Genomic DNA, 72,089 nt, shown 5'->3' with positions numbered 1-72,089 from the left:
AGCATGGGACAACTATTGTTTTAAATTCAAGTATAAAGTTGCTAAAACCGAAACAATGAATAATGAGTAATCAGTATGGTGATAAATAAAAGTGTTTATTTATATGCATAGGGTTTGATACCATATTTGATTCATTTATTCTTGTGTTTCACTTTGCATGTTTTGACTTCCAGAATAACTAAGTCGCTCTTCCTGAATGATTAAGTTATTCAAACCATCCACAGTCGGTCATATGTTGGAAGTAGATATGAATCAAGACTGTCATGGGTTGGTTTGTAGAGGTCCAAGTTGGTGGACAAAGTGGTGCTACAACACTCATGAATGCTCATAAGTTCTGAGTATTGGATTCAACCCGCGCTCATTTGAATCACTTCATGGATTTTATCACGAGTGATCATGAGACGATAATATCTTATATTCTTCAAACCTAGAGATATGAGTTGTTACTATGAGTTGGTTATACATTGATTGCCCGAAAACGCATTGGTAACTCGATGTTATAAAACGTGCCTTTGTGTATGATTCAACAAGTAGTAGAACAAGCCATATGAGTCGAAGTTTATCCATTCCTTTTACCTTCGGGATAAAAGCGATATATGTGGGCCCCTCGATGATTTAAAGATGATACATGTAAGTGCTTGGCCAAGCCAGGACTGATTTGATTTGTTCAATCAGTCAGTCATCATGAATCGGAAATCAGGAAACAACAAATGGACAGAGAGAATGATTGATAATCCATGTCTCAGTCCATATGATATCTAGAATGGAGGAATATATGATCCCTTATCTAATGGACAAGTGATTGACAAAGGTCAGAGTTCATCGACAAGGTCAGAGTTCGACAGAAGCTTTTGAGAGCTACGATTGCTGATCGGTTCCTGAAGTCATACGCAATAATAGTTTTAGACTTATCCAAGTGGGAGACTGTTGGATTAATGTCTAAGTCCATAACTATAATTGGTAAGACTTGACCCGACCCGGCATGGTCCATTTGGGTTGCATGGCATCATGCATTTGGATAGACTATAATGAGAGAAATAACACTTAAGGTTGGTTAATATATTATAAGTTCTAATATATTAATAAGATTATTTAATTAGTATTGATCAAGAATTAATTTGGAATTAATTAAGTGATCAAAAGGAGACTAATTAAATATATGGGTTGATTGTGTAAATCATTCATTCTTATATATGTGGGCTTGTGATCCAAGATTCCTTATGTTGGACTAAGTCCATGGGGTGACCCATGGATACTCCATGGAGGTTAAAATCCATGGAGCATAAGGAATGGGTAAAGTTATGAGTTACATGGTGTAACCCTAATAGCCACCATATAAAAGAATCTCATGGCTCAAGAAATCGTGCACTAATGTGTGAGTGTGAGGCTAGACGATTTCAAGGAGTGTTCAAGTTTCTCTCAAGTTATTCCAAGTGTATTTGGTGTTGTGTGAACCATTTGAGGTGTCACACTTGGGGCACTAGGCACTCAAGCTTCATGAAGACATTCTACATCAAAGAGGTATGTATTCTATCTTGTTATATTTATTATTTTGTATGCTAGATTAGGATAATACCTTGGATGTTCATAATTGTATGTATAATAGAGAAAACATAGATCCAAGGTATTTAGGGTTGCATGTACACTTAGGAGTGTTAGAATGCTCATAACCCAACAGATACTACTTCATGACACATCGACCATTTCGTTATGTCACGTTTTGTAACCAGAATATCCTAGAGGGAGAGCGTGAGTTTGCGTATAGATCTATACTGGATTGACTATCCTACACCTTGCTGTTGGCTACAGTGGGACTTGCAAGTCTACGAGTACCAAATGTCATTTCTTCCGACGTCTTTCATCGTCGTGTTATAGTCGGTTTAGTATGGTAACAACCTCATCACATTTTACCTTATATAAGCCTTTTTGGTTTAAGGTAGTTATTACTTCAGTAGTTAATACAAATAATACTGTAGTACACATACATTTTCCTATTATATTCAAATTGTTATCTTCTCACATAAAGGGTAATATAAAACTATATTATGGTAATGATAGTCATATTTGGGAAAAGCTTCCACTTTTACAAAGAAACAGACATACAAAACAGTCGGGTCTTGGTAGAAGACTACTTTTTATACTAGTAGAAAATATAGGATTTTCTAGGAGTTTTTCAAACATATACAAACATTTACATTGAACATTTACAAACATTTTCATCAAACTTATACAAACATTGACACTAAATACTTATTAACTCACCAGCTTAAATGTTGATCAACTCTTTCAAAATAACTTATATTCTCAGGTCATCAGTAGACAGGTACAGTCGACCAGGTTAAGAGAAGACGGAGCATGTTCAAGACTCGTCTTTTATTTTGATTCATTTTTGGTGTCTTATTACAATGAAAGAACACACATGTATGAAATTATACTATTAATACAATGGATGATGTTGTTGCTTATTTACTACTTTGCATTGTTATGATACTATACATGACGTCCTCCGCCCCAGAACGTTTCCGCCGTTCCTGGTTTTGGGGTGTGACAGAGCTTAAGGGTATAATGGTAAAGGTGATGTTGTAGGCCTTTTATCAAATTAAGGATTCTAGCTCAGAAGGTTTTGGGTCAAAGGAGACTTGATGAGATTGTAGGGCCTTTCATTACTTTTCCGAGCATATAAAGAATGTCGAAAATGGATTTGGGACATAGGATTTATAACTATTGGAAGTTAGGAAGGTTTTGGGTTTAGGCTAGTACACTTCGCGTACAAGGCGTGGATGATCGCGAAGGTTCACCCTGGTATACTAGGCGTACCAAGAGTACGCAGGGCGTACGCGAAGTAGAAGCAAACCCTAATATTTGAGTCTTAGACCATATTTAAAGACCTTAACTCATTTCAAACCTTATTACCTTCAGCCTCCATCCTCTCTAGCCCTAAATTCAAAACCCTAGCCCCATTTGTGAGGTCCTTGAGTTTTTGAGTGCTTTGGATTGTTATTGGTGCATCTTGGTGCATCATGGAGAAGAAGGAGCTCGTTGGATGTCACACCCCAAAACCTAAGAACGACAGAAACGTTCTGGGGTGGAGGACGTCATGTAAAGTATCATAACAGTGCAAAGTAGTAAACAAGCAACAACATCATCCATTGCATTAAAAGTAAAGTTTTAATACATGAGTGTTCTTTCATTGTAATAAGACACCAAAATATGTAATCAAAATAAAAGACGAGTCTTGTCTGTGCTCCGTCTTCTCAAAACCTGGTCATCGTACCTGTCTACTGGTGACCTGAGAATACAAGTTATTTTGAAAGTGTAGATCAGCATAAAGCTGGTGAATTCATAAGTATTTTAGTGTCATTGATTTGGAAAGTTGTTTATGAAAGACATGCAATTGTTGATGAAACATTTGATATAAGTGAGAAAACCCTAGAAAATCCCATATTTCCTACTAGTATAAAAGGTAGTCTTCTACCAAGACCCGAATGTTTTGAAAGTTTGAACCTCTACATAAGTGAAGGTTATTCCTTGCACGACTATTATTATTCAAAACTAATCTACCTCATCGCTTATGTGAATGTGTCACAAAATAAAGGTAATAATATAATAACTGAAGTATTATCCTTTGGTACTAGGATAAAAAAAATCTAATCTACCTCATCGGTTATGTGAATGTATCACAAAATAAAGGTAATAATATAATAACTGAAGTATTATCCTTTGGTACTAGGATAAACAAATCAAATCTACCTCATCGGTTATGTGAATGTGTCACAAAATAAAGGTAATAAGGGAAATTATATAATCATTTAAGTATTATCCTTTGGTACTAGGATAAACACGGCATGGAAGATGTCGAATAGTATTAACCGTAGACATCCGTAAATGTGCATTTTCCTCTGTAGCTAACAGCTGGGTGTAGGAATGGTTAGTCCCGTAAAGTATATATATAATAGTATCTACACATATAATATGTAATAGTATCTCATCATATAGTATATATGTAACAGTATCCATGTAATAGTATCTCTTCATAATGATGTATTAGTATCTCTTCATATTGATGTATTAGTATCTCTTCATATTGATGTATTAGTATCTCTTCATATTGATGTATTAGTATTGACTCATGAATGAACTGACTCTGGTGTAATTCCTTATAATTGGAATATCAAGTAGTATCTCCTAACTATATCTATTATAGTTACTAGCAGTATACGAGTATAATCGAAGGTATACCTTTGCTACCCAAAGGTAATGAACTGACTGATGGAACTTTTCTGTTTTTATAGGTATACATGATATATAACTAATATTAGACGAAATTCGGACGAATAACCGATACCCTAAGGCCACATCCCAACGAGGAAAAGGAAATAAGGCGAGCTAACCGTTCTAAGTCCTTTAAACATTTCCTATATAACTATACATATATAGGCATGCATTTAACAATATCAAAGTATAACAGAAGTTTTTGTAAAACCTTTGAAAAGTTTAATAAATAAGAATTTATGACTTGATGTCAGTTTATAAAATGCTTTGAAAGCAGTTTGACAAGACAGTTTAAGTGTAAGAAAACCTTTGTTTGAAACACCACTGTAACAGATTTTGAAAGGAAACATACAGTTTGTAAGACATTTTCTTAAAGATTTTCAACATGTAAAAACGTTTGAGAAAGCCCCTTTAAAGTAATCTGTTTGGTAAAACAGCTAAAAGTGTAGTAAATCCATTTGTATAATAGTTATAAATCACATGTGATTGATATAATAACTAGTATGATTCAACTTGTATTCCCCCCCATAAAAGCATTTAAAAACATTTAAAATATTTATTTAAGGGTATGAACTCACCTGTAGCGAGTGGTTTGGATGAACGGACTGTATAGGATGTTAAGTGTCAAGTGAAGACTTTGTACACCCTCAATGATCCTAATTAACATATAATATCACATATATGTATCCAATTAGTCTTTAAACAACTAATTAACAAAGTTAAGACATCCTAGGACATGTAAAACACCTTATATAAGTGCTATAAGTCCTAAGGATTGTATCTAAGTGTTGTAGGACATTGCTATTGAGTTTAGGGTTCAAGGGAACCCCTCATTTAAGTTTACGGTTTTGTGACCATAACTCATTGAGTTTACGGTCGTAAACCCATGAGTTTACGGCTGTAAACTCATGTTTCTTTGACCATTTGTTGTTTTGAAGCTCTACAAGTCCTTAGAAGCATTTCTACTTGAAGTATAAGCCTATGGAAGTGATTAGGGCACCATTTCACTCCTAAATGGAGTTTACAGTCCTTGGACCATTTTCCTTTGGGTTTACGGCCGTAAACCCAAATGGTTTATGGTCTTTTGATGGTTTCAAGTCCTAAACATATCAAGGAAGGGATCTATGCTAGTTTACAAGGCTTAGAAGGGACTAGGGCACACTTTGGCACCCTTTTTAGGGTTTACGGTCCAAGGTGTTCTTGGACCGTAAACACCTTTGATCCTTGGTTTCCTTGGTTTTTTCTTGATGTTAAGAAGTGTAACTAGCTTCACAATACACTAGGGTATGAGTACTTACTAGTTGGAAGCTTGAAAAGGTGCTAAAAGTCCAAGAACACTAGTGTGTGTTCTTGGTGTTCTTGGTGAAACTTGAAGATCTACACTTTGGAATGATTTCACGGATGGAATCATGTTAGATCACTAGATTAAGTAATATATCAACTTATTAGGGCTAGAAACACTTACAAGTTGAAGATCAAGAAGGAAAATTCGGATGCTACTTGAAAGGATTTGAGTTTTGCTCTTGAAAAGTGAAAAAGTGATTTAAATGGCTAAGTGCCATATATATACTCTTGGGGTTTACGACCGTAAACACCAAGTTTAGGCCGTAAACTCCAAACTCTTGGAGTTTTGGTACTTTATTGTTGCACAATAAACCCTAGGGCATCCTCTCTCCTAATATCTCCTGAAGTACTAATCTTAAAACACTCAAACTTATTCCAAAAAGCTTGAAAGTTTGCAGAAACTGTTCTGACTTCTAATGAAGTGAATGGTGGTACAAAATAGAAATTTCGGGTTGTCACACTGGAGAAGTGTTGGTTACCTTGGAGCTTGTAGATCTAGACCCTGTTCACCTTGATCTTTCTTTTAGAGGTATAAAGCTTCAATCTTGATCGTTCTTTTATGTTGATCTATTATGGGTTGTAATTTGCATATTTTGGTCCCATGGTTTTGGTTCTTGTGAGTAAAAGCTACTCTATAGCTTAAGGGTGTCATTTCTTGTTAGATCAAAGGTTCATGTAGCATAAAAATCGGATCTTGATGAGTATAATTCTTCCATGCATGTGTTAGTGGCCTTTTGGTGAAGTTATGAATCTAGGGATTTGGTTTGGGCACCATTAAGACATGCAAAGCCATAAATTCAGGAACTTTATGACTTAAGAAATCCTTTATAATCAGATCTGAAAGTTTGACGTTTTGTCTTAAGGCATTAAGACCTTGGAATATGGTTTGGACTTCAGCTCATAGTACATAGGGCGTACTGGGGCGGTACGTGGGGCGTACTCACTAAGAAGTGGTCATAGGTCATTTGGGTTTTTTGCCATGGATTGTTGGGTCAAATATGGGAAGGGTAAAATGGTCTTTTACCCTTAGCATGATAGATTAAGAGTTGGACCTTGATTTGGGTTATTACCCTAATTATTGATTAGGGATGATTTTGGAGATGCTCAGTGTGAAGAGCTCGGTAGCAGTAGCGAGTATGCGTTTCGATTATCTCGATTTGAGGCGAGTCTCCTCATTGTACCCGTGGGTCGAAGGCACCAATTCCAACCCACTAGGTTATGCTATGTAGGATGCTAGTTGTCTTTATGACTCTTGCATTGTATGTTGGGATGGCCCAAGGGCATGCATGTAGGGTTGGGTCCTTTATATGTTGGGCTAGGCCTAATTGTATGTCGGGATGGGCGTATTGATTAGGAAGGGCTAGGCCCATTATTATGGGATGGACCAAATGTGTAGGCTAGTCCCAATGATATGTATGGTATGTGGTATTTTAGGGATCTCACTAAGCTCTATGCTTACGGTTTCATGTTTATGGTTTTAGGTGTTGGATTAAGTGTCTAAGCCCATAACTATAATTGGTATGTACTTGACCCGAGAGTAGCATGGTCTATTTGGGTTGCATGGCACCGGAACAATCTGAAGGATGGACTTTTGAGAAGAGGATATTTATGATTTATTCATATATTATAAGTTCTAATATATTAATATGAAATCATATTATTTAATTAGTATTGATCAAGAATTAGTTTGGAACTAATTTTGTGATCATAAGAGACTAATTAAATATATGGGGATTGATTTGGTAAATCATTGATTCTTATGAAGTGGGCCAATGATCCATAGTTCTTCAAGTTGGGCTAAACCAATGTCATAACCCATGGATGGTCTATGGAGGTTTAAACCCATGGAGCATGAAGAATATGGAAGGTCATGCACATTAGGGTTTGCATAGTGTAACCCTAGTTGTGTCACACTATATAAGAAACCTCATGGCAACCAAAATCGGCACTTAAGTGAGACACTAGAAGGCTAGCCAATTTTTGTGTGTGCAAGACAATCTTCTCTCAAGTCCTCCATTGTTGGTGGTGTTGTGTGATTCCATTTAAGGTGCAACACTTGGGGCACTAAGTTCTTAAAGGCCAAACTCAAGAAGTTCTACAAGCTACAACAAAGGGGTAACTCTATAACCCATTTCTATGTTGTTTATATCAATTGTATGTTAGTTGTAGGCTTAAAGCTTTGGAAACAATATTGCATGTATAATTAGAGAAAACATAGATCCAAAGCTTTTACGGTTGTATGTACACCATAGGATGTTGTAGTATACCAAAACCCAACAGTGGTATCAGAGACATGGGTTGTTTTCTTTTATATTTGATGCAATGTGTTAATTTCAAAGCTGAAAATTGCTGTCTGACTGCCCTAATCGACGAGTCCAATCTTGACTCGACAAGTAGGATGAATTTAGGCATGAACTCGGCGAGTCCATAGATGGGCTCGACGAGTTGGCTGTCCATATAGCAGATTTTCGAGTTTTTTTGGCCTGTTTTGGATTAGAATCATTACCACAAAATGTTTTAGTTCATAAAATTTGATTTTGTTGTTATGTTAATGATGATTCTCATCCAAATATAAGATAATTGTCAAAGGTCATGATTTGTATTAGTTTATATGATTAGACTAATTTCTTGAAATTTGTTTGATATGAATTATCTTAACTTATGAGTTTAATTAGATCATAGACAAATTGTTTGATTTTGTTAGTTATAACTTTTGATCTAAATGTTTTTTATGAAATCCGTAACTTGTCCTCAAGTTGACAAGTTATGGAAAGTGAAAGGTCTCATTTTTAAATGTCATCATAAAATGGTTTTAAGTCTTCCATAACTTGTCCTCAAGTTATGGAACTTGGAAGGTCTTTCATAAATGTTTTTTATGAACTCCATAACTTGTCCTCAAGTTATGGAATTAAAGAGTCCTTTTCATAAAATCTTTATTAAACTCATAAGTTATGAAAAACCAAAAGTTTTTGAATAGTTCAAAACTTGCCCTCAAGTTTTGGAATTTGTAAATGCAAAGTCTCACTTTGAAACATTTAGTTCCAAACCCTACAATTTTAAAAGTTTAAAATTCAACCCTTATACTATTATAATATTATAGGTTTAATATTTATATATGTATAAGAGTAAAGTCAGTCTTACCGTTAGTAGGCCTCATTCACGAAGCCAATCTATAAGGGGGTTATAATGTTACTGCCTATAAAATGGCAGTTTAATGAGTGTCCACTCTCACCCACTGCTTCCTTAACTGGTGGAGGGTCGTTAGCCGAACGGGTTTGACAGGACATTTAAATTCTCATTAAAAGTATAATGAAATACTAAGTAACTAAATACTTATAAATTCTCTATCTTAGTTACTTAGGAAAAATGTGAATCTGGTGCTAACCCATGAAATTGCACTTTGCACCTTGTTAAGTCGTTAGTGAAGCGTGTGTGGTTAAATGAAACACTAATCTGGGACTGACAGTGCGTGACAAAGGGTAGCTTGATGTTAATCATAGATCAATGGAGTGTGTGTGGTTAACCGACACATTGATTAGGTGGTTGTAACATTGAGTGTACCAAGCTAATTTGCATGGTTGTTCACACCTTGTTTGTGATCCTCGGCATCCCAGTCACAAACTTGAATGGCACAATCGAGATTTAAACATGCCATTGAAAAGTTCAATGAATCTCAATGGATCTAGGAGTTTCAATCCATTTAAAACCTAATGATCATTTTCGTTTTTCTTGGTGGAAATTGGTAAATCGTCATTTACCTACCTTCAAATATTTTGCAATAGGTTTACGACATCCCTCTTCCGAATTGTAAAATATTGTGTTGGGTCCTAGCCTTAATATTTCATGTGGGTGTGATATTAAGGACTTAAATCAACTAACTTGAATTTCTACAATTATAGATTTCTAGTTCAGACAACTATGGTCTTCCTAAAATTTTTGGAACAAGCTTTCTTCTTGAAGATGATATCCCACGTGGCGATCAAGGTAAAAGATTAATCCCTTTGTCGTGCATTAGTGGAAATGGAAATCATACTTCACTACCTCCATCTCCTCCAATAATTCTCCCTAACCCACAAGTTCAAAGACTTGAAAAGTTCAAGATCACTCAAGCCTTATTGGATAGCAAACACAATGATGGAAAGTCTGTGTGTGCACATGTCTTGGATATGAAGTCACACATTGACAGACTGAGAATGTTGGGTGTCGTGTTCCCAAGGAAGTTGGCTATTGACTGGGTTCTTCAGTCATTTCCCGAGTCATATAGTGAGTTTGTTAAAGACTCCTATGTGACAGATCACGACATGACCCTAATAGATCTTACATATTTGCTAATTGCTGCTGAATCAACAATGATTTGGCACACTGGTCAAGCAAATTTGGTTGGAAGATCTGCCGCTCAAGCTGAAATGGACATCCCAAAAATGGTTCCTTCTCCTAAAGGAAAGGAATCGGCCATGGTCAAAAGGTTTGATCATAAGAGAAAGGCCAGTTCTGATATTTTTACAAGTGCCATACCAAATGAGCATGTGTGTTTCTATTGCCAAAGAAAGGGACATTGGAAGCGAAGCTACCCTGACTACATGAGAACTTTAGTCAGATTGTATGGTTCTGCTTCAGGTAAGTCCACTATCTAACTCTATTAAGTTCCTAATTGTTGATTCTTAATACATGATGTGACAAGGTTGCATTTTGATGTTTTGAAGGATCATGCAAAGGGAAGGAAGCTTAAAGGAAGAGTATGTTGAATCTGGTCGCGAAGATGGATTTCAATCGCATGGTTCGTTGATCGGAATTTTGAGCTGCTGCTTATGAGTTATGATAGATTGCTTAGAAATTTGTAGTAACATAGTTTTCATTTGTAATTGCATTGTAAGGAAAAGTTTTTTCCGCATTTTATAAATAAACAAAATTTTGTTTTTATTTTATTATATCTCCTTGCAATGGCATTTGTGAAAATTGATGTTTGTATGTTTCTATGTTAGCAATATGAATTTGATTCTTTCATTTATGGTAGTGTCAAAATTTACCAAATAAGGAAAGATTCTCATCACCCAAGTTTCAATTGGATAGAAACTCAGAATCATGCAACTTGTAGTGTGTGATGAATAAGAACCTTTGTCTTTGGAAAATTAAGACTAATTCTTTGTTCACATGAATATGTGAGTCAAGTGAAGGACTAGGGGTCGGGTGTCACTACTAGCATTTTAGCTAGGAAATTCTATTCATGTGTAACCATTCACCTATTGTAAATCTTATACTCTAAGTAAATCTCACTCAATGCTCATTTAGATTCGTCAATTATGTTCCTCAAAGAGTCTGAAGCCCTAAGAACCATGGTTTGAGTCCATATTGGACTAGGATTTCCTTATTGGGCCTAATGGACCAATAAGCACCCAATTCAACTTTATTGGACTTAGAAGCCCTAATTGGATCCTAATTGGACCCAATTCATAAATCTAAAACATTTTGGACCATTTGGGTCTAGAATGATTCATTCTAACCCTAATGGGCCTTATTGGGCCATAACTAATCCATTTAACCTTAGTGAGCCATAAGCCTATTCTTTTTATTCTATTTGGGTCGTGAATGCTTCCAAGAGCCCAATGGGCCGAAAAATTTTATGTTTAGGACCCAAAGATCCTAACTAAAGTTAATGAGCCCAAACTACTCTACCCTTTCTTCTTGGCCCAAAATCTCGGCCCATGTATAAAAAAAAAGAGAAGTGAAATGGGGGGGGGGGGGGTTGACTTGGAGGTGCCACCTCCATTTTGTTCATCATATATCCATGCAAGGACCACCATATATCCATGCTAGTCACCTCACCACTCTCTCTCCCCTCTCTTCTTCTACTCTCGGCCGAGAGCCACAACACACACACTCACACTCAAAAATCCTCTCCAAACATCTCTAAAATCATCCTCTTCTTTCATCAAAGATCACAAGGTTTTGTTTGTGCTTCAAGAGTAATCTTCAAGGTTTCAACTTCTTGGTAAGTGTTTATTATATATAAACACATATTATCCATTTTAATGCTAAAGATCTTTTATTACATAACCTTCTTTCATGCTCTAACTCATTAGAAGCCCCTAAGTTCGAAAACTACTCAAGGGAGTTGCTAGGGCCGAAAATCACTTCATCTCTTTCCATTCTTCTTCAAAAACCGAAACATCAAGCTAAGGTGAGTTCATACCCCCTTTTTTTCGGTTTTCATATGATTTTTGGGGGAGAATGCAAGGAAAATGTGTAGATCTATGTGTTATATGCATGTTTTGTGTGAATCCTTAGTTTATTTGGTAATAAGGTGTTAGATCTTAGCAAATCTCGAAATTTTAAGTATTATTTAGCAAAGATCTATGAATTATGACATTATATACATCACATTATCAAGCCAAAAGTGATTACATGTTTAAGATACAAAAGATTTCAACAAAAACCGTGTTAGAGGTCAAAATTATCAAGAAAACAAAAGATAAGGGCTAAAAGTGACATTTACGTTTTTATAAGGGCCAAACAGATCCTACATGTATAAAAAGGTGTTTTTATGTTAAATATACTTTAAAAAGGGCCAAAAATGCAAATTTAAGCTTAATGGGCCAAAACTTTTGGGCCTCACGGTTTTGGGCCCAAGTTGCGAAAAAAATGAAGTTTTGGGGTTAAAAATATTATTTGGCCAAAGTTTGAGTCATAAATGTGAATAAACCAAATTTAGGGGTGAAAATAGCATTTATTTTCAAATTGGACCAAAAATGTAAGATTTTCCAAAATTGGGCCGAAAGTGTAAATTTTTACAAACATGGGGCTGAAAATGCACTTTTCTGCAACACAGGGTTCTAAATGTGAAAATATAACTTTTTGGGCTAAAACCATAAATTTTTAGACATTTGGGACAAAATTGCAAATTTTTATAAATTATGGACTAAAGTGTCATTTTTACAAAACTTTGGGCCTTAATTAAAAATTGGAGGATTATTGGCCAAAAACGTCGTTTTTACGAAAAGAGGATTTTTATCATCAATCTATTAAACCCCGAGCTAAAACAAACAACGGAATAATACAAACGAACGGAATACGTCGATAACTATTTATTGGGCCTAGTATACACGTTACTTGGCCATTGGACCCTAAGGGCCCAATTAAGTGTATATTGAGCCCAATGTTTTCCATGATGTGTTTATTGGGTCTTGCGACCCACTTACATGTTAATTTGGGCCTAAGTATGGATTACATGTTATTGGGCTTTTGTGGCTCATTTACATGCCTATTGGGCCTAAATTACCCTTGTACATGTTATTGGGCCTTTGTGGTCTATCTACATGCTAATAGGGCTTGGAATGGAAATTTCACATGTTAATAGGTCGTAACTATACCTTTGCATAATCATGAAACTTCGTATACTTTTATATGTACCTTTCGAATACAAAAACATACCACATATACGTAAACATTAAACATAGAACAAAAAGGGGTTGAGAATCTAGTGAGACATGTCGGTTGGCACCTCCAAGTGTACAATCGCAGTCTGTAGTTATAATCAGAGTTTCGTGCTAGGAAAGCGGGAGTTTGTGTATAGATCTATACGGGGTGACCCCCCCACGCCTTAGCTGTTCGCTACAGCTAGACTAGGCCAGTCTAGGGCGACAAAAATCCTTAGCAAGACCGGCATTTGGAAAAATACCAAGACGGGCGACCTAGTCATTATCATGCATGGTTATAACGGCTCATATAGGGATTCAATACCAAAAGTTTAACCTTTTGAAGATAAACTCTTTAATTGTGTCAATGCAAAACGACTTATTTAAAGATACAAGAATCTAGATGATGTTATAAAACAGAAAATATCGGATTTTCTGGGGAAATTATTCATATACAATTATCATTTATTCAAAATACAATGAATCTAAACTACACTCATATAAGTTATAACTATGAAATTCACACATGCATTTATACTTGATTTTCACATCATTTTCAGACATTTTACAGAAAATATCGGATTTTCTGGGTTTTTATGAAAGATACAAAAGACTTTTACTCAAATATACTTATGAACTCACCAACATATATATGTTGACCGTTTTCAAAATAACTTGTATTCTCAGGTAATCGTTAAGCTGGAAGATATGCAAGTGTGTATGGTTTTGTTTTATGTAGCATCACTTATCGTACTTTTAACAATTTGAACTTGTGTATTTTAACAATGTACTTGATGTGAACAATGTTGGTTGTATTATGTAATGTTGGTGATGAATGTGTTATGTTTCATGTATATTCATTGTGATGATTATTCAATTGTTAGTCACACGAGCCCCCGGACGTTTCCGCCGTCTGGTTCGGGGGTGTGACATCGGGTACACTTGGTTGTGTGCTGGTCAGGTCCACCACAAAGAACGATAAGACTATTCGTTATGATTTACTAAAGTTTAGTAAATATGGTTATGCTTACAAGTTTAAGTGTAATTCTAAAACATTGGAAAAGTTTCAATGTGTAGTAGAACGAATAAGAAGAATCAAATTAGCCAGAAAGATAAAAGTTTCTCAAATCTGAAAAGATGGGAGAGTACTTTAGTATCGTGTTTTATGATCATCTTAATGATTATGGAAAAGCATATCACGTTTGATCCTCTAAGGATATCTTAGTGCATTTGTATGGCTAAGAAGTGGAATCGTGAATTGTTGGAATGGTTAATCAAAAAGGTGAATCATACTTCGTTCCAAATCGAGTCTTAGAGTCATACTCCAAGATTGTGCCTTGAGTGACATAATCTTAAGGAAGGTTTAAAACACTCATCAAATGTAGAGTAAAATGTTTCTTACTCTTGTACATTTGAAATTGGTAAGTTGTGATGTTTTAGATAAAACAAAGACCAATTAAGACTAATTGTATGAAGTGTTTATCTTGATAAGAAACCGCACTAACTCTTGAATATTTGTTTGTCTCTTGACAAAGAGAAACTTATATGTCAAGAGGTCAGTGGGAGTCTTAAAGATCTTGACAAGTTTCAAGAACTAATCAAGAATAAACCTATTGTTAATCACTAGCACACGACTTGAGGTTGTAACCTATCGTGATGACATATTCTTATTTCTGTTCCCATTCCAGTTAAGTTGACTTTGCATATGAGGTCTATGAGTTCTCAATTGTTTGCATAAGGCAAAGCACCTGGATCAATGAAAGTCTCATTGATCAGTGAGGGTGAGTTGCTTAACAACTTGGAAGACATGGTAGGCCCTTGTGCTACCAAGTGGCAAGAAATTAAGATTGAACAAGTTCAGTCCATATGAGTTTGGATTTGTCACTGACCTTGTCTTATGATTATGGTTTGACAAATTCACATGGATAGGAACACATACACCATAAAATCTAAGTGTCATAAGGTTTCTCTTCGATTCATGAAAATGATGGTAAGGAAACGCTTTCACTAAGTTGATTTAAGGAGATAGCAATTCTGATATTTGCATTTCTCAAATTCGATTATGATTACGACATCCATCTTCATAGTTCGAATTGTGAGAAATGGCAAAGGGTCTAAACATTTGAGACTTATTGCTGTAAGTTCTAAAATTGTTAAGACACACATGTAAGCTATCTAAGGAAAGGTGTATGATTTTGAGAAGCCTGGATAAAGTCTTATCGAAGCATCTCGTATCAGAAATCTGAAATTTGGTAATGAAAGTCAATAAGCATTGATTTCTAGAAGTCCAGCTGATTTCTGAGTACATGTCAAAGCTAGTGGGAGCATAAGATAATAATTATTATGCTAGTGGGAGCATAATCAATTATGGTGAATGTTGCAAGTTAGTAATGTTAATTATAGAAAACAAAAATTTCAATTCGCAAGTTGCAGATTTTGAAAAGTTGTTTTGCTATAATTAAGGGAGAGGAATTCATACTTCATTTCAAATCTAAAAAGCTTAGATTGAGATTTTAATCAAATTTAGTCATACTTCAAGATTGTGTTAATTGCGTTTTCAAAATTCAATTATGATTACGACATCCCTTTTCATAATTTGAATTATGAGAACATGGCAAATAGAAATATTATAGCAAAATATTGATCAAGTATCGTGTCTTTATGTTAGACATTATGAATCGCATCCCATATGCTTCGGGTATAGGATCGATTACATATGCTATAATATTCTCGTGTTCTAAATTTTCCAAATTCCTAGGGCATTAAGAGGGAAAAAGGACTAGAACCGGATATGACTAAAGTGGTTAATAACTGTTAAGGACAATCTAAGGTTCGCCAAAGATTGGTCGCTTAAGGACAGTTGGAAGTATAGTAATGGATGATCCATATTGACATTATTATGAGACAGGAGTTTATTAATAATGGATTGTTGTATGGCAAGATATGGAATGTTTCCATATTGGGAGTTGGGGATTAAGAATATATGCAAGAAGAATGTTCAAAGGAATGTACTTTGAATTTGAGACTTCGCCTCCTTGGAATTGTTTTGTTATCAATTTCCAGTGGAAAGTTTTTTGTAATATCGTTGGTCAAGTCTCTGTGACTTTTGGTACCATGACATTACAAAGGCTGTATTGCATGATAGTTTAGCAGTGACAAGAATTTGGAATTCTTACACTTGCAATAAAGGTTTGGAATTGTGAAATGAGTGTCATTGAAATGCTTTCGATTGATCTATTTCACAAAGTAATGACCATAGACAAACATAGTGTACATTCTTGGAGCATGGGACAACTATTGTTTTGATTCAAGTATTAAGTTGATAAATCGAAACATTATACAATGAATAATGAGTAATCAATATAGGACTCAAAAGTTGGGGCCATATAGGATTAGTATTATTCTTGTGTTTCACTTTGCATGTTTTGACTTCTCGAATAACTAGGTTATTCAAACCATCCACAATCGATCATACTTTGGAAGTAGGTAATGAGGCAAGACTGTCATGAATGGATCTGTAGAGGTGTTTTAGTCATAACACAAGTTGGCTACAGTGTTCATGAGTACTCCTTGAATAAGATTCGAGTATTGGAATCAACCCACGTTCATCTGAATCACTTCATGGATTTTATCACGAGTGATTGTGAGACGCTAATATCTTATATTCTTTAAACGGAGACATGTGAGTTGTAGATGCAAGTCGGTTGCACATTGACATATGTATACGCACCAGTAACTTGGTGTTATAAAACATATCGTTGTGTGTGATTTGATGAGTAAGTACAAGCGATCATTTGGATCGAAGTTTATCCGTTCCTTTTACCCAATATGGGTAAAAGTGATATATGTGGGCCCCTCGATGATTTAGTGATGACACCCTTAAGTTCTTGGCCAAGCCTGGATTGATTTGATTTGTTCAATTAGTCGGTCGTCATAAATCGGAAATCGGGAAACAATAGATGGACATAGAGAATGATTATAATCCATGTCTCAGTCCATATGATATCTAGAATGGAGGAATATATGATCCCTTATCTAATGGACGCGTCATTGACTAGGTCAGAGTTCGACAACGGCTTTTAAGAGCTACGATTGCTAGTCGGGTTGTGGAGTCGAACTTTCAATAATAGTTATTAGACTTATCCAAGTGGGAGACTGTTGGATTAAGTGTCTAAGCCTATAACTATAATTGGTATGTACTTGACCCGAGAGTAGCATGGTCCATTTGGGTTGCATGGCACCGGAACAATCTGAAGGATGGACTTTTGAGAAGAGGATATTTATGATTTATTCCTATATTATAAGTTCTAATATATTAATATGAAATCATATTATTTAATTAGTATTGATCAAGAATTAGTTTGGAATTAATTATGTGATCATAAGAGACTAATTAAATATACGGGGATTGATTTGGTAAATCATTGATTCTTATAAAGTGGGCCAATGATCCATAGTTCTTCAAGTTGGGCTAAACCAATATTATAACCCATGGATGGTCCATGGAGGTTTAAACCCATGGAGCATGAAGAATATGGAAGGTCATGCACATTAGGGTTTGCATAGTGTAACCCTAGTTGTGTCACACTATATAAGAAATCTCATGGCAACCAAAATCGGCACTTAAGTGAGACACTAGAAGGCTAGTCGATTTTTGTGTGTGCAAGACAATCTTCTCTCAAGTCCTCCATTGTTGGTGGTGTTGTGTGATTCCATTTAAGGTGCATCACTTGGGGCACTAAGTTCTTAAAGGCCAAACTCAACAATTTCTACAAGCTACAACAAAGAGGTAACTCTATAACCCATTTCTATGTTGTTTATATCAATTGTATGTTAGTTGTAGGCTTAAAGCTTTGGAAACAATATTGCATGTATAATTAGAGAAAACATAGATCCAAAGCTTTTAGGGTTGTATGTGCACCATAGGATGTTGTAGTATACCAAAACCCAACATTAGGTACTTCCGGTTCGAAGGGGAAGGGCCCGACGTGATTTTTACTCTGACGTTTAAATACTATTTTTCTCATTGAATATGTTGGGAATAGAATGTTATATGAATTAATGTTTTAAAAATGAAAATTTTTCCATGGATTTTAGGATGTTACAAGTTGGTATTAGAGCCTTGGTTTGAGGAATTCAGACACATTCTCGGGTGTGACTGAACGCAAACTGAGGAATTTGTAATATTTTGAAAGAAAACAATTTCTAAAAAGATTTTTATAGAAAGAAAGGGGGTATGATGAGTGCAATCAATCGAGCTTAAGTAAGTGATTCCAAAAATACGCATACATGTTGATATGTTATATGATATGAATGTTTGCATGCTAGGATAAGGCTAAGGATACTTTCATGAATTGCATGATAGATTTGCCTGATATGTGATGCCTCGTAGCCTAGGACGAATTGGATGTTATGCTAGATTTAGAATATGTATTGGTAGAAGTTATTGCTAAGTGTATGCTTTAAAAATTGTATATGATTAGGATCATATAGCCCTAGAATGACTAACTTGGCCTTATTTCCTATTCCTCATCTGGTTGTGGTCCTAGATATAGTCTTTTATTCGATAGTCTATTTGACTTGTATTGTGTATAATTTGCATGTATAAGGCAACCGACAGTGAGAGTGGAAGTTCCTAACATGGTAGTAGTAAGTGAGCTTGAGATGTTCTTTGTTTGCTTTGTGGCTTGGAGTGTGTACTGCATGAATGCTACTTGCTTTGTGCTTTGTGGAACCCTTAGTGATGTGAGTTAACTATTAAGTGAATACGTTAAGTCACATGCTGCAAAGGTTAAATAATCTCAGAGTGATGGATTTGACTCTATTGCATAGCTCTTGTTTGAGTCTAACTGTTGTAGGGTTGAGTCTTTTACTCAAAGGATCATCTAAGCTTTGTTGCATGTGATTGTTTTCATGAAGTAATTAGCTAACATTAGTGGGAGTTCTTCAGTAGCTGATGGCAGGGTGAGGTTCGGGAACCTAGGAGAGTCTAGGAAGTGTTATAGTGGGTTTGATTGTGCTGTTTAGCGGATATTTGGAATATCAGTTTGAGAAGGTGACTTAGAGGATTTGGTATAACTCTTGAGGAAAGTATGGATAGGTATGGAAGGTAGTATTAGGCCCGTACTACTAAAAGCATAGGATCCATACTCGAATCAATGAGGGTCACGAAGATTCTAGGAAACCTATAGGATAAGGGATTTCATGGGTATGATCTGATTTTTGTGTGGTTGCTTTTCAAAATGGTGATGAGCACTCACGGAGGAGGATCTGGTTCAGGTTTAGGTGTTGGCACTGAGCCGATGGATGAGCGGATGCAAGAGTTGATTTCGTCAGAGATCACCCGCTGTATTTTGGAGCCGATTCCTGTGATCTTTGGTACGATCAAGGAGGGGATCATGGAGACTATGGATGAGCATCAGGACGCGTACCGCTTTGGGATACCACTTGTCCATATCAGAAAAAGCATTTCTGATCCGCTACTGAATTTCCCTTGTACACTTCAGTTAAACCCATGATAGAATTCAGAGCTGTAGTGGAGTATAGATGCTTGTCTCGCAAGAAGAGCATGTTTTTCAAAACTTTGTCACCCTCCTTTCGTTGATATACCACACTCCAATGTTCCTTTCGGATTTTTCCCAGATTGAGCTTGTGAAGGTCCTTCGGTTCTGGTTCAGGTTTCAGCATAGGCTTATTCTTTAGAACAGCTGCAATTTCTACATCCATTTTGGCAACCTCATGAATGTAACAAATCAACATTCTCTTCAAGTGAGCAACGATGGCTCAAACATTTTCTCATCTTTTGAAACAATTAAGAACACTAAAATCTAGTTGAAAGGATTCATGCACGGTAGATCAACGAGAGTAAATTCATCTTCGATGCGATTCGCACCTCGGAATCCTTTAAACTTGATATTTATGAAGTTTTCAGTTTGAATAAGAGCATACATCAACCTTCAATGCAACGATATTCTTTAAACTCCAGATCTGAAATTGAGGCTTGCCATACTTAAGATAGAAAGAGAAGAGCATATGATTAACTTCATATTCCGAGAGTGGTACTTTCTCAATCTTCTCAAAACATCAAAACATAAAAGCCCTTGGAGTAATCGGAAAATCAAGCTGCGAATTAGCCGAATTATTCAGAACGAATGATAACGAAGGCTCCAACCAATGGATGCTCGGATCAGCGACAACCTCTCTCTAAATTCTATCCATAGACTATGGTGGAAAAAGAAACTTCTGATTCTCAAGAGTGACTTTAGCAATTTTCGCTTCAGCCTCCTGAGCTTCTAATTCTTTTCGAAGATGCAGAAGATGATCAAGCTCTTTGTCACGTTTCTTCCTATTGAGCTTCTCGCCTTTAGTAAGCTCTTCTTCTTCTTCTTCTTCTTCTTCTTCTTCTTCTTCTTCTTCTTCTTCTTCAAACACCATATTTTCTTTACCTTTTGATGATGCAGAAGCTAGATTATCCTTCTGATCATTTGGCTTTGGATTTTGCTCAGATTGCTTCGTTTCCTCAGTTTTTGGCTTTGGTTGGGGTTCTTCTGCTTTCTTACCTCCCTCTTGTTTCGGAAGAGCATCACTTTCCGAAACACCTTCTAATCTATTAAGCATTGAGAAAACGGGTTGAAGTTTCTCCGAGAGGTGTTGACGAACAGAGATGGTAAGCGAGGAGTCACGAGTCTCCACAAGACGGTGCAGGTACTTATTGATTTCTGAGAAACAACTCTTAATGATTTTTTTCTCAGACTCCAAGTCATCCACACGCTTGTTCCTATAATGGAGCTTCACGGAAAAAGTTTTGGCCTTTTCAGTCTTCTCAACCAATTTATCCATTATTTTATTTTCTGCAACAAGATCTGTCTGAAGCATCTCAATCTTTGTAAGAATGGAAGTATTAAGCTCAGTATTGTCAACGCGAAGATCAGAACGCACACGAGAAAGTGCTTCCTTTTCAGCTTGTAGAGTAGAGCCAAGACCTGCAATGACTTTGTTAACTGCTTAAATATTGGAAATTGGATGTAATTTACATACATGCCGAGGTAATCCTCCCTTTGAGTATATGACAACACCATAGACGACACCACCAACATCATCTCCAAAAACGATGCAACCCAAAATACCTGCAGCCGGGGGCCCATATCTCCTATAGGAACAGTGTTAAATAGACGAACTGTGTATGAATCCAAACTCATAGACTGGGTAATTTCTTTTGTTTCCCTAAAAGTACGCATGTATTCGTTGTTTGCAGTTAATATGTCACTTAGGGAAGCAACAATATCCGCAAACTGCACCACGTTGTTGTCTTCACGAAAAGAACGAATCCGATTTACAACCTCATTCTCAATATCACACATATATAACTGTAAAAACACGGGGGACCATCATCCTGAGGACAAAGAGACCCAATCCAATGGGAAATCTGACCACATACCTTGAAGACATATGGAGCACGACAATATTAATTCCTTCATCTACCTTTGCACCAAAAGACGTCATATAAAAACATGGAATATATGCTCTGACATTGCGCATACAACTATCGTCTTCAACACACCGAGACAACACATACGGTAGAGTAATAGGATACGAAAGAACATCACCCGATCGACAACAATGAGTATAACATGGGTCTTGAAATCCTCCTTGAGCTACCTAATGTCGACGCAACAGAGGTTCACTGTTTCTTAGAAGATATTAACGTAAAAGGCAACACTATGTACAAAAGGGGAAAGAACAAACGACGCTAGAAAGAAAGAAACAAACTTAAGGAAATAACAACAAACAAAAGAATACAAAACACGTATAGCAGAATATAATCGTAAACAAAAACAGGTAAGCAACCGCCAAAAGGAAAAGGGTAAAAACATACCTAAGAAATCGAAAAGACAAAGAAGGAAAAAAAGGAATCGGACTGTGATAACCCCCAAATTGGAAGACCGAAGATAGTTGTACAAAAAACGGACATAGGTTGCAACCGTAGAAGAGCACTAAAGCTAATCGGCTTCAATGTACCCGCTAACAACAAAAACGAAGCTGGCAATTAGATACCAAAAACAAAAAAAAAAAAAAGGCTTTATAGCCACGACTTTTTATATATATATATATATATATATATATATATATATATATATATATATATATATATATATATATATATATATAACCTATAGGTGTAAAGGAGTTCTACTATGATAATGAATGATTGTGATTCTAGAAAGATTGAAAAAAAAATGAAAGGGATAACTTTGCAAAGTTCAAAGTCAAATTCATAATTTCATTATTTTAATGATGCAGCCAAATTTGACAAACGTATATTTTAGCTTTTTCAACTTTTTGACATACAATATTAGTATAGTTCTATTATATTTATCTTGGTCATATAAGTTTGGGGTATACAAACAATATTTCAATCACAAAGGGATACACAAATCAATTTCAAGATTGTATAGAATTTCTTATACTATATCATCAAGATGTATCATGTCATAAAGAGTACAATCAATCGGTTAAGTGATCAAGATTCAAACAAATTAGAAAAATAATATCTTTATTGAAAAAAAAAACAATGATAGAAATAACAAAAAATTAAAAACATAACGATTTTTATGTAATTTACCATATTTCTTAAACTGTATATTTGCAAACTTTTACCCAAACAAACCCGCTTGTAGAAAAGAAACTCTTTAAGAAACCATGGTATATGGAAAATGAAAAATCTTCAAGTCCAACAGGAAACGAGTGGAACAGAGATTTATCGCGTCTTTTAACAGTCAATACATATATTTCTCTAATAAATAGGCAAGTCAATACATACATTTCAATAAACTTTTCAAATTCCATATCGCCACTTTCTCCTCCCCAAGAATCCATGTTCATGCTCGCCCGAATACTCCTCTTATGGTTCTCAGTTATCTTCATGTATTTAAACAATACCATCATCCTAGCGGAAGCTAATTTCATTACCAGTCAGTGTGAAAGCCTAGCTAATGATACCAGAAATAGTACGTACCAAAGAAATCTCGACAACACCTTCTCCGGCCTCCTCAACACCAACTCTGGATTTGGTTTCTTCAACTTCTCCGCCGGCCAAGGAAACGACAGAGTCTACTCCATCGCCCTTTGCCGGGGGGACGTCGAGTCCGATTTGTGCCAGAGTTGTGTGAATGACTCTATTGTTAAGTTGCGAGAAAACTGCGAAGAGTATAGCGAAGCTGCAGTGATATTTTACGACATCTGTTTGTTGCAATACTCCAAGGAGTATATTTTGGGAAACCCTCGAACAAATAAGAATCCATCATTTGAGTGGAACATACTAAATGCAACGGATCAATCCCGTTTCAATGGGTCTCCGGGGCCATTGTTGAAACGGCTGACAGCTGATGCGGCTGCCGGAGGTCCGCTACTGAAGTTTGCTGCTGGGAACACGAGTGGGCCAGATGTCTCAACGATTTATGGGCTTGTTCAGTGTACTCCATACTTATCAGAAGCGCAGTGCACTGCTTGCTTGGATAATTCAATCAATACGTTTGCGAGTGAGTACTATACTGGGAGCAGTAAAGGAAGAGGTCTTCTACCTACGTGTAATTTTAGGTACGAGACATATAGGTTTTTTAACATGAGTACTCTGGTTATACCCTCACCATCACTGGGGTCTCCGTCGTTTCAACCACCACCAGGTAACATATGTATCCTTACCACCGTTAATGTCCAGATTTTTCTGATACCAACTACAATAATTAATTGAAGTCTTCTTCTAACATATCTGTAAAAATATTTGACACAAAACTTGCGATACAACTGTAGGCTTAAGTCAGCAGTAGACTTTGACTAAAAGTAGAAGAACTAGTAAAAATACGTACTTATGTCTTGTGTAAACACATAGAATGGCCTTTCCACTGCGAACGAGCAAAGAAGACGACTACCGTATCGAATTCGCTTTTTAATGGTCGTTAGTATATAAGTTAACAAAATAAATGAAAATGTAAATTACACTATTTGTGGTCATTTATGTTCCTAAAGATGTTAAACAATATTATAAATGAACCAACATAAACAATCTAGACAAAAGAATATAAATGAACATAGCATCCAAATTAATAATCATATAGATATAAGGATAAGCATAGATCGGTTTGGATTGGTTTTGGCTTAAGCCAAACCAAACCCTAAAAACTCGGTTTTTCGGTTTTAAAACTCATATGAGCTTGGGTTTTCGGTTTGGGTTTTGGATTTATGGGATTTCGGTTTGAAACTGTGGGTTTTGTGGGTTCACAGTTTTCTGGTTTTTTGGGTCTTTTCGGTTCAAACCCACAAAAAGTACGTTGTTATAAATTGTATCATACCTAATTTAAATATACTAAGAAAACTATGCAAGGGTAAAAATGGTTAGAGTACCCAAATAATTTCAATTTTGTTTCCGAACATAACACAAATCAAACATAATAGCATAGTTTCGTTTCTTAAACATCCTCTCTAATAAATAAAGATCTTTTTGTCACATCTAACATTCTTATTTATTTTGCCACATGTAATTTTGTGGTTATTTTAAATTAATTTTTATTCCACATGTTATTTTATAGTTTTTTCATTTTATTAAATTCTATATAGTATTTAAATGCAATAATAAATGCATATCAATTTAATTAATGAATTTTCCTTCTAATTTCAAAATTACTAAATTAAAGATTCATTAATTTTCTTTATCTATTTATTTTAATTATTTGTTTAAATTTAAAAGTAAAAAACACTTTAATTTTTATAATTCAATATTTTTTCACTTTTCTTATAAATTCAAACTTCTCAAATTAGAATTTTGTATTTAGTTTTTCTTTTAAATAAACTCATGTAATACATGAGTCTCACACCTAGTAAAGTATATATATATATATATATATATATATATATATATATATATATATATATATATATATATATATATATATATAATAAATATTAAATAATATATATGATGGATCGGTTCTGTGGGTCGGTTTTTGGTTGGTTTTTAAACTTATGGGCTGGTTCGGTTTTATTGATTGAGTTTATAATATAAAATCGAACTGAACCGCTAACATCGGTTTTTATAAAAATTTAAACTCATTCTGTCAGTTTTGTATGTTTTTCGATTTTGGTTTGGTCGGTGTCAGTTTTATGGTTTCTGGTTTGATTTTTGCTCATCCCTACGTAGATACATGAACCAAAAATCCAAATCAGTCTGAACATATATAAACAAATCTTTAAATAGATGTTACTAGAAAAACATAGAAAAATTACCCACAACATAAATGAACGTGAACAAACATAAATAAACGTAAATGAACAAACATAAACTATAAATAAATATTAACAAGCAAACATAAATCAAACGAACTAGGCCATTGTCTAAGTTTGTTTCTTTAGCTAACCAAAACAGAAAAATCTTATTCATATTCGTTGTTTATTATTATTATTATTATTATTATTATTATTATTATTATTATTATTGATATTCAAAAATAATTCTACGTCACCGTAATCTCAGCTTCGCTATATCTTCATTGCCACACCACTAACCTAGGAAATAATTTCTATTCCAGCTCACCATTGCTATATATATATATATATATATATATATATATATATATATATATATATATATATATATATATATATATAGTCTAAGAAAGAGAGCGAAAGAAAACTAAGAGAAGAATATAACGTAGAAATAAAAATTTTATGGTGATCCATAAGCTACCTTACCCCATAGTCGTACATCCAAGTGACATGGGCTACCTCATAATTGTTCATACAATTTCCATGGGCTACTCCCATGGTCTTTCATGCAAGTATCATAAAGACAACTAGTATCATATACATTATAGTGAGAAGACTCACCTGAACTACTCACCAAAAGCTCACACTACCTCAGCAACAAAACAGCCAACTCAAGCTTCCTAAAGCCAAACCAAGATCAGTCCTTAGTCAAATACTCAATTCTACCCAAGTTTGACCAAAAGTCAAATAGGTCAAAAAGTCAACGATCAAAGTCAACTCTAGTTGTCCTCCACGTCCTAGCCAACCCATAACCATGATGTGGCCACTCAATTCGGTCTTGATCGAAATTTGCTACCACGTTGTGGCAGAATCCAAGCAAAACAGTCATGAAGAAACTCGTCGCCACGCTGTGGCGAGTATATTGCCACACCGTGGGTACGTTCCAACAATATAAATGCGATAAGTCCCGCCACCACATCGTGGGCCTTCCTTGGCCACACCCTGGTTTCAATTTGAAAAGCGTTTCTTCAATAAGAGCTTAATCCATAAGGATTAAAGCCCATATCATTGGATATAGTTCCTCATAGCTTCAAAATTGATAAAGTTTCCAACTTTATCTATTAGGATGGTCCAAACCACCAAGATATAGACTTTATGTCTCAAGGGGAGCAATAATGCATATTTCTCAACTTAATCCATTAAGTCCAAGTCTCACACTTTTAGATCTGACTCAACAAGATGTTTAGATGGATAAAGTTTCCAACTTTATCCATAGTAATGTCACAAACTTTCAAGATCTAAACTTTAATATACCAAAATGACCTAACAGACCTAGATAACATGCACGAATAAAAGGGAAGACAAACAATCATAACTTTCCTAGTCCATGAGGTCAAAGAAGCATTCCAAACTGATCAAAAGATGTTGGAGTCCACTCAACTCCAAGATCACCCACAAAATGGACCAAAAGTAAAAAACTCCAAATAACAAGATCTAAAGAACTAAAGAGCAAGATTGGAACTTTATACTCAGAATAGTCCATAAATATAGTGTCTTTGATGGATCCAAACTTGAAACAACATTCCTTGAAACCAAAAGAATTTTCTTGATCTTCATGTTTCATCAAAACACCACCAAAAGCATCCAAAAGTGGAGAGAGTAAAGAGTAGAGCTCAAATCTATGAATGGAGGCTAGGGTTTGATAAAAAGAGGTGTTCTAGGTGAAATGGAGGCTGCAAAAGGACCTAAAACAAGGGGTTGAAGCCCATAAATACGAGCCAAACTCTACTTTAATGGGCTTGGGCTGCAGCTCTCCGCGCTATGGAAAACTCCTCTCCACGCCGTAGAGAACTCGTTTTCCCAAATCCACGTGATGGTATTGACAAGCCGCACAATTCTAACTAATTATTGTTGACTTAAAACATACCAAACTAAAATTATTAATTCATGCAAGAATTCTGAAACATCACTTTTCCCATTTTACTGTTTTGCTCCAAAACACAAATCGAGGCTAGGATCAAAAAACCAATATTATCAACATCCTATAAGGTCTAAGCTTTATTCCCTTGAAGCCCAAAGTCTTTACATGATCGAATTACGGTCCAGAATCTCAAAATAAGAACATCTCGAAATTGGATGTTACAACTATCCCCCACATAAACTAGATTTCGTCCTCGAAATCCGTCTCAGTTAGAATCTCTTAAAACAACACCAATAAATTCCATAAGCTCCCTCCGACCACCTCGAATTTAAGGCATCCACAAATAAACTCAAGAGACCACTCGTAACCCCACAACTGCCAACAAACAACCTATAACGTGCGTTTTCATAACCAAATATTTTCATTTTTATTAAGATAAAACTTACCAATTTATAAAATCTGTTATTAAGAAAACCGTTCATTCCAAATAACATTTATTTAAAATAAAATTTTTAAAGAGAACGTGGAATCCTCAATGCTCCTGATGCGTGTGTACAGTCTCGCCTTCGCCTTCCCGTAGACACCTATGATACCTAAAACAATAAACAAATGAGTAAACATAAAGCTTAGTGAGTTTCCCAAAATACCACATACCATACATATCATACATATAACGAGCCCCGCCCACTGAGTATAATGGGCCTCGCCCAAACTCATATAACGGGCCCCACCCACTGATTATAACGGGCCCCGGCACTGAGTATAACGGGCCCCACCCAAACTCATATAATGGGTCCCGCCCACTGAATATAACGGACCCCACCCAAACTCAAATAACGGGCCCCGCCCACTGAATATAACGGGCCCTGCCCAAACTCATATAACGGACCCCGCCCACTAAACATGTAAACGTATAATCATATAAACATACAAACACATGCGAAAATCACAAAGATAATAGCATACCGTCCAATCATCGGTCCCCGCCCACTGAGTATAACGGGCCCCGCCCAAACTCGCATAATGGGCCCTGCCCACATACAAATCATATACGCATAACAACATACTAGCATACAAAATAACCATCGGGCCCCGCCCAGTAAGCATACAAGCACATACACATGCAAGATTCATGCAAACATCTAGCACCCTACATAATAAACCATGGGCTGGCATTGGTGCCTTCGACCCGCTAAACACATATAACATACGGTTCTACAGGTTATTACAGCAAAGTTGAATACTCAATACCAGAACACAAATTTAATAGGTCACTACAGCATAGCAGCATACTCGATAACAGAACATAGATCTACCAGATCATTATAGCATAGCAGCATACTATATATCAACAATCCAAGGAATGCATGGCCGAATATACTCAGAGGTGAGATAGTTACCCGGACATGTGATCCTACTCAAGAACCACAACCAAACAAGGAACAGTAAGAGAGCTTAGATCAAAAGTCCTCAGTCTATCCTACATGACTATATACAGTCCCTAGGACATCCTTCCACTAGCAGATAATCAAAACGAGTGGGTCGGGATTGGTGCCTTCGACCCATGGGTACAGTGAGGCGAAACTCAACTCGATATACACATAGATAACCACTGTAGCAACAAAGAACTCTACCAGCTTCAACTCACTTCCAATCACCTACACGAAGATACTTGAGTCAATACATGATCACAGGTCATAGTCACTTGCAACAATGATCACCTCACATGAAATAACAGTTAGGGTTTCAGATAAAATGACGAATAGGTTAAAGTAAGAGCACTTAACCCATTAAGGACTTAATCACCTAACGGTAGGACTGATTAAGGTTTGACTTAGTCATTCTCAAGTATAATAATAATCTAATCAATAGTCCAAATACGTACCTGATCATTGTCCAAAATAGAGCTCCCTGATTCTAGGGTTTCCACATAAAATGATAACTAGGGTTAGTGTTCCACGCTTAACCCCTTAAGGACTTAATCCATTAAGTTCAATGTTGTATTAAGTTAATTGTAGGGGCATTATTAAGTATTATTTAAAGTTTAATTAACAACTTTAACGCGGGTCTCGACAAGTCCCAAACCAAAGTTTCCAAGATTAGGGTTTTCTAAACCCTAATTAGAGTTTCCAACCCTAAGACATGCCAACTAGGTCCAAGGTTAGATTTTTAGGTTAATTAGAGTTTTAATAGGTCGGGCAACACCCACTGCCACCTCAGGCGGTGGTGGTCGACAGTGGTTCACGGCGGTGGTGGTGGTTTTCGAGTTAAAATCTGACCACAAGCTTCCAATACATCAACCAATGCAGAAAACACCTATACACATAAGAGTTCACACACCCAGCCACCTAACACGATGGTTGATGGCGGCAGCAAGGTGACAGCCACCATGGTTCGCTACCATGGTGGTTTCCCACGTTTTCCTGCCAAAAAACCCACAAACACACACACACACATCATAAACACAAATGGCACTACACAAACACACCCATAGCCACCTTCGCGGTGGCAGGAAGTGGTCGGAGATGACAGCCACCATCTCACGGTGGTGGGTTTCCTTTCGATGTCCGGTTAAGCAAATACAAACATACGACATGCACAAACTTGCAACAGCAACACACATGCCCACACTTGCGAAATGCGAACACAGCCACCCACCTGGTGGCGTGCGACGGTCGGAGGACGACAACAAAATGGGACAGCCGCTGGAGAGGCATCGGCAATGAGTGCGAAGAAGCGACGAAAGAACAAAGAGGGTGGAAGGAAAAACGGTTTGCGCTGTTACCGGAGGGGACAACGGCGGCCACAGTCACGTTCTTCGCCTTCGTTGACAGCAGAGGCGGCAGCCACGACTTGCTTTTCTGATCTCCCGACTGAAACGACATCCAACATCGGTCTTTGTCCTCAGCAACAACGGAAACAACGACGACGGCGCTCGACCTGGTGGTTTCCGGCTTAGACAGCGGAGGTGGCGGCGGCTGGAGGTGAGGGGGTATAAGGGTGGCGGCTGATGATGTTAGGGTTAGGGTTTGATGCATCTCCATGAAGGCCAAAGGGGTAACGGGTCTTAACCCATCTCCAACACCAATTGTTATGCTACATTCCACTTTTAGTCCCTCCTTCCCCAATCTTTTTCAATTCAAGTCCAATATTTACCTTATAGCCCCTGCTTCCAAAATTCTTTTCAATATAAGTCCAAAAGTTACACTTTAACCCCCGGTTTCCAGAATTTATTACATTTAATTCCTTATGGCTTGCACTGGTAAATTATTACAGATTTAGGGCTAAAATAAAATATAAAAATACATCTCGGAGTTTTAGGGTTTATTATTCATTTATTTTAGTTATTTATTTATTATTTATTTATTTAATTTATTTTATGTATTTACTTATTTTAAACGGAATGTTACAATTCTCCCCCACTTAAATTAGATTTCGTCCTTGAAATCAGCTCTCGTTGCTACTTCAAGATGTACCCCCCCCCCAAGCAACCAAGATGAACGAAAATCCACGGAATTAATCGGTTCCAGAGCTTCATGGCCAAACGTCGGCATGCAACCCCGCACAAAAGGGCACTACCACAATGAAAACTAACTGATTACACTCCTGCTCGGCTTCAACAACCCGGATAAGTTATCCATAATTAACACTCAAACTCACCCCCAATCAGGCGATAACAGACAAGCAAACCCCTCAGCCTGAGCTCCTAACACCTCAGGTTCTAAGCACAAGCGCCCTACAGATGCCATCACAACCAAGACTAATACGAATCGAAGGGAAAGTCCAATAACTGACGATGATCTTGCCGCGAAACCATAATATGAACATTAGCGCAGAAATTTGGAACTTAGAGAGATCCGACTGAGAACCGCACCTTGACACAAGGTCTTCCTACTGCGTGCTTCCACTCTCCCCCACTTGATATATGGTAGGGTCTAACAACTTCTAAATCCCTAGATACCCAGACCAACTTGAACTCCACCACTGACATCCTGATACACATTAGGATCTGAATCCTTACAACATTCATACATAACAAGTGATCAATTGAAACAAAGCTAAATAAGATAATTCCATTTAACTGATCATCCAAGATTACAACTGAACTTGAAACATAGACGGAAGTTACAAACGAATGCCAATACTACCATAATTTCTAAATAAAAGAACTACCAACTCAAATCTCGGTCCTCGAGACCCCGGCGGTCCCCTGACGACCATTGGGTAGCTGCCAAGATAAGGGTGTAGGATCCAACACTTCTCTGAGAAAAGGACACTGAGCTCTGATATGGCCATCCTGACCGCAATGGAATCAAACTCGCGTACTCCACCTACAATCTCTACCAAATTGGCCCTCCTCGCCACACCTATGGCACACAAAAGGTCTGCGCCTCCCTCCAACTGATCCTAAATTGTGGTCGGCGGACTTGAACCGCTTCGTTGTAGACTGTGACTGATCCAGAGTCTGACATTGCTCCCTTACCTGGGTCTTTATCTCAATCTCTCGCCTCCTTGCGGCATCTTGAAGCTCAACAAGAGAACCATAGGTTCGGGTGGACACGAACTGTTGAATATCTATCTTGAGCATACTCAAGTACCGAGTCATCTGAGCCTACTCTAAAGCAGCGAACTCACAAATAGGCAAAGGCCTCTCAGTGTACATCTTGGTGATCTTCGTCACTGACTCGGTCGTTTGTCTCAGATCAATGTACTCCTGGGCCAGTCTCTCCCTCTCTACCAAGGGAACATACCTTGCACGAAACATCTCCAAGAACTGATCCCAAGTCATCGCGTCCCTCTGCTCAAGAGTATAAGAACTAGTCACCAGTCTCCAACAATCCCTTGCCTGAGAAGGTTCAAGGCGCACTTGACCTTCTGGTCATCCGGACAAGAACACATGAAGAAACAACCCTCCACGTCAGACAACCACTCATCGCCACAATCGGGTTCGAGACCCCATCAAACTCTGGGGGTTTCGTACGATCGAAGTCCCGATACTAGAAATCTCTCTCTCTCTCTCTCTTCGAGCCCCAATGGCAGCAACAGATGTGGTGGCTGCAGCAACAACAACTTCATAAAGTGTAGCATATCGGTCATCGAAGTACTCCATCAAAGCGGCCTTGACAGGACCAACCAGATCTGGTATCTGCCCCTAGACAAAAGAAACAACCTCCTCACAAATGAACTCCCTGACCTGGTCCTCAGTCAACCCTGGCCCATCTTGGCCACCAACTTTGGCTCCTGATCCTGAACCTCCAATAGTCGCCATACTTGAAAATACACCAAGGAAAGATCAGACATCACAATATAGTGCTCAACACACCAGATCCTACTCCTATTAGTTCCTTAGCAGCCTAAAATATTCCTCCAGAATCTCATACGGATTCTGTGCTTTCAGTAGTATAGGCCCATCCTACCTTCCATACCTATCCGTAGTTGATTCAGAATTCATTCCAAGGTCCTAAGTCATTGCACTGAGCCACTCCAATGCGTGCTAACACCCACTTCTCTTGCGAGCTACAACTAACTTTCTAGGCACTCTTCCTTAGATTACCCTCACTCCTGCACCACCGGTTGCTTTTGTGCATACTTTTTGTACACAATACAGGGTCAGATAGACTGTCGAATAATCAACTCTGCCCTAAATCCACAACCAAACAAGGAACATGAAATAACGCCAAGTCAATCATTCTAGGGATATTCAATCGCGACCATATACAACTAATCAACATAAACGTAGCTAAAACACAATCAAAAGCATATATATCAGATAAGAAACTCCCTAAATCAGAAGGTATCACAGAAATCAGGCATCACTATCCAACAACTTCTAAAAGAACCTTATCCACTAGCATGCTTTTCTAACAATTCATATATCAGCAAAAATCAAAACTCAGCAAACATAACAAGTATGGGTATTTTGGGAACCACTCCCATGTTCGGGCTCTGGTTGACTGTACACACCGCATAGTCTTTAAATTCAAAGTTAAGTCAAGGCCCACGTTCCCGATCTCAAGCCAACAATCAAACAAGAACATGACAAGAGGTTGAGCCCATGTCCTTAAACCAACTTATTTTTATAATTTCTTTTCCAAAAACATTTTGCAAAAACTCTCGGATCCTAGTTTGAGACTGGATTCACACAAGAGTTCCTCCAATTCACTCAATCCAGGGCTTTGATACCAACTAGTAACGTCCTGTTTTCACAACCAAAATTTTTCATTTTTATTGAGATAAAACTTACCAATTTATAAAATCTATTAATAAGAAAACTGTTTATTCAAAATTACATTTATTTAAAATCAAAGTTTTAAAGAGAACGTGGAATCCTCAACGTTGCTGATGCGTGTGTACAGTCTCTCCTCCGCCTTCCCATAGACACCAATGATATCTGAAACAATAAACAAATGGGTAAGCATAAAGCTTAGTGAGTTCCCTAAAATACCACATACCATACATATCATACATATAACGGGCCCCGCCCACTGAGTATAGCGGGCCTCGCCCAAACTCATATAACCCCCCCCCCCCACAGATTATAACGGGCCCCATCCACTGAGTATAATGGGCTCCGCCCAAACTCATATAACGGGCCTCGCCCACTGAATATAACGAGCCCCGCCCACTGAGTATAACGGGCCCCGCCGAAACTCATATAACAATCCCCGCCCACTGAATATAACGGGCCCCGCCCACTGAATATAACGGGCCCCGCCCACTGCGTATAACGGGCCTCGCCCAAACTCATATAATGGGCCCCACCCACTGAGTATAATGGGCCACGCCCAAACTCATATAACAGGCCCCAACCACTAAACATATAAACATATAATCATATAAATATACAAACACATGCGAAAATCACAAAGATAATAGCATACCGTACAATCATCGGGCCCCACCCAAACTTGCATAACGGGCCCCACCCACATACAAATCATATACACATAACAAGATACTAGCATACAGAATAACCATCGATCCCCGCCCAGTAAGCATACAAGCAAATACACATGCAAAAGTCATGCAAACATCTAGCACCCTGCATAACAAACCATGGGCCAGTCATGCAAACATCTAGCACCCTTGATATGCGTGTAAATAACCACTATTGCAAAGAAGAGCTCCACCAACTTCAAATCACAACCAATTACCTACAGGAAGATACTTTAGTCAATACCCGATCACAGGTCATAGTCACTTGCAACAATGACCACCTCACATGAAATGACGGTTAGGGTTTCAGATAAAATGACGATTAGGGTTAAGTAAGAGCACTTAACCCATTAAGGACTTAATCCCATAAGGGTTGGACTGATTAAGGTTTGACTTAGTCATTCTCAGGTATAATAATAATCCAATCAATAGTCCAAATACGCGCCTGATCATTGTCCAAAATAGAGCTTCCCGATTCTAGGGTTTCCACATAAAATGATAATTAGGGTTAGTGTTCCACACTTAACCCCTTAAGGACTTAATCCATCAAGTCCAATGTTTCATTAAGTTAATTGTAGGGGCATTATTAAGTATTATTTAAAGTTTAATTAACAACTTTAACGCGGGTCCTGACGAGTCCCAAACTAAAGTTTCCAAGATTAGGGTTTTCTAAACCATATTAGGGTTTCCAACCCAAACACATGCCAACTAGGTCCAAGGTTAGGTTTTTAGGTTAATTAGAGTTTTAATAGGTCGGGCACCACCCACTGCCACCTCGGTCGGTGGTTCACGGAAGTGGTGGTGGTTTTCGAGTTAAAATTCGACCACAATCTTCCAATACATCAAGCAATGCAGAAAACACCCATACATATAAGAGTTCACGCACACAGCCACCTAACATGGTGGTTGATGGCGGCAGAAGGCGTCATCAAGGTGACAACCACCATGGTGTGTTGTCATGGTGGTTTCCCATGTTTTCCAGCCAAAGAACCCCCACACACACACCTCACAAACATGAAATGACAGTACACAAACACAACCATATCCACCTTCGTGGTGGAAGGCGGTGGTCGGAGATGACAGCCACCATCTGACAGTGGTGGGTTTCATTTCGATGTCCGGCCAAGCAAATACACACACACGCCATGCACAAACTAGAAATAGCAGCACACACGTCCACACTTGCGACATACGAACACAGCCACCCACCTGGTGGCGTGCGGCGGTCAGACAACGACAACAGAATGGGACAGTTGCTGGAGCGGCGGCGGCAATGAGTGCGAATAAGCGACGGAAGAACGAAGAGGGTGGAAGGAAAAACGGTTTGCGCCGTTACCTTAGGGGACAACGGCGGCCACAGTCATGCTCTCCGCTTTCGTTGACAGCAGCGGCGGCAGCCACGACTTGGTTTTTCGATCTCCCAACTGAAACGACGTCCAACGTCGGTCTTTGTCCTCAGCAAGGGTGGATTCCGGCTTCAACAGTGGAGGTTTCCGGCGGCACTCGACGTGGTGGTTTCCGGCTTCAACAGCGGAGGTGTCGTCGGCTGGAGGTGAGGGGGTATAAGGGTGGCGGCTAATGATGTTAAGGTTAGGGTTTCATGCATCTCCATGAAGGCCAAAGAAGTGATAGATCTTAACCCGTCTCCAACACCAATTCTTATGCTACATTCCACTTTTAGTCAGTCATTCCCCAATTCTTTTCAATTCAAATCCAATATTTACCCTATTGCCCCTGCTTCCAAAAATCTATTCAATATAAGTCTAAAAGTTACACTTTAACCCCCGATTTCCAGAATTTATTGCATTTAACTCCTGATGGCTAGCACTAATAAATTATTATGGATTTAGGGCTAAAATAAAATATAAAAATACATATCGGAGTTTTAGGGTTTATTATTCCTTTATTTTTTTTATTTTTTTTATTATTTTCTTATTTAATTTATTTAATTTATTTACTTATTTTAAACGGAATATTACACAGCCCAATAACTTGAAAATACTCAACTACAACAACTATCTCTCTCTCCCTAACTGTAAGACCTAAATCACAGCGACAACCACTCAAAGCGAGAAACTTCTCAAAAACTGGAACTACGAACTTACTCCATCAATAAACTCCCTAAAATCGGGAACCCATCAGTCTAAACTCCAAAAACCATACCTAAGACTAATGATCATCTATTTGTCGTGCCTACTCCTAGTCTCTGACTATGAACACCATCAAACCATGCAAAATGAATTTTTAAAACATCCCGATCATGAATTTCAACCAATCCCAAATCCAGGAATTATGCCCAATAACCTGAAATACACACTTGACATCCTAACAAGTCATCACTAACCTACTGCTCCCACAAGCGTAATAATGGTCAATCCAAGAATCTCATGTTGCGTCTAAATCCCTCATCAGCTCAAGTGTATATCCATTTGACAAATCATTCGAGGCATTTAAAACGAACTTCATGACCCGATGTTTCAGAACTAATACCCAAAAATGGTGACTCAACTCCTGATAACTAGCCCACGAGCAAGTGGGGGTCCACAAATTCAAATATTCAGCAAGCGACTTCCGATGCACAACTAAGACGTCCAACAAAACAAAATTTTATCATCCACATGATCTAAACGAACTATGAACATGAGGATAGATTATGAGAAATAATTACACAACATCTTGTTGAGGGTAAATGTACCCAGAAACCAAATATACAACGTACAAAGCTTGAAGATAGCTTGACGCATCCATTGAACTTCAACTGATACAGCTCGAAACTTTCGAAGAACCTCAGCTATTGACAATTAACAAAATAACCAACGATCGAGAATGAATTGGCAATTAATCCAATGATCCAATACACTACTGAACAAATCCCATGAGGAACTATACATACTAAGCTCTAAAGTTGATTGCCAAATCATCAACTGCCTATTCTAGACTATAAATTATACAATGAGCTACCGATACTCAACTTGAGCGACCCAAACACCTCTTGACCTAATCATCGGCATTCCCGAAAAGAACCATTGGCTACAATAATCTCCTTGTCCAACAGCTTCCTGCTGTGAGGACAACTCATGCATTCCTAAGAACATAAAATTGATGGAAACTTGCTCTACACCCCCGTCTTGACCAAATCTTGAACCAAAATCTCGGATACCCGAACCGCGGATTCCTATAACCCATTGCACCGAAACCATAAAATCAAATGGTTTGTTGATCCTATGATCAGAATACTCAGTTCTCCCTCATTTAGGTTTCGAACCACCTCCGACTGACGTCTGCAACAATAAAGCCTCATCTCGGCTTCACCAGATACATACCACCCTTGACTCACGGAAAGCATAACACAACATAAAATGCTCCTTCGGGTAGAGACCAACCGAAACCAAGGAAACTCTGAATCTCAAATGGAGACCTCGGAACTTCCCAAGCATAACCGCCTCTAACATCAAGAATCTCATGCAGATGTACATGCAATAACTCCAACAGTCCTATCATAACACCAAATACATAGCTAGAAACCATTGGACTAACCACCCATCTAGCCAACAATTTCTCGCCAAGTAACTCATCATAAGAATCAACATGAGTCAAAGAAGCTTCACCCAGTGACAACGAAAGTTGTCGATCCCGATTCGCTTCTCTTCATTACCAGAAACAGTCAATTAGCACCTAACCTAACTAATTTCAAAGAAAGCAAACCCTTGATCTCATCTCATTACAGTCTCAACAATAATGACTCTCTTGCCCACATCTAAAATCATATGCACACTCTCTCTATTACCTCCGAAAACGTAAAGCAGGAAAAACATAATCCCTAACGTAGATAATGGCATCCTAATACATCGACTAATCACTCAGTCTCAAGCTGTAATCCTCGAGCCGATTATCACAAATGCTTCTTTCTTGAGTCTGGCGACTCAAACTATCACTACTTCGAACAAGGCCCTCGAGACCTTAGAATCAACTAACTCACTTAGGTATGCACCATTCAGACCCAAACTGCTACGACCACTAAGGACCGAACCATTTCCAAACTCTTTCTCATCCTGAACAACCATAACTGAAAGGTCGATAAAGACCAGAACACATTGCAATGAATCATGGTGGCAACCATGCTATCTACTATCTACTAGCTCCTTAGAAACCTTTCGACTCTTCTTGGTCCTTATACAAATCCTGCTCTTTCAGTAGTACGGGCCCCTACTACCTTCCACACCAATCTGTGTCTGTCCCAAGAATTGTCTCAAGATTCCCAAGTTACCACTCAAGTCCACTACCGTCCGATCCAATCACATATACTCGCCCTCAAGCGAGTACATACTGCTAATCTTCCTAGATTTCTTCTAGGGCCTCTCTTACGTAAGTGCGCACACAAGCACATTCTAACATTCTTCCTAGGTTATTAGGAATTCCCACCCCACCCTGTTATCAGCTGTGGAAGAAACTTCAACCAATGTCAACTAACTATATTATGAATACAATCACATACAACAAACATTAAATTATCTTTCGACTGAAATATTCTGCACTACAACGGTTGGACTCAAACAAAAGTTGCGCAATAGAGCCAATTCAAACATTCTAAAACTGTTTAATCTTTGTGGCATGCAACCTAACATATTCGCTTCATAGTTAATTAGCATCAATATAGGTTTCACATATCACAAAGAAAGCAACATTTTTGCAGCAAATCTATCAGGAAATATGGAATCATAAAGATCAGACAATTCTAACATATAATTCCTAAAGATCCTTAGCCTGCACACTATCATGCATGTCTAACCATTCACATATCAGTCACGAAAAGGCATCTCTCCTAAGAAGGTATCCTAGCATGCAACCCTGAACAGATCCTTATTCTAACTTCTAGCATTCATATCATACCATATCACATATAATATATCTACATGTACGGGTATTTTGGGAATCATTTACTTGAGTTTGGCTGATTGCATGCATCACACCCCTTTTCTTTATAAAACCTTTTCAGAAAATCATTTTCTTTTAAAATATTTTAGAAATCCATAGTTTGACTTCAAACACACATAGAAATGTGTATGAATCCCTCAAACCAAGGCTCCGATACCAACTTGTAACGTCCCAAAAATACCGAGTAAAAATTTCATTTTAAATAAATCTAAACATTCATTAATTAAGAGTAAAGTTATTCTCAAAATATCATAATAAAATAATAAACAATCAATGCGGAATAAATCTCCAGTGGATGCAGTGCGATCAAGTTGGGCCCTTCCTTTAAAACCATAAGTATTGTAAAACATTTTAAACATAAACTGTACGCACAAAGTTTACTGGGTTCCCCAAAATACCATATACCATACATACAATTGTCATGAGCCACCCCTATGGTCTTACATCCAAGTGTTATGGGATACCCCCATGGTCTTACATCCAAGTGTCATAGGTTAGCCCCATGGTCTTTAATATAATTGCCATGGGCTACCCTAATGGTCTTTCATGCAAGTAACACAAAGACGACTAGCATCCTACATAGTATAGTGAGAAGACTCACCTGAACTACTCAATAGAAGCTCAACAACTACCTCAGCAATAGAACAGCCTACCCAAGCTTCTTAAAGCCAAACCGAGACCATTCCTTAGCCAAATACTCAATCCTACCTAAGTTTGACCAAAAGTAAAACTTATCAAAACGTCAATGATCAAAGTCAACTCCAGCTAACCTCCACATCGTAACCAACCCATGGTCACGACGGGGTTACTCAATTCAGTCTCAATCAATATCCGCTACCATGCTTGGCAGAATCCAAGCAAAACAGCCATGAAGAAACTCATTTCCACATTGTAACGAGCATTGTGCCACGTTGTGGGCACGTTTAGACAAAACACACGCGATAATTCCCACGAACACGACGTGGGCCTTCCTTGGTTACGACGTGCTTTCGGTTTGAAAAGCTTTTCATCAATAAGAGCTTAATCTATAATAATCAAAGCTCATATCATCATATCTGGTTCATAATAGCTTCATAATGGATAAAGTTTTCAACTTTATCATGGTCCAAACCACCAAGATCTAGACTTTAAGTCTTAAAGGGACAAATAATGCATCTTTCTCAACTTAATCCACTAAGTCCAAGTCTCCCACTTTCATATCTGACTCAACATGATGTTTATATGGATAAAGTTTCCAACTTTATCCATAATAATGTCACAAAATTTCAAGATCTAAACTTTAATACACCAAAATGACCTAAAGGACCAAGATAACATGCATGGATAAAAGGGAAGGCAAAAGATCATAACTTTCCTAGTCCATGAGGTGCAAGAAGCATTCAAAACTGATCAAAAGATGTTAGAGTCCACTTAACTCCAAGACCACCCACAAAATGGACCAAAAGTGCCAAAAACCCCAAATGACATATCTAAATAACTAAAGCGCAAGATTGGAACTTTATACTCAGAATAGTCCAGAAATATAGTGCCTTTGATGGATCCAAACTTGAAACAACATTCCTTGCAACCAAAAGAACTTTCTTGATCTTCATTCCCCATCAAAGCACCACCAAAAGCATCCAAAATAGGAGAGAGGACCTAAAACAAGGGGTTGAAGCCCTTAAATACGAGCCAAACCCTAATTTAATGGGATTGAGCTGCACAACGCTCTGTATCATGGATAACTCCTCTCTACTCCGTGGAGAACTCGTTTTCCCAAATCCACCTCAACTTCAAATAACCATAACTTCTTCGTTTCAACTCTGTTTTCAGTGATCTTTATATGAATGTGAATGTATTGACAAGCCCCACAATTCTAAATAATTATTTTTGACTTAAAACATACCGCACTAAAATCATTAATTCATGTAAGAAGTCCGAAACATCACTTTTCTCATTTTACCCTTTGCTCCAAAACACAAGTCAAGTCTCAGATCACAAAACCAATATTATCAACATCCTTTAAGGTCTAAGCTTTATTCCCTTGAAGCCTAATGCCTTTATATGATCGAATTATGGTCCACAATCTTGAAATAAGAACATCTCGAAATTGGATGTTACAAAACTTCCACTTATATATTTGTCTAACTTATACATTTTTAAATAGAGCAAATTGCATAAAAGACACTAAGTTTACATAAAATTTCAATTTTGACACTAAGTTTACACTTTTTATGCAAATTTAACATATCGACGGGTTTGTTTCAGGTGTTTTGTGTTTTCACTTGACAAAAAGTTGATATGGCTTCCATATGTGATCATGATTGTTAAATATTTGTGTTAAATTGAACCCTTATGTATATATGTACTCACTTTCCCTAACTTCTTTTCTTCTCTCATAATATCACAATTTTGTACAATTGCTTTCCAAGGTCGCTTAAGCGGTTCATCAACACATAGTGGTGTAAGCAAGGCAACGAATGTTTACGTTGGGAGATTTTAATGTGGACAACCTTTCTTGCGTTTCTTACACCACTTTGGGATGGTGAACCACTTGAACGACCTTTGACGCAGTTGCACAAAATTATGATGTTTGGATAGATGAAAATAATATGAAATTATGGAAAATGAGGAGAAATTTACGTAAGGGTTCAATTTAATCCAAATGTTTGCTAACTATGATCATATATGGAAGTTGTATCAATTTTTTGTTTGGTTAACAAGTGAGAAACATGAAACACGTAAAACAAACCAGTCGGTTGGTTAAATTCACAACAAAATAATAAACCTATTGACTTAATTGACAAAAATAACACACAATATCATAATCAAAATTTTATATAAACTTAATGTTTTTATATATTTTTTGTTTTTTAAATATCTTAAAAGTCGCCTACTTATGTCCTTGTCTAACTTATATAATCCCAAAAAATTAAAGAAGTTGAAAATGGGACACAAAAGTTCTTGTAGGTCCTACCAAGTTGAATATTTGAAGGTTTAGTTTTGTGGTTGTTATAATTGGCGAAGAAAACTTGGTAAGTTGATAAAAAAATGTGTTTTATATATATATATATATATATATATATATATATATATATATATATATATATATATATATATATATATATAGAGAGAGAGAGAGGTGGGTTCAATTGAGAAAATAAAAAAGGTTGAGAATGGGGGAATCATTCTCAACCACTCATTTAATCTAAGCATAAAAAGACACGGTGGCAAACTTGTAAATATGATAATAACCTTCAATCTCAAATACATAACTGTATAGAAATAGATAACAGTTCAAACTCATTTCTAATCGATCGTTCATCATCCAAATTTCTTCTCCAACCTTCAACAATCATCCAGATTTCTTCAATTAAACCATCATCAACATCATCCAGTGTTAATCAATCATCGATCTTCATCAATAACATGTTTATCAACACGATTCAACAGTTAACAACAAAAATTCGTTTTTGGTTCTTTTAATCCAACCTTCAATTCTGCTTGAATACGATCAGATCTTCAACATCTACGATTAATTATACTCCCAGCGTCATTAGATCAACATCATCGATAATCAACAAAAAATCCACTTCATATCATTCATTCAACATTGATCATCAAATAAAACTTCAAAATTGAGGTTAGAAAAAGATCAAATCGTTTTTTTTTTTTGAAAAATTTCATATAATTCTCTATCAATCTACTATTTTGTAAGATTTAAATAGTCAAAGTATCATGTTTTTAACATTTTTAAAAAGTTAAATTGTATGCACTCCAACTGTTTGATGAAATGCATAAACTAAATTACCACGTTATATTCATATATGAATATGTTTTCTCACCTGAATCAGTATATAATTATTAAAACAAAAAAACAAATATGCAAGTCTGTATGTTATTCATATGTGAATAACATATAAAAATTATATATATTTGTGAAAATACCTTGTAATATTCATATGTTAATATACTGTGTAATATTCATAAGTGAATATATCATCTAATATTCACAAGTGAATATACTGTGTAATATTCATATGTGATATAACATGTAATACTATGTAATATTCAGATATGAAAATATTATCTAATATTCATAAGTGAATATAGCATCTAATATTCACAAGTAAATATCCTATGTAATATTCACAAGTGAATGCATCGTCTAATATTTAAATATGAATATATATACTATGTTTATTATATACTATATCCATATATAAATGATACTTAAATTGTTAAAAAAATTAATCACAGTTTTTATTCATAAGTGAATAACGAATGTACTATAGTAAAAACCTGATTCATTTTTATTCACTTATGAATAACGATAACTGAAAATATAAAAAAAATAAATTTTTTATTTTATCTTAAAACTATATCAATATGGATGTCTATTTGTAGAGAATAAAAAATCATGAATTTTGGTATATTTAAAATCATTTTTCGATAAAAATAGCTTTTTAAAAATTAAAAAAAAAACGAAAATACTATGTTTTTGTATATATTAAGGTAATGTTTAGCATAATTTAAGGAAACATGTTTTGTTGGAAAACACATTTCTATTCCTTTTCCATTTCCGCTGGTACGACGGAGGCTTTTGCGGCAAAAATAAATGAGTGGCTGAGAATGATTCCCCCATTCTCAACCTTTTTTTTCTCAATTAAACCCTCATATATATATATATATATATATATATATATATATATATATATATATATATATATATATATATATATATATATATATATATATATATATATATATAAAGCACATGGACTCTAATGTTTTTGGTTTTTGAGTTTGGCACACAATTTTCAAGTTTTGATAATTTTAGTCTCCATTGTTTATAGTTTCTCAATTTTGTCATACAACTTTCACGACCTTTCTCTAAAAAGAACTCTTTATACAGGAATGTTTTTGGTTTTAGAGTTTGACCATATAATTTTCACGTTTTGATAATTTTTAGTCCCCATTATTTATTTTTTCTCAATTTCGTCACACAACTTTTACCGTCTTTTTCTATAAAGAATGACGCAACGCACGAACATTTTCCTATTTTTTCTAAAAAGAATGACCCGATCGCACAGACTTTTTCCTAATTAATATTAAAGTTGATAACTGACAGGTAGTACATTTGAGGAATAACTATAAATATGTTATATCATATAGAAATATATTTTATTTTGTAATGTTTGACGATTCGACTTTATTTTAAAATTTTGGCATTTCGAACTCGATCAACTTTTTATTTTTGGATTACCTTTATTTAATAACAAAAGTACAATTTTGATAAACAATTTATTGTTTTAAATAATGTTAAGGGTGACTTTATGGTGTATATATATATATATATATATATATATATATATATATATATATATATATATATATATATATATATATATATATATATATATTAATTATGATTATTTATTTTTATATACATATATGATTTAAGGCGACATTTTATCAAAAGTTGGCGTTAAGTAAAAAACTTGGAGTCATGGAGTTTTTTAGAACCTTGAAATAAGTAATTTTTGATTTTGGATTTTGAATTAAAATTGCAGGCTATGCTAATGGACCTAATATCATCGGTCATTGTACCAAAAAATAAGACTTTGATTATTATATGTTACTTGCTAATGTTGACTATTTGGAAGGCGAGAAATGATAGGATTTTTAATCTAGTTCCCTATTCTCCTACTAAGGTTGTTGATTATACAATCTCCTTTGCTTTCTTATGGGTCAAATGTAGAAGATCAAAAAAGGTGTTTAGTTGGTCTGTTTGCACCATTTTAGCTCCTAACTTTACTCTTTTTATTCTTCTTTCCTCTATCTAACTTCTTGCTAGTCATGAGGCCTTTTAATAAAATTGTCTTGTCGGTTCTGAATAAAGAAAAACATGAAAAGTGGAATAAAAATTATTCGTCACTGTTAGAGTTAGGAGACATTTAAAGTTGTCTAATGTTCGATCCTAATTATGCATGCCCTTAAGTCTAGTTTCATGTTAAATCAACCAAAAATATTATGCATCCTTAACCATCCCTAATCTACCCCTATTTTTAACAACAATTTAAAGTAAAAAAATGATTTAAAGAGTGCTTCATCTTTACACATTCTTTATTTTTTACACCAATATATATATATATATATATATATATATATATATATATATATATATATATATATATATATATATATATATATATATATATATATATATATATGGAGAGAGAGGATCATATGCAAATCATTAATTTAAAATTCTGGATGAAGGCACGATGCAAACTTAACTTATAAATAAATTAATCATATTTAATTGATCCCAATAATTTGCGTAGCTAACATACTATTTTCTTATTAGCAACTAGGTGTGAGACTCGTATGTTATACGGGTTTGATAAAACAAAAAATAAAATATGAAAATTTAAATAAAATTTTATTTAAATTTGAAATTTTAGATTTGAAATTTAAATTTTAAAATTTGAATTTAAAAGGAAACATATTAAATACTATATGAGTACTAATATTGTAAATTATTGGTTATTTTCAATTAAGACAATTATTAATTGAGATGTAAATATGATGTGTTAATTAAGAAAATGTAAAAAAAATGAGAAAATGACAAAGGGAAAAAACAGTTATTCAAAAATACCAAAAAATTACATGTGTCCAAGTTAATGAGAGAGTGACATGTGTCAAATTTATTTTCATTTATTAGGGAGGATTTCGCCTACCTGTAAATTGTCTTTCTTCATTTCTATGTTCAATAACCGAACAACATCACCACCGCTTTAAACCACCAACTGTAAATTACCTATACTCTCTTTATTAGGGCTGGCAAATACGTACCACAGGAAACCAAACAACATGTTACCAACCGAACCAATTAAATTGGTAGCCAACATGTTTGGTAGCCAATACGTTTGGCCGGTATTACCATGCCAATTAAGTAAATTTGGTACGGTAACGGTACAAAATTTTGAATACCATGGTTGTACCATACCAACCTATATATATATATATATATATATTCTAACATCCAAAATATCATGACCAAAAATTTCATTTTTAATTCAATTATATAAACCATAAGTTATCAAATCATTCCATCAAAACATAAGTCATTTTGTTCCAAAACATTATTAACAGAGTTTCATATCGAATTATCAGAGTAAACATCCTAGGCTAAAACCAATGGTGTGTGCCATGCGATCAACCCGAGCTCTTCCCTCCGCTACCGAAAGTACCTGAAACCAAAACTGAAAATCATAAGCGCGAAGCTTAGTGAGTTCCCCAACCTACCACATACCATTAACATAGCCACATACTGGGCCCCGCCATGCTGCATCGGGACCAGCTTGGCATCGGACTCCCTCCGGCATCGCCCCCCCCCCTGGCATCGAGCCCCGCTCGGTATACAGATCTGTTTCTCTTAGGCCCCGCCTGTCTCTGGGCCCCGCCCGCTAAGCATACACAAACATATAAGATATCACATAACACATCAACTAAGCATACTCTACTGTATTCCTGTTCTAAGGCCTCGCCTATCTTGGGACCCGCCCCTGTCCTGATACTGGTGAGTCATGGAACTACGTCCAAGCTCCTGCTGTTAGTGAGATACGGGCCCCTGCTATCAGTGAGTCATCCCAATTCTACACTTACTCTTGCTCCTAACCCCTGGGATAGATCTCCCCCACTTCGATTCAACTAGCTCCTTACATCTTTACTAATTGGAAAGGATTCCCAATCCTTATTACCCCCCAATGATCAATCTCCTGGGAGTCAACGCTCACCACTACTAGAGGTCCAAGACTAACCAATACTGCATTCGTGCTTACTCTTGAAAGCTTCCCGATCACTTCCTGAGCTCCAATTATACTTGTTGCACCTGCCGCATCTCGAGAAACCGCTCAAAAAGGGGTACAACTATGAACTACTACTCTAAAATCCATGGTATGCAGATGGCATATAACTCAATCATAAGTAGAAATCATAAGCTGAAGTACATCTACTAACACTGATACAACATAATGACAACATATTCATGAATAAAACTGACGGGAAAGAAAAATAATACACACCTACAACATCTGGTGCTGCCCGAGTCTCCACTGTAGATAACCGGAAAGCCCTGCTCCTCACCGCAGGCGGCTCTGCTTGGCCCTGACGGCCATCAGTGATCCTCAAAGTCGTAGGGGCAGGTGCTATCACCTGTCCTGCCGGAACCAAACTCGGACAGTGGGCCTTCTTGTGGCCCCGCTGACTGCAATGGAAACAGATCAGGTCTGATCCCTGGGTGGTGGTAGCAGTACAATCCCTGCTAAAATGACCAGTCCGGCCACACTTGAAGCAGCAATAATCACCATCACTGCCGCTCCTACACGCACCCTCGTGCGTCCTGCCACACTTACCGCAACGGCTACGGCCCTGATAATCTCTCGATCTCGAATCTAACCCATTGGGCCTCTTGCCCGAAACCCCCGTCGTCTGCTCGATCTTCGCCTTCCTCTTCCTGATGTGCTCCAGTTCGATCTCCCTCTCCCTGGCTCGAGCAATCATATCCTCCAGCTTCTTGCAGCTGGACCTGCTCAAAAACTCCCTGATGTCACTCCTCGGGATCTCGTGATATCGGGCCTTCTTCATCTCCTCGTCTGCGACGTACTGCGGAACCAGAAGACCCCTCTCTCTGAACTTGGCGGTGATCTCCGCAACGGTCTCGGTCGTCTGTCGTAAATCCTGAAACTCCCGTGCTAGTTGTTGCACCTCAATCACCGGTGCAAACTCGGCCCTGAACCTGGTCGAGAAATCACTACATGTCATCGCGTCCAACGCGACATCATCCCCCATGGCATGTCCAACCTCTTCCCACCAATCCCACACTCTGTCCTTCAGAAGACAGGAGGCAAGTTGGACCTTGTCCCCTTCGGTACACCGGCTCGAACGAAAGGCATTGGCGACATCAGCCAATCATCTGCTGCTAGCAATGGGGTTCCTAGCCCCATGATAATCCGGAGCTCCACAAGCTCTGAACTCTCGGAATGTCAGCGAACGCGCTCCCGCGTTCCCATCATGGCCACCATCTCAGTACGGACGGCTCCCAGCCTCTCATCCAATATCTCCAGTATGCCCTCCTTGACCGTACCAAAGATCACAGGAGTCTGGTCTAGAATACTGCGCGTAATCTCAACTGATATAAACTCCCTCATCCGATCCTCGAGCTGCTCGGCTCCTGAACCCGAGCCTGATCCCTCTCCGGCGCCTGATCCACCCACTGGTCTCTCACGCAACGTCACCATGCTGAAAAAATATCATGACAACCATCAGAATACTCATCACTGTCGAGGAGTTACACACGCACTACTAGTTCCCTGGTCTCCTCTCGGCCCTTCTTGAATCGAGTACGGATCCTCTGCTTTTAGTAGTACGGGCCCATACTACCTTCCACATCTATCCGTACTTTCCTCAAGAATTGCTTTGACTCCACCAGATCCCTTCTGCTAACACTGCTCCCAGCACTAAACTCATCCTAGGCTTGCCCTAGAGTATCCTCTAACTCACTCTGTCCTCAGCTGCTGAAGGACTTCCCAGTAATGTCAACTAGCTACCTTATAAACATAGCCACATGCAACAAAGATTAGATAATCCTTCGAGTAAAAGACCCATCCCTAGAACGGTTAGACTCAAACGAGATCTGCGCAATAGGGTCAAATCTATCACTCTGAGATTATCCAGCCTGTGCCACATGTGACTTAGCATATTCACTTAATAGCTAGCTCTCATTACCAAGAGTCCCACAAAGCACAAAGCAAGCAACATTTAGACAATAGAAAAACTAACCACATAATCCAATCAAACTGTTCTATCCCCTACTCAGGAATCTGTACTAGCATGCAATTCATAAAGCTCATACACATATAACAGGCACATAAGGCATCATCCTAGATCCTTAGTCCTAATCTAGCATGCAAATCTCATAAGCATATCATAACATAGCATAACTTGTATGGGTAGTTTGGGGTACTTACTTGAGCTCGGTTGATTGCATGCACCACACCCTTTTTCTCTTTTCAAAGTTCTTTTCCTCTTTTCTTAAGTTCTTTTTATAAAAATGATTTTCTTTTAAAAATTCTCATACCAAGTCCTCAGTTTGAGTTCAGACACACCCGAGAGTGTATCCGAATCCTTCAAACCAAGGCTCTGATACCAACTTGTAACATCCCAAAAATCATGACCAAAAATTTCATTTTTAATTCAATTAAATAAACCATAAGTTATCAAATAATTCCATCAAAACATAAGTCACTTTGTTCCAAAACATTATTAACAGAGTTTCATATCGAATTATCAGAGTAAACATCCGAGGCTAAAACCAATGGTGTGTGCCATGCGATCAACCCGAGCTCTTCCCTCCGCTACCGAAAGTACCTGAAACCAAAACTGAAAACCGTAAGCACGAAGCTTAGTGAGTTCCGCAACCTACCACATACCATACACATAGCCACATACTGGTCCCCTACCTGCTACATCGGGGCCAGCCCGGCATCGGACTCGCTCCGGCATCAGGCCCCGCCTGGCATCGAGCCCCGTTCGGTATACAAATCTGTTTCTCTTAGGCCCCGCCTGTCTCTGGGCCCCGCCCGCTAAGCATACACAAACATATAAGATATCACATAACACATCAACTAAGCATACTCTATTGTATTCCTGTTCTAAGGCCTCATCTATCTTGGGCCCCGCCCCTGTCCTCCTACTGGTGAGTCATGGAACCCCGTCCAATCTCTTGCTGTTAGTGAGATACGGGCCCCCGCCCATACTCACCTCTCTCCTATCTCGGGCCTCTCCCCTGCTCTGCTACTAATAAGATACGGAACCCCGTCCATACTCTGCTAGTGGTGAGATATGGGACCTCGCCCACACTCACCTCCCTACCCGGCACATACAAGTATCACACAAACAACAAGTATAATCTAACATACAACCATTCCTTGGGCTCCCGCCCAGCATCGGACCTTGGTCCGAAATATCATACACATAAACCTTCCTCGGGTACCCGCCCGACATCGGATCTTGATCCGGAATATCATACACATACAGTGCCTAGGGCTAACCCCCGGGTCTTCCTACTCATAAACTACATGGGCCGGCAGTGTGGCCTTAGACCCATTCACACAAAGGGAAACTCACCTCGCACTGTTGAGAACTAGCTGAACACTTCTGACTGCTAACTGGCAACTCCTGAACTGCTGATCCTTTGGCTCCCCGAACTATCAATACCCAAAATAACACTTAGACCACAATACCTCCAAAAGTCAAACCAGGTCAAACTTAGTCGAAGCCAATGGTCAAAGTAAACGCTCCGAGTTGACTCAACTCGCCGAGTTGACCCACCAACTCGTCGAGTCCCACAATCCATACGTAACTCTGGACTTTGATCCTACTCGTCGAGTTCGCCTTTGAACTCGTCGATTCCATCTTCATACGTTAGGGATATTGCTTAGAAGTCGTCGAGTACGATGATCTTCAAGTCCATAATGCACCCAACTAGCTGAGTCCCCCACCAACTCAACACACACCCGCTATCAGAAGAGTTTTGGGCAAGAAAACGGCATGACTCGCCGAGTCCAAAAAGCAACTTGTCGAGTCCTCCTAAGTCCAATTCTATTCAAAAGATTTCAGTCGAACACAAAGCGTCTAGGATCCAGATCTAACCTTCCAGGATCGAAATAACACACACAGGCTCTGCCTTTACGTCCATGCATGGCCCTTTTTGCTCAAAAGGCCAAAACAACCTCTTAAACCTTGCATGGGAAGTTCTAATGGCATAAAGCTTGCACCTTATGCCTTAACCACCCTAAATACTTCCATATCTGAAAGGATCTTGCTTGGGGACGTCCAAATCCCAAAAACAACCATTCTTGGACCAAAATCTTCATAAAAGGGGAGAGGAATAGATCTAATGAACTAATGATCAAGTTAGAGACTTGATTACCAGAAAATGATGAGAATGGGACGAGATTCCCAGATCTACAACTCCTCCTGGAACCTTCTAACTCCTTCTTCTTCTTCTTCTAGGCTTCAAGAGCACCCACAAACACTCATATATGGCTCACAAGCTCAAGGAAGGCACTATGGTTTCGTGGGTTAGGTTTTGAACAGTGGAGGCTGCAAATGAAACCAAGGGGTTAAGAATAGGATGCTTAAATAGGGCACCAAGTCCCGGATTTAGGGTTTCCCAAACCCAGACCAACTCGCCGAGTCGGACCCCCGACTCGTCGAGTAGGTCACTTAACCCGCGACCCCAAGTCACGCACCTACTCGTCGAGTCATCCCACCTACTCGACGAGTCTCCTTCTGATTTTGAGGTTCTTTCCTTTCCTTTCTAATTCTTCTGAATTCGGGGTGTTACATATATATATATATATATATATATATATATATATATATATATATATATATATATATATATATATATATATATATATATATATATCAATTAATAAATATGAAAAAAATATATTAATTATCACATTTTTATGTTTCAATTAATTGTAGCAAGCCTGCAATTGGCATTACGTATACATTACTCAATTACATATACATTACTCAAAACAAGAAAACTAAAAATAATTAACCGACCACTTCTTAGACTAGTATATCTTTTTTTGTTATTTCTTTATAGATAATGTTTACAATCAAGGGGGTGACACACCGTCTAGTTACTGTATACCAATTGTGATGGTTGAATACATGTACTTTGCATCGTACATGATAGTTATTTTATTTTATATGTTTATAAACAGTACTAAACATCGATGACAATTTTTTTGATTATTTTGTTTCAATTTTGGAAAAATTTCTAACCACTAGGTGATGATTATAATGTGAAGCCTGTTCTTCAAATATAAAAATTAGTTAAAGTTTTTGGTATATACCAATACCAATATGTACCGACCAAAATTTTTGGTAGCCAAATAAACTGGTACCAATTATAGTTGGTACGGTGCTGGTAGTTAAATTCTTCTGCCAACTGGTAGTTAAACTGGTACGGTACTGGCAGTTAAACTGGTACCAATTATAGTTGGTATGGTACGCGGTTTGAAGAAAAAAAAGTCGGTACCATACCAATTCCACCCCTACTCTTAGAGACCATGAAAACCTACCCCATGTCTGCCAAATCTCTTCCATTCTCTCTCACTTATATCGTTTGCGGGAAGACAAACATATCCATGCTTATCAATCACCCTTAAAATCTCTTTCTCCCTGATACATATCGTAAAATCAAACCTACCCTCCTTGTGGAACTCTCAATGGCCTAATTTTGCTAATGCACATTTCAAAAAACCAGACCTCCCCAATGTCAATTTTTGTAACAACCCGTACTTTTTCATAAACATTTAATACTTACAATATTGAGAATAATATCAGAGTTTACATCCTTGACACCAAAAACTAGAGTTTCAAAAGCTTTTAAAAGTATTCCCAACAAAACATTATGGGTGTTACCAAAATCATATCATAACCATACTAAGCAAATAAGCATAACTGCGGAAAAAAAAGTCTAGTCCATTGTCCTTGAATGCTTCTATGCCTTCACTCTAATGCTTGCTACCAGAACTTATTAAACACATGGCAACAATATATGTCAGACTATAAGTCTGGTGAGTTATACATAATCATAAACAACATAAAAATATATAAGATAATCTTGGCTTGTTACATAAGCGACCAAGCATATATACATATATCGGGTGATAAACAACCGATCATCATCATCATCATCATCATCGTTGTTTCCAAGCAGAATCTACCATACTCTTCCTAGGGATCTCTTAATCCAATATTTTCCAGAACCGAAAAGAAAATTCTTTATGCTTTAAAATCAATATCATATTTATTTATGGAAAATCCCAGTATATTAAAACATTTTGAATACAAAATTCAAAATATCAAAATTATATGGATGTCATAATCGAGACACAACATATGTTACAGCGTAAAGATCTAACGGTCTTGAATGTTATTGCAAGTATTCTCTTCAATCAATTGGCATCCTACTCAAGTCTTTAGCAGTCTTAACACTGCTACCAGTTATGCACATAAATTTAGTGGGTCGGGTTAGGAAATCTGGTGAGTTACATAGGGTTTTCAATCCCACAATGTTATATTCATCAATAACTTGCAAAACCAACTGTCATCCAACAACACATCATAAACATCTATAAGACATTTCTCTGAACTACCCATCCCATTGATCCTCATATATTGATCCTAATGCAGTGATCTTATAAGATCTATCCTGAGGGATCACTGTAAAGAGCTAGTTGACTATACTTAACTCAAACTAAACATCATTTATAAGACTCACCCCATCACTAGGCAAGGCTATAATGCTTGTAGTCATCATCCAAATCGTCTTCCTGTTATTACCATGCTACAATATACAATTGTATTATTATCCAACTTAATTGTATCTAACCATCCTTTATATGTCTCATTTTTAGAAACTACACTAGACTACAGTCTCTGTAATCGACATACAATACCAACTCTGTTTAGACCACACTATCCTAACTTAGTGTCTATATTCATCATAGAGTATTAGGTATCTAATATACATTCATCCTTTAAGTAATAATACTTCTATTATTATTATCATGTAATAATATCACATATATATCTATATATATCTTAACACATATAGAACCATATTTGGTTCGCACAATGCATGTCATCAAATATACATCTAAGCACATATTCCAGACAATAAGCATATAATTCACATATAAACTTTCGACAGATATTTAATACTTGTAATAAATACTTGTATTAAAATCATGTTCATGAAAGTAACTATGCACTCCCCCGATGGAGGTAGAAGAGCCTCGTGAAAGCTAGCTCCTTAGTTATTACTTCAGCTTATCCCTTTCCAACATCATACATACAAATATTACTATGTCTCAGTATTCGTTCGTATTCATATGGGTTTTATAACTACTCCTTAGATTCCTCAACGATCCCAATGAATACAACGAGATCTAGTTGATAAGGAATAACCAAACAATATCATATCGGAGGTAGGATATGTTTGGTATACTGATGTTGCGTAATAGCTACACCTAATTTTACCTACTATTCTACTAGCTATTCGACCCAGGGCAGTGTACCCTTTCGCAAATAGTATAGAACAAAAGTCGGGTATCGATCTCAGGGAACGAAATTAATTATTTAATCTACTTACTATTAAATTAACCTAAAATTCTAAGCAAAAGTAAAATGGTTTTTATCTAATTTTGCAAGTTTAAACAAACCTAAATTATCAACAACTTATTCAATCAACTATTAAAAACACTTATGTTAGTTTGAATCCAGTTTCCCTCAATAGTTAGCTATTAATTATGAACAGTTCTCGTTGGTTACCAATTAATATATTATTAGCAATTTAAGTCCAAATTTACTAATGTTGAATTAATTCATGTAGAAATATGCATAGTCATACATAATTTAACACAAAATTAATTATTAAATAGATTGGAGCTATGTAAGATTGAATTAACAAACACAATATTATGGTCACAATATATGTTCTCTAACACAGCCAAAACTAATACTTTAATCACTTAACTAAGATTGGTTGGATCCTAGCTCTAGCAATTCAATGGTCACTAAATTACTAGGTGTCAAGTTCATGCAATTCAATATTCACTAAACTACACAGAACATGAGTTAAAGCAATCTAAGTATTAAATTCTAACATGCTAGGTAAAAACAATCAAACACAAGCAATTAACCAAATAAAAAAATCCATACTCAATTAACTAGTCCATGAGTTCCAGCTTCATCTAGCTAACAGAAGCATCTAGATTTAGCAACTTATATTAACAATCAAACAAGTAAACTTCATTATTAAAAGCATAGTATTGTACCAAACTAAAAATTAAAGTATGATATTCTTCTTTTTCCATGGTCTTATTACCAGGTTTTTGCCTTCTATTTCTCTGAAAAACTACTTCTGGAATCTCTATTTTCTCCAGCCAAGCCTTAAAAATCGTGATCACCAAGGATATATACTTTTCATGATTTTCGTACTCCACGTCATGAGCTAACAATTCACGTCGTGATTTTGGATGTATACGTATCGGGCAAGGATTTTGAATTCCCGCGTATTTATCTTCTGGAATCGCCCATGCTACATCGTGTAAGTAAACTCCACGACGTGATTCTAGACTTTTTTTCGTGGATTTTTATTTCTTTAATCCTCCAAACCTCCAAAGTTCCAATCCTTGTCATTTTTGGTCCTTGTTCTTCAAGATCAGTCCTTTTGGCTGTAAAATGTAATTTAATCTTATAAGTACCATTTATCTATGTAAACAACCAAAATATGTATAAAAATGTATTTAAATATTGCCTAAAAATATGTAAAAATATGGCAATATCATACACAGAGTATACTTTTTGGAAATCTACTTTAAACACCTCACTAAATCTAGCTTAGACATCATTCCCGTAAGTAGATCAACCAGTATTACGACTGGAATCACTGATAAATCTTATTTACAAATTGATAATAACGACTATGAGTATAAATATAAGTTACAGTTAAAGCGTAGCTCAACTTACAGAAATTTATAGTAAAAAGTCAGAAGGTCATGGGCAGAATCTCGACACCGAACACACATTTTATAAGTTCATAATATTTGTCCATAAAATATGTATGCAATATATAAATATTATCTAAATCGGCTAGCCCTAACTTACGTGCATTACAATTACCTCCTCCTTAGGATGATTACATCTCGAAATCATACAATAGCAAAATAGCTCTAGATAATGATCTCGTAAGTCGCTTCTCCATCCCATGTAAAGATAGTCTCTATATTGTGCTCCCACAATAGTCACTCCCTCTATTCTCATCATAATATTCTAGATTCCTCTATGATGGCTTATCAGCCTGTCGACTTAGTTTCATCATCAAATCATCAACTATGTTGTTTAAAATTTTACTATAACTAAACAACTCCTTTTCACTGAATTTCTTCACACAATCATCCCCTTTATCACTAAGCGTTAAAGGACAAAGTTTTATGAACTTAATGGTTTTGTGTCCCCTTCGGGCTTCCACTTTGTTGGCTACAACTGTTTCCACATCATTGCTAACATTAACATTATCAAGAAATCAGAGAATAATCAAAACCTTTACTGATTAATAATAATGAGTCTTACGAAAACATTCGCTAAAGACCAATTATTCATCAACTTTATGCCCAAATGTAACATTCCAAAAATCAAGATAAAATTTTTCATTTTTAACTTTAAAGACACCATTGTTTTCAACCAAAATTATATCAAATACAAATATTCTCAAGATCAATATATCATAAAATCTCCCCAAACCTATCATCGAAGGATGTGTATGATCATGTCTACGTCTTTCCCCGGTCATCCGAAGTACCTGAAACATAAACTTAAACTTTAAGCCACAGCTTAGTGAGTTCCCCCAAAGTACCACACACAACCATACAGATACCAACATGCATACATCAGCCTTCATCCTGACTGGACTGCCACACTGGGCCTACAGACTATCTGGAACCCCCTCAGAGCCTTCAGCATGACTAGACCGTCGCGACAGGCCTACAACCTATATGTACCGCTCTCCGGGCCTTCGGCATGACTGGACCGCCTCGCATACCTTCAGTCTATCCAAACCGCCGTGGGTATCTTGGCCTTCAGCACAAAGTAGGACCGCCTCAACCCAACCGACCATACACATCAATATATATCATAACAATCAATAGGTAGAAAATACAGGTAGTCCTACATATCTACCAGTCTAACACATATCTAACAATACAAATAATCATACAGATCTACCAATCTAACGCGTATCAGAAATCATCAGGTAATCATCCAGATCTACCACATACTAAGCATAATCATCAATCAATATACCTGGGTATCAAACCCAATGAGTTAGCCTTGGTGCCTTCAACCCTCAAGTACAATGGGGAAAACTCATCTTTCAGTCTGAAAAGATCATTGAACAGAACACAACTCTGAGTATCAGTTCAACTGGTCACCTATTCATTGAAACATGACCAAACATAACTTATAATTAAAATACCCAAAATACCCTTAGGTCAAACTTGGTCAAAGTCAAAAAGTCAACTCGGTCAACTCAGTTGAGTATGTTGGGCGTGCTCAGCCTGTACGTGGGGCGTACTTATGCTTTGACCAATTATGGGATGTTGATTGCGTACGCTCAACGTACCATTTGGTATGCCCATCATACGCGTCTGGCCCCTTTTCATTCTTATTAAGAGCTTAATCATTAAGCTCTTTTTCCCATATTCCAGATCTAGTCTTCAACTAACGTCCTTAACCATAAAGTCTCCAACTTTAGGGTATTGCATGGCTAAAAAGTGCCCAAAGGCTAAAACCCTAACTTATTATCCCATTAAGACATTTCAACATTTGTATGGAGGGAAAGGAAGACCCAAAATCACATTTTTATCATTCAAAACACTCTAACATGTCTAAAAGGACAACTCATTTGATCTAGGGTAGCTCATACCCAATGTACCAAGACTATGGAGCTAATAAACATAAACTTCCAAACTACCAAGATCTTGATATATAATCATCAAGTTCAAAGCTTTATGCCTCAAAATGAACCTTAGAGGTGAGGTGTTTCTGGATCTAAGTGGCCTCCATCTTCCAAGGTAGTTCTTTAATCTTCTCTTTGCTTCAAGGACACTAAAACACATACTTTCAAGCTCAAAAAGAACACTTAAGGGATTAGGGTTTGCTATGGAAGAAATGAGGGATGGAGGCTGATGAGGGGAAAGGAACTTGGGATTTAAGAATGTTTAAATAGGTTCCCAACTCTAAAAATTAGGGTTTTGGACCTTGCCACGTACATCGTGCGTACTTAATGTATGCCCAGGGTACTCACCCCTTATCCAAAAATTACAAAAATTCCACTATGGGCCAATTTGCAACAATTCTCACATATAATGGTTGGAAATGTAATTTACCTCCAATATGAATGTTACACCAAAAAGGTAGATTTGGACAACTAGCTTGAACACATCTTGGTTTTACAACATCTTGGGACACTTGATGATAAGATCTAAGATAATATCGTCCTTTTTACTTATAGGCATATGTAAAGGTTTCAAGTTCCCTCACGACATTTGATGTAGTTTTTCTCATTTTTCCAACCAATACATCCATTCTACTATCTTCATAACAGCAATCAAAGCTAATAACTCTCTTTTAGCTGTGGGTGCTGCAACCCTTTTGGATATTGACATTGAATCTGAAGTCGGGTTGCCTTTCGTACTCTTGCCTTATGGGTTGGTTCTCCCCCACTTGGGTTCGAACCCTCACTTTTTGCTATTTACAATCAATCAAAGCTCATGATGGCTCTGTCTCTATGATTGGTACTTCTCTTTCTTCTTATAAGAAATTTCCTATTATTCATATTAATGACTTTATTCATCTCCAACATCATATCGTGCATGTGCCCGCAATGAGTGATCTTCTCGTATATCATAGTCACGGTCTGATCAAGATTATGACAAGCACAAAGTCATATACCAATGTACACGTATACAAAACAGTATAAGAGGGTCTTACTAATGTAATACTAGCAACGACGGTTGTTGAACTCTATATTTTCTCATCCTCTTTTCTGGAATGATCAACCTTCTCGCGCTCTACTTGATCATCTTGACCACATTTAAAATATCTGAACACAGACGCATAAAAAACATCCTTATGCATCCTCTCATCCTCTATACCACAACTGCAACTCTTATGACTTGCTAAATGAGTGTCAAACTCTTTGACTTCTTAGCTGATGGTGATGCTTGAACCTACACATGCTCTTCGTCCTCTGTTAGACCTCCAGTCCTAACCTTCAACTTACAAACTCGATCTTCATTGGATACTCCTGCTCCTTCTCAATTTAGGCCATAGGCTGAACCTAAGATAAAGTCTTTAATTTAGCTACAGTAACTGACCGAATGGTCACACTCTAATGACCATTTATTGCATAGTGCTACGAACTAGACTATTGTATTTATGAGTCAAACACTAACACAGAAGAAACCTTCCTTCGTGTTTTAATGTGGTATAATTACATCATCGTAGGTAGCATCTCTAGCTACTGGCTACTCAATCCTAACAATGATTGCAATTCTTCTGTTGATCACCTCGATCATCTTCTTCTCCAATCTCTTGACTAAAGTCGGTCACTACAGCGAACATGGTTCTATCAACCAAGTAACTCACTACATATATTTATATTAATCAGACCGATCCTTCAATACCACTAGGGTATGAACAAAAATCATTTTCCTCATCATCACCAAAACACAGGTAAATGATGGAAACGGATGAAGCAAAATCAACTACTAGTGCCTTAGTAACCTTGTGACTCTTCATGATCTAAGTATGTATCATGTGATTCCGGTAGTGCATGCCTATACTACCTTTCACACATATGCATACCCAGTCCAAGAATTGCCTCGCAATCCCTAAGTCACCATAGAAGACAATTCACAAAGCAAATGAGCAAATATCTATGTACCCAAATGAACACATGTAGCAAAGTACTCTAACTTACTAAACATGTTAAACATGTAAGTTACTCAGCATTTCACCAAAAAATGATTAATTTCACCATCCCAGTCTTATACGTTAAAGTCGACTTAACATATTAAGGAGTTCTTGTAAGGATGTGACAGAAGTCAATCGTCACTTAGTATCATTAAATACCAAGTTAGAGCATCTTGTATAGGGTACAGATCAACTCTTAACACACTACTTGGACTGCATACTACTTCATGTAAGTAGACAAAATCTCAACCTTATTGAGTCTAAAAACTCTGTTGGCCTCCTTCCTTTCATCCTTATCGAATTCCTCTTAATTTTGCACAACATCTTCCATAACTTCAGCTTTGATACTGTTGAAGTATTTATTACCTTCTTTTGTGCCTCTAAATTCGTAAGTAATCATTGCTTCAGTCTGGTCGGCGGAGGAATCGCCATTCGGTGGGATGACTTCATGGATTACACCAAAGTTTTATCATCCCATCAAATTAAAATGTACTTCAGATGTACAATACTCCTATATACATACTATTATTTCACCAAACATAACCTAAGGGTACGATACCACTCCATAGGTATTATTTACGATATCACTTGATAGGCATTATTTACGAAGTTATCAATGTCAACTATTGTAAGCCTTTTTATATCCCCGAAAAGTTATACGTCAGTTCTAGTACAATAAGTATATGTATAGAATCTATACACATAAAATTTCCTTTCTTCGACTCAAGGTCAGCGATAGACCTTAAAATCTCTTTAAATAATAGTTTTATAGGTAAGCAACCTAAGACATGCTATAATTCATATCACCAAGCACAAATTATCATATAAGGCATATCTCCTAAAGTATTTTAGTGCATACCATAGCACGTAAGGTATTCTACCTAAAGCATGTTATAAAATAAATCTTATTAGCACATAATAGTTATTAAGGCCTATACCTTAAAGTATCCTAGTGTTTGTGTCTATTTAAGTATACAACCTAGAATATTCTAGACACACATCTCACCATCATCACTTATCATCTATGTTTAAGTCTAGAAATCCTTACAATTCCTAGTTCGCTTAAACTAATGCATTGATACCAACTGTGACGTCCCTTATTTTCTATAACTGGAAAAAAATCTTTATGCTTTAAAATCAATATCATCTTTATTTCAGAAAATCCCAGTATATTATAACATTTTGAATACAAATGATTATTTCAAAATATCAAAATTATATGGATGTTATAATCGATACACAACATATGTTACAACATAAAGACCTAGCGGTCTTGAATTCTATTGCAGGTCTTCTCTTCGATCAATCAACATCCTACTCAAGTCTTCAGCAGTCTTAAAACCGCCACCTGTGATGCACATAAATTGAGTGGGTCGGGTTGGGAAACCTGGTGAGTTACATAGGGTTTTTAATCCCACAATGTTATATACATCAATAACCTGCAAAACCTATTGTCATCCAACAACACATCATTAACATCTATAAGACATTTTCCCTGAACTACCCATCCCTTTGATCCTTATATAATGATCCTAATGCAATGATCTTATAAGATATATCCTGAAGGATCACTTTCAATATCTAGTTGACTATACTGCTTCAGGCGGTCCTTGGCAGCAGACATTAGTCAATAAAGGCAACGATGAGGGTAAATGGAGTACATCAAATGAAACACATTTCATTAATCATCTACTGGAATGATTACCCACCTATACTCCACAAGACTATATGTCATAGCGAGCGGTCGTCATCTTACTTCGGCGGATGACTGGTCATCCAGGTGACTATCGGTTGCCTGATATAAACATACCATTTCCGATGTCTATAATAAAGGCAGAATACTAATATAGTATTCATGTACGTAATACGCACCCCACCAAATCACCACTGTCATCTAACAGAGTTCTAATCTTCCTTCCCATCTCTCACACACACACACTTGATAATATGCTACCCAATATCCAAACTTAATTGAACTAAGCATCCCTTTTAAGTATTATGGCACAACTAAATGAGATTGTAATACCCATAATCATCGTATAGTTCCTACTTATGTACTATCTTTACAATACAAGGTATATCTAACATCCTTTCAACTTAACTTAAATTAAACATCCTTTATAGGTCTCACTCCATCACTAGGCAAGACTATAATGCTTGTAGTCATCATCCAAACCGTTTTCTTGTTTATACCATGCTATAGTATACAACTGTATTATTATCCAAGTCATTGGATCTAACCATCCTTTATACGTCTCAGTTTAGAAACTAGACTAGTCTACATTATCTATAACCGACATGTAATACCAACTTTGTTTAGACCACATTATCCTAAGTTAGTTTATATATTCATCACATAGTATTAGGTCTCTAACATACATTCATCCTTTCAGTAATAATACTTCTATTATTATTATCATGTAATAATATCATGTATACATCTTAACACATATAGAACCATATCTGGTTCGCACAACGCATGTCATCAAATATACATCTAATCACATATTCCAAACAATAAACATATAATTCACATATAAACTTTCAACATATATTACTTGGCTATTACTTTAGCTTATCCCTTTCAAACATCATGGTGGAGGTGGAAGATCCTCGGGAAAGCTAGCTCCTTGGCTATTACTTCAGCTTATCCCTTTCTAACATCCTAAATACGAGTATTATTATGTCCTAGTATTCTTTCGTATTCATACGAGTTTTATAACTACTCCTTAAATTCCTCAACAATCCCAATGAATACATCGAGACCTAGCTCATAAGGAATAATCATGTAAGATCATATCGAAGGTAGGATCTGTTTGGTATACAGAGTATACAGTTCGGAAAATCCACTTTAAACACCTCACTAAATCTAGCTTAGACATCATTCTCATAAGTAGATTAATCAGTATTATGACTAGAATCACTGATAAATCATATTTATAAATTTATAATAACGACTACGAATATAAATATAAGTTGCACTTAAAGCATAGTAAGTGCAACTTTACTTACAGAAACTTCTAGCAAAAAGTCAGAAGGTCGCAGACAGAATCTCTACAACAAACACTCCTTTTTCTCAGGCTCTCTGATGCTCCAGAGCTTCGCTACTCACACTAGGAACTCTCAAAGTTGGACCTCGAGATTATGGGAAAGTTTGAGAGAGATTCGAGAGGAAAGGATGTAGGACATGAGCAAAATCTGCCACTATATATAGGGGATTAGGGAAGACGTGCCACGTCTCTATTACGTAGATCCTCTCATATGGTGCCACGTATCAGGTGCTTATTCGGCCATGTCACTTTGTCGATGTTGCCTTCATCCTTGCCACGTGTCAGCTTTTGGTGGTGCCACATGTCGTTGATTCGTGGTGCTATGTCATCGTGTCGTTCAGGTGACTCGTTCGCCGCCTTGCCATGTGGCACCTTCCGGTGGTGCCACATCATTATTTTCCGAGTATTTTTCACAATCTTCTAAAAATCACAACTTTTGTATACGAGCTTCATTTTCGACATTCATTATATCCACACATTCGTATCGACGAGTACTAAAAATTTCCTTTAGGTCTCAACAGCTAACTCTCACTTTATTTTAAATTCATATTTAGACTAATTTAGACTATTAGAATTTTTACAAAATTAGTAACTTCGTCATACAAACTTCATTCTTGACGTTCTCTATATCAATGAGTTTGTATTTATGAGATCTTCAACTCTCGTTTACATTGTTTTGGCTAACAATCATCGATCTTAATTTCGATTTCTGTGTCATACACTGTTGTATTCAAAACTTCGAAAAAACATAACTTCCTCATACGAAGTCGGATTTAGACGTTCATTATATGCACACTTTCGTAATTTTGATTACTACGACTTTCATTTAGAAGACTTAGGCTAATAAGAAATCTATCTCTAGTTCACTTTTTATGGCACATATAGTTGTGTCGTGATGAACGCAAAACTTACAAAAATCATAACTTCTTTATAGATTTAGGCATTCTTTATACTCATGAAATCGTCATCACTACTACAATAACTTTTATCAAGACTATTTGTCCTAAATAAAATTTCATCAAAAATGTCTATTTTACGTAATTTGTTAAATTTTATGATACACTTTTATACAAATATTATAAGTCCATAATATTTGCCCATAAAACATGTATGTAATATCTAAATCATCTAGCCCTAACTTACAGGCGTTACACATTCACATATAACAATGATGTAATCGCTAATTACATCCATACATTCACATGTTTACACATGTGCTTCATCACATAAACATACTCTAAAAGAGAAGTATAAAGTCACATTGGGTTGAAGAATAGCAACTTACTTCCAACTCTTCCAAATATTCCCTTAACAGACTTCAAATCCCTTCTTGCTACTACCTAGTCCATATACATACATTAAACCATGCACATGTGTCTTAATCCCTTAAGACATCACTTGTGGTTTCTAGCCAAAAATTCATATTTTGGACAAAACCCTGACTTGGCCATTCTTTTCTCAAATGTTTTTCAAACCATATCAATCAAGCTCATAAACACTTATCTTAACTTAATTAAACTACACAATCATCATCTTCTTCATTCCCTTTCTAGGGTTTCAAAACCCTAGAATCAAATCATGATTTCAACCATTATAACTTCATACAAGTCATGGATTAAGCTTCTAGACACTTAATCAAACGTTATTTGTAAAATTACTTGGAAGAATCTAGCATAAAAACCTTAAAATCGGATTTCACCGTTAACACCTTCAAAAGTATAAATGGAGAAACGAACCACTACAAGGGTTTAAGGTGGTCTTACATTGCCTCTAGCAAGCTAAATTGCCACTGATCCTTCTTGAAGCTTGAAATTGTCGGACACTTTGCTCTCCAAGAAAAGGGATCGATTATGACCAAATGAACCCTAAGTCTCGAATTTAATCTGCTCGAAGCCGCGTCGCGGACAAGGCCTTACCGCGCTACGGAAACCTAAATGAAGTCGTGGTTTCCTTATTTTCCACGCTATGGCAACCAATCTTCATAGCAACGTACTTTATTCTCGCATCATGGCACCCATACCCCCACGCCGTGGACCAAAGTACATTGTCTACGATTTACGATGGAGAAATGAACAAAATCACCGCCTCGCATTTCGCGTCGCGGCTATTAGCTTACCGCGCGGTGGCACTAGAACTCTAGCTCAACTTCATTCCTTTTCAATCTCATTTCATTCAATACTTGCACTTACCAATTCAATTCCATCTTAACCCATAATAATACATTCTAATAGCTTCATAATGGAAGATAATGGCAGAAAACATAATCAAAACATTCCATAAGTTTTAAATATCATAAAATGACCAAAATGCCATTACTATCAAAATGGCATTCAACTACACATTTACTCTAAAATGTTAGAATTTTGTAAATTCTTCATTGTTTTTCTTAAGATCCGGAAAAAGTTTTATTTTTATTAATGGATTTGAATGAGTTCCTTAGATCTAGGTTTTTTTTTGAAACAACAAACTATCTAAACCTACTCCTAAATACCACCTATGTCTTCTAAGAGACTTGAACTCATGATCTAGTTATCTTTCTTTTTTATACTATAATAAAATATATGATTTACCCTTTTAAAATCGTTTTTAAAGAAATTAATTTGTGATGCTCTAGATAACTATAATTATGGTATCTCAATCATAACTCTTGATTTTGAAAATTCAATGGCAGTGGATGTTGATATAGATTCACACATAAAATGTCATTCATATGAACCCATAAACACATAATATATATATATATATATATATATATATATATATATATATATATATATATATATATATATAGTTAAGTTCATGTGAGACAACCTAATTTTGTGAGACCGTAAGACGTAATCCTAGCCACTCATTTGGTAGATAAAAAAACATTTTTAAAATGCAAAATAATTGAAAATTTTCGAAAAAAAAAATTTCAAATATTATTTTCGGAATTTATATTTTCCAAAAATTTTTTTAAAAAAATACCAAAAAAATAAAAATAAAATAAAATAAAATATCTTTTTTTACATATTCTAGTAGAATATTCTACATATCTGACAAATCTAATAGAATATTCTAACATTCTAAAAATCACATTAGAATATTTACAGTGTAATATTCTATTAGAATATTTCATGTATTTTTCAAAAAAAAATGGTAATTTTTTTTAGGTAATTAAAGTTCCGAAAATAATAATTAAAAAAAGAATTTTTGAATTTTTCCTTTTATTTTGCATTTTAAAATTATTTTTAGATTTGGTCTCACGGTCTCACAAAATTAGCATGGTTTCAAATTAACCTGAACCTATATATATATATATATATATATATATATATATATATATATATATATATATATATATATATTCTCATTTTTGTAATTAGCTTCTAACAGATATGTATTGCATATTTTTTTATTATGATAATCATAAATTTTGTTATAAAAAGTTATAATTAAATAAACTATTCGTATATAGTTAATTCGAATTAATTATCACTTTATTAAAGAAATAATTTATAAACAAATAATACATTTATAATATACTTTTCAATAAATATTACAAATGCATTAATAGAAATACGACACATAAATTGAAAATATATATTCATACGTCGAAGTTGATACAGAAAATATCATACTTTATTATTATGATTATTTAATTTCATTCATTTAATATATAAATTGATATTAAAAATATTTGTTGTTATATTTAAATTATAACTATTAAATTAAAATAAACTAGAATTTCATAAATTAAAATAAACTAGAATTTCATAAATTGAAAATTAAAGAAATTAAAATTGTGCAAAAATGAAGTGGGTTTGAGGATGGTTTACACTTTACATCATTTTGATGTAAAATATTGGATTTGAAGTCGTGTTAGAAATGCCCTTGGGTTATATATATTTTCGTTTATCTACAAAATATTAAATTCTAGAAGGAATTTTTCATTTTTTTGCAGGTAAAAATACAAACAAAACAAAAACTGTGAGAATAATAATTATTATTGTCACAATATGTGTGGTCATAGTAATTACTTCCAGTTATATCTTCATGAGGAAGAAGACACGGCAAAAGCCTCCTACAGAAAATATAGAAAGTAAGCACGATGTTTGAAACTTAAAAGTCATGTTGAACTTAAAGATCCATAGCTTATGTTATAATTAAGCAACATATTACTATATATTGTCTCGACCTTGTGCTTGAATTGTAGTAATGTAGTTATAGTATTAGCTAGCTAGTACAACGCTAGTGATTAATTGCAATACAACTTCATAGTTAAAACAACCTGTAACTCTCTCCCTCCTGCTGTACTAGCTAAAACCATGGATATTGGCACTTCTGAATGTTTGCAATACAACTTTAGTACTCTGAAAGCAGCAACAAATGAGTTCTCGGAAGACAATAAACTTGGGAAAGGTGGATTTGGAGCGGTTTACAAGGTAATAACAAGTGATCTTGGTAGTTAGGTGCCAAAAGTTGAGAATTTTGATATTTTTTTAACGTAGATATATACTATTATATGATATTTAGGGTAAACTTGGGGATGGACAAGAAATTGCAGTTAAGCGGCTAGCAAGGGATTCTGGGCAAGGTGACATAGAATTCAAGAATGAGGTTTTGCTTGTCGCCAAGCTTCAGCATCGTAATTTGGTTAGGCTGCTTGGTTTCAGCTTAGAAGGAAGTGAGCGACTTCTCATTTATGAGTTCCTACAGAATGCAAGTCTTGATCAGTTTATATTTGGTAAGTTCTGAAGGGCGACCTCTTTCTCGACCCAACTTGTTGCATCCCTCAAAAGACTTAAAAACTAGATATTCCACAAATTACTGGTATGTTGTTAACAAAATACTTCTCATACGACCTGTCAAGAATTAAATTCAGCAACACTTGTAACCAAAAAAGTTTTTGTTTGAAAGGAGTGAACAATGTTTACCAATTACACACGGGGAGTAGCAAATGATGTTTTATTTTTGTAGTGAATATTGCTTTTGTGTAGACTTATATACTTGTTGTTGTTTGTAGATCCAACTAAGCATACAATACTTGATTGGGAAAAGCGATACAAGATCATCAAAGGCATCGCCAAGGGACTTTTATACCTTCATGAAGACTCCCGTCTAAGGATTATTCATCGCGATTTGAAAACCAGTAATATTTTGTTAGATGTTGAAATGAATCCTAAAATTGCAGATTTTGGCATGGCCAGATTGTTTAACCCTGAGGAAACTCAAGGCGACACACATCGAATAGTTGGAACCTAGTAAGTATACTTCCTTTGGAAAACTCTTATGATGGAAAGATCACTAACTATACTTTTCTTATTAACATGTCATTTTAGTGTAACTACTGACCTTTTGTCATTCTATGATGCATCAAATAGTGGTTACATGGCACCAGAATATGCCATGCATGGCCAATTCTCAATAAAATCAGATGTATTTAGCTTCGGAGTTTTGGTGTTAGAAATGGTAACAGGTCAAAAGAACCAATACATTCGTAATGGAGAGAGCATGGAACACCTTCTTAGCTATGTAAGTACCCAATGATTCAATAAACTCTAAAAGAATACATATACGTACAGAAACAAAATCGTATTATGTGTATGCATGGAAACATTCCCTAAAATTGAGCTTTCTAAATTTAGCTAGTGTGACTATGTTAAGAAAAAAATTGTTAATCTCTTTTAGGCATGGAAAAGTTGGCAAAATGGGACTGTGTCAAACATTATAGATCTCACATTGACGACTGGATCCGATTCATTGTGCGACATCACTAGAATTATCCATATTGCTTTATTATGCGTTCAAGAAAATTCTTGTGACAGGCCAACCATGGCTGAGGTTGTTCATATGCTTAATAGCTTCTCTCTCGCGCTTGCAATACCCTCAGAGCCTGCATTTTTCATACGTAATACCATTCATCCACAAGTGCCACTCCTGATTTTTTCCGAAAATATTGTCTCCATATCTGAGATAGCTCCTAGATAGGTTTTGAATGTTTCATGTTTTAAAAGTGTTACATATGCTATTTGACATGTTACAGCTATAAACAAGTTGATGAGAATTTGAAGCAATGTTTAGCTAGTCACGATATGTTTTATTGTCTTTTTGATCCGAAATTATATTATAACTATGAAAATGCTAAAGGAACGAAGTACAAATTTATTCAGACTAAGGGTGGAGAAAACATTAATCAATCGTGTTTCAACCCATATAAAGCTACGGAACCTCGAATCAATTTTTATCGATAAAAGTGAAAGAGACGGAATGTTATCGACTACTTTAGGTACCCATCTGAGCCTTTTCTGAGCAACAGCATCTCTTTCCTAGTTGTTAACAGACAACATAGAAGTTTTGCACCTAAAAGCTTGGATTTCTTTTGGTCTGAAAGGGTTAAAGTCATGGACAAAAAATATTACAAACTAGATTGTAATTCTAGCTTCAAATTACACCATTCGACAACCCTTTCTCACGTCTTGTTGGCGAACGAGCAATTGAGTATCAATCTATTATCAAACTAGTTTTATCATACAAATCAGAGACTTTAGTAAAACTTATGTACAACTTGATAATGATCTTAAGAACAAAAATCAACACAAAAGATTTACAATTTTACACAGCGTAAACCTATTAGTTCTTCATACGATGATAAGCGTAAACCTATTAGTTCTTCATACGATAATAAGCTCTCTCTGAATTGTATGTGTGTGTATGTTGTGAAGAACGAGACCTCGGAATATGACGATGATCACCCTCGCTCTATGTTTTATACTTCATCCATGCTTAAACAAGACCTCACATGTTTAAATGCTAAAATTAGACATTATGCTATTTCCAAACCATTACAGAAATTAAGATGTTTCTAGGAAAGTTTACAGAAACTACGTTGTTATTTCTGTGTCAAATGGGTAACATTCCTAGTTCCATTTATATGTTCATTATAGCAAAATGCTTTTATTATTTCCTACTAAATGATTGTTACTATGCTATTTTGTATCTTTAACATAATAACCTCATAGTCTCACGAGATGTATATTCAGTCCTTCGAGTTGTAACATATTTTGAAACAGTAATGCACAATCCTAGGTAACTAGGCTAAAAAATCATGAATCAAGTTCTTTAATTTCTATGTAAAGATAACCTTCAATATATTTGGACTAAGGAACGTGGTCATGGTCTAGATGATTTCAACTTCTTACAAGCCTTGTTATAATTGGGCATATTATTTTTGAAAAATCCATCCAATTTCAACATTCTACCTTTATTTTTTAAATACCAAAATTACCCTTGCACATTAAGGGTTAACAGTATACTGAAATAACCAGTCAGAAAATAATAATAATAGTCGATTATACGAATAGATAAATAGTAAGAACATTAATCAAAATGTTGGGCAACGTTCTCCTCTCCACGGATACTGAACAGGCTTTATAGTAGAGTTCATTACCCCAAAAGACAAAATAATAACAGCTGAAAACAGTTATAATTGTTTGAAAGATTGTAGGGACATCAGAATGCATTGATAAGAACATTAGATCTTAGAATGCCAGAATATCAGTACCCTTTCATTTTGGCAACGTACAGCACTCAATCCACTATCATCAAGCGAATGAGAGACTCTAAATTGTTGCCTGAACACTATACAACAATAGTACAAACATAAAACCAATGAAAATACATCATACATCATCGGCAGTTTATCAGTGACTTTGATATTCACATACGAGATAAAGAGAGAAAAAGGCAATAGAAGAAAAACAAAGATCCATCGGCGTCGGCTCTCTGGTGTTTGAGATTTGAGAAGGGGATTTTGCACCTTTTATAGAGAGAAAAATTACCACACCACCACTTCACGTTTTCAGGATGTCGATTTTAAACCCTTTCAATTTTAGAATTTTACAAGATGAAAATTACGAAAAATACACTACATTTTTTTTTTAATGTTTGGTTTAACCATCATTTTTTAATAAGTTCTAAAAAAACCACCCCATTTTGGTAAAAATTTCAATGTGACCATTGTTACTTATAAGATGTTAGGTTAATTATGAAAAAATCATTATATTTTTTCAAAAGTTTGTTTTGACCACCAATTTAAAGGTGGTTTTTTAGCAAAAACAAAAATTGGTTGGGTTTTAGCACAAATACAAGTTATAGTAGTCATGATAGAACTTTTATCTAAAAGTTCTTTCAGCACAAATGAAAATTTGATAGTTAAACCAGAAAATTGAAAAAAAATAGTTCTTTTTTCATAATTATCTCTTTTACAAGTCATAAAAAAATTATGTAACGGTGTAGAGTTCTAAACCATATAGGGATAATTAAAAGAAGATTTACCAAACAAATGTATTTTGGAACTTATTAATAAAGAATAGTAAATATATAAATGTGTTTAAGAAATGTGAATCACACATGCTTTTTATTCAACGATAGTTTCTTTGATTCGATAATAATGTAAATGTTAGTTTATATTGTTATACATTGTATAATATAGGGTCCTTATTGTATTTTCTGCATTCTTGCTTGTACTATTTATACAGATGGAATACACACAGAAACCCTAACGGGTATTTTCACTATCAAACATGGTATCAAGCCCTATACGTATTCTCTCCTGCTCATACGTATGAATTTTCTTCTGTCGCCGCTTTCTCCTGATTCAGAATCTTCGAGATCCTGCTTAATCACATCTTCCAGGATTAGCACTTCATACGGCTATAATTCTTCTTCTCTCAGTAAGCAAGCTACTGTTCTTTCGTTCTTTTTATTTCACTGTTTTTAAATTTTTTGGAATTATGTCTGCCCCTGGATCATCCTCATCTACTGTCCCAACCGCTCAAACTCTTGTCTATGCGGTCACTAACATATACAATCAGTTCAGTTTCAAACTAACTGTGGATGGGTCCAAATACAAACTTTGGAGACGAATCTTTACTGATATTTGCAAAGGTGCCAAAGTCATGGGACATATTACTGGAAAATCAAAACCAACAAGTAATGAAGATGAAGACTGGGAATCCATTGATTCTCGTGTTAAGTCCTGGTTCTACTCCACAGTTGATGCAAATCTGCTTCAAATCATATCACAAGACAACTGTACAGCTAAAGATCTTTGGGATGAACTTGACAAATTCTTCCTTAATAACAAAATGTCTCGCATGCTTCAATTGCAAGATCAATTCAGAAATACGAAGAAGGGTACCTCCTCAATAACTGAATTCTGCCACACGTTGAAGAATCTGGCTGATGCATTATTGGATGTCGACTCCGAGATCACAGATATCGAGCTTGTCATGCAAATACTACGCCAATTGCCGCCGTCATATCACAACATTGTTGATGTTATTACCAACACAAAGCCATTCCCATCTT

The 72,089-nt window shown here is 36.2% G+C and overlaps 2 protein-coding genes across 3 annotated transcripts in view; both read left to right on the top strand.

The window, feature by feature from the left end:
* Positions 1 to 22,711: 22,711 nt before the first annotated feature.
* On the top strand, positions 22,712 to 68,823 carry LOC145108340 (cysteine-rich receptor-like protein kinase 15). Of its 2 annotated transcripts, XM_079045356.1 has the most exons (7): positions 22,712 to 23,710; positions 66,682 to 66,819; positions 67,038 to 67,162; positions 67,254 to 67,464; positions 67,744 to 67,981; positions 68,102 to 68,252; positions 68,409 to 68,823. In XM_079045356.1, exons 1-7 carry the CDS (start codon positions 22,735 to 22,737, stop codon positions 68,706 to 68,708), a joined length of 2,139 nt encoding a protein of 712 aa, XP_078901482.1. In that variant the 5' UTR covers positions 22,712 to 22,734; the 3' UTR covers positions 68,709 to 68,823. The 2 variants fall into 2 exon arrangements, with proteins under 2 accessions (XP_078901482.1, XP_078901483.1); XM_079045357.1 differs by lacking the exon at positions 66,682 to 66,819.
* Positions 68,824 to 71,512: 2,689 nt separating this feature from the next.
* Positions 71,513 to 72,089, top strand: part of LOC145105936 (uncharacterized) — a 2,806-nt gene continuing 2,229 nt past the window's right edge. Inside the window, exon 1 of the mRNA XM_079042997.1 lies at positions 71,513 to 72,089. This exon is cut by the window's right edge and continues 249 nt beyond it. Coding sequence (XP_078899123.1) covers positions 71,513 to 72,089 — 577 coding nt within the window.

The sequence above is a fragment of the Lactuca virosa genome, chromosome 4 (assembly GCF_052849685.1).
Source record: "Lactuca virosa cultivar CGN04683 chromosome 4, Lactuca_virosa_CGN04683_v6, whole genome shotgun sequence".
NCBI classification, from domain to species: domain Eukaryota; kingdom Viridiplantae; phylum Streptophyta; class Magnoliopsida; order Asterales; family Asteraceae; genus Lactuca; species Lactuca virosa.
Note: the sequence above shows the minus strand (reverse complement) of the source record. Positions and strands in the feature narration are given on the sequence as shown.

Excerpts from the sequence above, each read along its gene's own strand:
- LOC145108340 (XM_079045356.1), top strand. The coding sequence starts at position 22,735 with ATGGAAAATGAAAAATCTTCAAGTCCAACAGGAAACGAGTGGAACAGA. Across the intron at positions 66,820-67,037 it reads TCCTACAGAAAATATAGAAA|CTAAAACCATGGATATTGGC; the intron begins GTAAGCACGATG and ends CTGCTGTACTAG. Across the intron at positions 67,465-67,743 it reads TCTTGATCAGTTTATATTTG|ATCCAACTAAGCATACAATA; the intron begins GTAAGTTCTGAA and ends TGTTGTTTGTAG.